General features: G+C 44.3%; 7 protein-coding genes and 1 long non-coding RNA gene across 14 annotated transcripts; 5 read left to right on the top strand and 3 right to left on the bottom strand.

The window, feature by feature from the left end:
- Positions 1 to 6,559: 6,559 nt before the first annotated feature.
- LOC147977295 (uncharacterized) lies at positions 6,560 to 10,464 on the bottom strand. The gene is made up of 2 exons (XM_087519245.1): positions 7,496 to 10,464; positions 6,560 to 7,366 (listed from the first exon to the last, which is right to left on the bottom strand). Exons 1-2 carry the CDS (start codon positions 10,431 to 10,433, stop codon positions 6,990 to 6,992), a joined length of 3,315 nt encoding a protein of 1,104 aa, XP_087375371.1. The 5' UTR covers positions 10,434 to 10,464; the 3' UTR covers positions 6,560 to 6,989.
- A 961-nt stretch (positions 10,465 to 11,425) lies between these two features.
- LOC147977294 (uncharacterized) lies at positions 11,426 to 14,389 on the top strand. Its single transcript, XM_087521123.1, has one exon. It carries the CDS (start codon positions 11,426 to 11,428, stop codon positions 14,387 to 14,389), a length of 2,964 nt encoding a protein of 987 aa, XP_087377249.1.
- On the top strand, positions 14,258 to 19,059 carry LOC147977293 (uncharacterized). The gene is made up of 2 exons (XM_087519244.1): positions 14,258 to 14,953; positions 18,917 to 19,059. The coding sequence occupies exons 1-2, from the start codon at positions 14,389 to 14,391 to the stop codon at positions 19,057 to 19,059; spliced, it is 708 nt and encodes a 235-aa protein (XP_087375370.1). The 5' UTR covers positions 14,258 to 14,388.
- A 729-nt stretch (positions 19,060 to 19,788) lies between these two features.
- LOC147977292 (uncharacterized) lies at positions 19,789 to 24,070 on the top strand. 7 transcript variants are annotated; one of them, XR_015601832.1, is made up of 4 exons: positions 19,789 to 20,228; positions 20,313 to 20,595; positions 20,991 to 21,085; positions 23,100 to 24,070. It is a non-coding gene; the product is annotated as an uncharacterized LOC147977292 (long non-coding RNA). The 7 variants fall into 7 exon arrangements; XR_015601836.1 differs by having other exon boundaries at positions 21,223 to 24,070; XR_015601835.1 differs by having other exon boundaries at positions 20,313 to 20,377; positions 20,486 to 24,070.
- A 10,374-nt stretch (positions 24,071 to 34,444) lies between these two features.
- On the bottom strand, positions 34,445 to 42,966 carry LOC147977291 (uncharacterized). The gene is made up of 4 exons (XM_087521122.1): positions 40,618 to 42,966; positions 36,844 to 37,063; positions 36,525 to 36,784; positions 34,445 to 35,953 (listed from the first exon to the last, which is right to left on the bottom strand). The coding sequence occupies exons 1-4, from the start codon at positions 42,964 to 42,966 to the stop codon at positions 34,445 to 34,447; spliced, it is 4,338 nt and encodes a 1,445-aa protein (XP_087377248.1).
- A 1,709-nt stretch (positions 42,967 to 44,675) lies between these two features.
- Positions 44,676 to 45,230, bottom strand: LOC147977290 (uncharacterized). The gene has a single exon (XM_087521121.1). It carries the CDS (start codon positions 45,228 to 45,230, stop codon positions 44,676 to 44,678), a length of 555 nt encoding a protein of 184 aa, XP_087377247.1.
- A 12,499-nt stretch (positions 45,231 to 57,729) lies between these two features.
- LOC147977289 (disease resistance protein Pik-2-like) lies at positions 57,730 to 58,590 on the top strand. Its single transcript, XM_087519243.1, has one exon. The coding sequence runs from the start codon at positions 57,730 to 57,732 to the stop codon at positions 58,588 to 58,590; it is 861 nt and encodes a 286-aa protein (XP_087375369.1).
- A 1,849-nt stretch (positions 58,591 to 60,439) lies between these two features.
- On the top strand, positions 60,440 to 61,795 carry LOC147977288 (disease resistance protein PIK6-NP-like). Its single transcript, XM_087521120.1, has one exon. The coding sequence runs from the start codon at positions 60,440 to 60,442 to the stop codon at positions 61,793 to 61,795; it is 1,356 nt and encodes a 451-aa protein (XP_087377246.1).
- The last annotated feature ends 2,612 nt before the right edge of the window (positions 61,796 to 64,407 follow it).

Below are 64,407 nucleotides of genomic sequence, written 5' to 3'. Positions count from 1 at the left end.
TCGTATATAAACCTCAGCTCTATATACCACTTGTTAGATAATAACGAGAATAAACAAGACAGAGGGATACAGATTTTTACGTGGAAACCCTTGCGGGAGAAAACTACGGACGCACAAAGGCGCGATCACTATAAGGAGGAGTATTACAAGCACGAGATGACAGACCGTCTGAGGTGCGACTACATGGGGTATATAAGAGGGCAATACATGAGAGTCCTTGGAAGACAAGTAAACAAGTTGTACTCGTACGCGTCGACGTCAACGCAAAGACCCACATCGGTTGTACTACGTCTAGTCCAACACGGTATAATTTGGATCACAATTTAACAGTGAGAAGTTTAGTCTCAACCTAGAAGTTGGAGAGGAGTTGGACCTCCTTGTAAGGATTTCTCTTCCACATGCCATTGGAGCTTGAAAAGAGAAGCGGCCCTCGCGCACTCCTCCTCCGCCGCCCGCCTCGCCACGCCTCGTCACGACACGGATTGCGGGAATGAGACTCCATCCCGTCCGCCGCGTACACGGTCAACGGGAGAGTAGGTCTCTGAAACCCCGCCTCTCCGGATCCTGTACGGGAGAGCAGCAAATAAGTTTTTGGGAAGCGACTGCTCGCCTCCGATCCACTACGTCTGTGTCGTCTTCATCATCACCATGTCTCAGTCTAACGCTGACCGTCTCACCGCCGAGAAGCTCGAGGCCAACAAGAAAGCCGCCGAGGACGCTGCTGCCGCCACCGCCGCCGCGGCTTCTGCATGGCCTACTAAAGGGTATAACTCGTTTATCCCGCTCCTATTGTTTTGTGTTTTAGACATGCTAGCGTTATACGTAGATTTGTCTGCAATTAGCGTAGTATGTCCTTGCATGATTGAATCTCAGTAAGCGATTATTTCTGTCAATGCCATGACCCGTGGATCAAATTAATCGAAAAATTGCCTATTTACTCAGCAGGAGGGCTTTACGACAGTCATGACATCATCGATGTAGGACTCCGACACCGTCGGGCCATCCAAAACCCCTTCGAGACCCCACGGCTTCATCCTTCCTCTTTCCCTACATTCGTTTTCTCTCTTGCCTTTGGCGCCGCTCCATCATCCCGGACACCCCGCCACACCCTTGTCGGAATTCGGAGACTCCAACACCTCCAACTCTACACCTGGGCTCCATGTCGCTTGTCCCCCGCCACCGTTCCACACCTCTCCTCCGTCTGTCGCACAAGTACAATCAATAGTTGTGTCATGCCGGCTATTGGGGCTGCTAGGGTGGCACGATGGTCAAGTGTGATGAAGGGGGCATCATCTTTGCCGATCGTGTGCCACGTCGATGCGTCATGGGGCCCCTTTGCAGCGTTTCTCTGACCCGGTGCCGCGATGGTATCTGATGGAGCTTCGGGCCGCGGCGGGCTATAGGTCTGACAACTCGGTCCATCGTGATGGGGGGTAGGGTGGTAGCCTCCCTCCCTTCTCAGGGTTTCTCAGGGCCGCCGGCATGGGGCGCTGGCTCTTCGGCGGTCTATGCAGCATCGGATGAGTGCTGGATCTAGCTCACCGGCTTGTAGGTGGCAAGGCAGTAGCTCTAGCATGGTGGTACCGCCGTTACTGTGCTGGACATTGGTAGGTCGGTTGTTCTGCTCGGGGAAGGCCTGCTCGGCTCTTGCTGGCCGGTGGCAGTGCCAACCATCAACGTCATTCTCTCCTCCTTGAGGTGGCATTGTGGAGTCTTTCGATCCTCGTTCCCGGATCTTGATCTTCGGGAGAAATCCAAAGGCCCTGTTTCTTGGTGTGTGTTGTGCCTGTTTTTGCTCGATTTTTTTAATTATCAGGGCAACTCAATTCTTCTTAATTAGTGGATAGAGCCCTAAGCCTTTGGATTTTCTTAAAAAAAACTAGCAAGAGTTGTGATGATTTTAAAAGGACTATCTGCAGAATCTTATCTTTCCGGGAGCCACAGGCGCATCGATCATTCCATGGAAGTCATCACACCTTGCCGGCGGCAACACGGCACGTTAAGCATAGTGACGTGGTGCGGAGCTATCGAACCTCGAGCTCGACATGGTTAGTAATTGCAACCAGACTTGTGGATCATGAAACGCATGGAGAGTACCACGTATACTAATCACATAATTAAGAAGAATATTTTGTGTGCAGGAATAATGGAGTGCAAGCATAATTAGGGGCATGAGAAACGATGGCGAGTAAGGCCGCGTGTCTTCTTTTCTGTCGACGTGTTGCTTGTTTGTTGGATAATACCATGAAATTTATTCGATCACTGAAGTCTGAAGTTGAACCAGAACAAGACATATCTGAATGGCGAGATGGCGAGTAACTGGTGGTGCTGCCAGATGGCGACTAACTGATGGTGCTGCCAGATCGACGGTGCTCTGAAGTTGAATTACCATTGTACTGTATATGAAACGAAAGCTGCAGATGGCGAGTAAATGGTGGTGCTGCCAGATGACCTCACCGGCAGTGATACTGCGACTGCTCGGCGGCACCTCCCGCTCCTGTCAGCACTCTAAACTGTCTACCAGAACAAGACACAGGTAACGTTGGTTCAGTTATTACCCAACAAACACAGGCCTGGGCTCTCTCGAGTCTCCTTCACTACACCTCCATGGCCGGCAGGCCCAGCGCGCGCCAAGTACCCGTTGGCCAGGCCGAGGGTCGAGAGAGGTACGCGGGCGTACGGACCTGCTCGCTGCTGGGAGGTGGGCGGTGGAAGAAGGCGGGCATCAGCTTGGTGCGCGCGTATACGTTTAGACTTCAGACTCTGCCCCATACTCGAACGGAACTCACGACAAAGGGAGCCCCTATTCCGCGCTGTACGCGCTAGGAATCATTGCGGGGCGGGAAGCACCGTGTTTTTTTTTTCTCTGTTTTATATCTTTTTCCTTTCTAAATAAAAAATAATTCCGGATTTTAAAAACAGTTGCAGAGTGTCAAATCTTCGTGAATACAAAAATTGTTCATGATTTGAAGAAAAATGTTCGGGAAATGATAAATACTAACGGATTCATAAAATGTTCACCAGAGTCAAAAAGAAGTTTTTGAATTCTATGAACAAAATAAATAAATATGCATATTTTAAAATTACTTTAACTAAATTTTTAAGAAGTGCATAACAAAATCAACTACGGCTGAACCATTACAATATATGATTGTAAAACCTACGGCTATGCCAACTTCTTCCGCAGCAACACGCCCACACGTCCTTGGTGGTCACAGAGACAATGTCTTCAACAAGATAACGACTCAAGTTTGCCCGCTCCAGAGCCCGACCAGCAAAGCGAGAAGAAGGGTTTTATCCCCGGAAATGAATTATGTTCCAAAAACCATCTTAATGACGGATCTTTCGACAGGTGCAGCTGCTAGTTATCCACACTTCAACTACGGCTGAACCATTACAAGATATGATTGTAACACCTACTACTATGTTGACCCTTGCGCAGCAATTGAGAAACAGTAAAACGGGGCGAGCTATGCCCATCCACAGCGCTTTCAACATGTCAGCCGTCGGATCCCATATAAGAACGTATCAGATTGGTTGGTCGTCTCGCGAGCGTTAAGAGGCATTTTTCACCACCACCACGCCTGTCACGGCTGGCCCAACGTCTCTGGGCTGCCGCTCCGCAGACTGACCTGGGCGCTCTGTTATCAGTCGGGCTGAATAGGGCCGGTGTATTGGAAGCCCGATTCATGCAGTTTATTTCACTTCTATCTTTATCCATTGCACGAAACGATATAAAAAAACATAGCAAGAGGATCGTCTTCCCTTCGTCTCCCCGCGGCAGCGGCGGCGTCGTTCGTCTGGGCTTCTTCCATGATTCTTTCGCTTTCCCACTTATGTTGCTTGCATACGTACATCGTCATCTCGTTCTTGTGGAGCTGGAAATGCAGGCTGTAGTGGGCTGGTGGCGCATCAATGACGATGGTGGGCACGCGATGGCGCATGGTTGAGGACGGCAGCGGCTTTCTCGCGCTTCACGCTATCCGCCTGGATCTCTTCATCGCCATCCACGCGGCTACCTCCACCAGCCCTTCACTAATCTCAGTTATGCACACAATCATTTTATGGTGCCCCAAAGGAACAACCAAGCTCGTCATGTGTTACCGGGATGAATGGATGTGCAGTTCGACCCAATTCTTCTCTGTCTTTCTAGATGAACCAAAACAGAACGCCCAGGCCCACTTGGGCCTCTCTTGCTGCGTTATTCGCACGAGTTGCCCAGGCAACATGCAACTTCACGTTCTTGATAAGAGATCTCGGACAAACACCTGGACGGCATAGCACCTGATTAGGCCTTATGCACCGGTGCTTATGTGTACAAGGCAGACGCTTAATTAAGCGTCTCTCATGTAGAAATAAGCACTGATGCTTTAGAAAAAATTGATTTATTTTTCTAAACACCTCCCTAAGCATCTAGCATTATACAAGGCCTTACCCTACTTCGGACATTAACGGCCATGTTCCAAAAACATCAGAATCAAAGATATCACAAGAGAAGACCAATCAATGATATCATCAAAAAACAGCTACAGTGTAACAAATCCAACAAACCCACGGTTAGAGAGGAGACATAGTTAAGAATAATGAATTAGAACCATCAAACAATCCAAATTACAACCCACTGCCTAAATCAAGACATTGTATTTTTATTCCTTGAAATTACAAAATGTTTCTACAACTCTAATTCTTTCTTAATAATGTATTTATTTTCAAGAAGGACGGGCGCGACAACGCGCGCAGTCATGTTCTAGTGCCTTAAGAAAGGATAAACACCCTCACGCCATTGGTGGTCACGGAGACAACGTCTTCAACAGGATAACGGCGCAAGTTCGCCCGCTGTTGAGCTCGAGGAGCAAAGGCCAGAACAAGGGTTTTCTCTCCGTCCCCAGAAGCTTGTATGCATTTGGTAGGACCTAAGCTCTATTTGCATTCAAGAATATTTCTGCTAAATACTTGATTTCTGTATGTTTCATAAAATTTATGAAAAAATGGGGTTGAGTTTCCCTTGTTCCAGAAATTTAAAGCTTTGTTGAATTACTGTACAGTAATCAGATTGACTCGATCATGCATGGCCTGTGTGTTATTATTCTTCATCAGTTTTGTTCTGAAACGGATGGGGACAAAAGCACGCTGTTACATACCCTTCACGTTGTTGAGATGACAAAATCAAGCATATATTCTTCCACAGTCAGTAGACGGGATCTGTGTGCATTCACGAACCACCTGATTTGTACCCTGTTTGTTTTCTTCACATTCACTGATAAAATGCTACTAAATGAGTGAGTGCATAAATCGATCGGTCACTTTAGTAAGCTCTACTTGCATTGGCAAGCATTTCTTCAGAACTAATACACTTGCTGATGGAAGTGTGATGTGGATGGAAATTTCTGCTGATCTAATACTCTTCCTGCTGGAGAACAAACTATTTTGAAATAAGTAACAGATCCAAATCTAGCATCCAAAGGACTGATTTATCTCATTTGTTTTGTAGAAACTGAATTGGGCCACCAGAAATAGATCATGCATCTCAGTACTGGCTGTTGAACTAACTATCTGTATGTATGGATGGGCAGTGCTCCAACACTGCAGCTACTGAACCATCACTGTCTGACAATTGTATGGATGGCTTAATTAACCTGAACACCTTTGACAATACACTACTAATAATGAAAGGGCTCAAGCGTAAACGCCAAAGTAATGACCCTCCCGCTCTTATATAAGAGTTGATGACTGCATTTTTCTTTTAACAAGTTGTTCCATTTTGTTTGTTGACTGACTTTTCGACTAAAACACAAAGCCATATGATGAAAGCACTGAATTGTTTTTTATTTTTGTGTTTGTATTTTATTTTTGTGTGGAATCACTGCATCCTTTTTTAAGTTAACAAGTCAAGCCGTTCCATTTTGTTTGTTGAAGGCATAAAGCCATAACATCCTGCTGCATGGCCACCACTGAAGAGCAGAAAAGGAAGTAAACTAAAGCTGCATGAACGAAAATGCATTACTACTCTGTTTCCTCTGCTCTTGGTTAATTCTTTCAGGGACAAGTGATACTGTACATACTGAAGGGAGAAGGTGTAACTTATATCTCTGTGCTCTCACTGGCTGGGATTTGTATCAGTGATCCACATACTTGCTACACCACTGAAGAACAAAACGGAAGTAAATTAAAGCTGCATGAAACGAAAATGCATTACTACTCTGTTTCCTCTGCTCTTGGTAACTTCTTTCAGTTCTGTGGGTGTGTATATGCTGAAAATTGTTCACCCACGTTATTATTTGTTACTATCCTCTGAATTGCCTTTATTTTTTAGTATACATCTTGTTCCACATATATCTGGGCTCATAGAAATGCAAACTCCGCCGTATCCTGAGCGCATCCCAGCGTGTCTATTCCTGTAGTCTTTCTAGCCTTCACCAACAGCTGGGCACCACTGTTTTTGCAAAACATGATGATATCTCTCGGTTTGCCTCCGACTCAATTGGGTACTACCATTCTATTCATTCTTATAGGAGATACTGTTCTTTGGAAAATAACACTGCAACTATGAGACATGAGGTTGCCGAAGCCGAGCTTGACATTATCAGATTCTTATCTAGTATGCCAGGAAGAGATGTCCTCACATCTGTGTATCCACACAAATTTTCAGAACGTTGCTTTTCTATGAGATTGCTACTCTCGGCGAACCAGTCCAAACATCAAGTAGCACACAAGCGAAATAAAACCTCTGCTGGGGCCTCAGCACAAACACGCCCAAAGAAAGCAAGAAAAAAGACCACCAAGTGGCCACCCCATCATGGGGCCGGCGGTGAAGTGAGGCGACGAGCCGTGCCATGAAGCGCATCCAACATCATCCCTCTCATAGTCTGAGAGAAGAAAAGCATGATCAAATAGTTGTATATCCCAAGTGCATAATATGTGTCACTGCTGATTTATCCCTTCCCATCTGTGACGCTTATGGGTGTTCCAAGTGCAATGGAGATAACTCACTATGCAGCATTACGTGACATTGTCGCTGTGTGTTTTGTTGTGTACTCGCCTTTGATCTTCTTAAGTGTCACAACCACATCATGCATCGTCATCCTCTGGCCAGGCGAGTCGCCAGAGCAGAGCAAACCCAGCTCGAACACCGATGCAAGAAAGCCATCTTCCAAGCTGCAGCAAGTAGCAGAGGAGTCTTGCAGTAGCTGTCCATCAATGACTCGGACAAGCTCTGCAGGAAATGCCTGATGAACCCACTGCCTGAGGGTTAGTTGTGCGCCAAACATTGCATCGGTGGGTCTCCTTCCAGTGAAGACTTCAAGGAGCATGATTCCGTAACTGAACACGTCACTCTTCCGTGATGCTTTCCCAAGAGACCCATATTCTGCACAGTAAAAACATAAACAAGAAATCACACTTGCTCAACGTTGTTGATTTAGGTGGCAACATAATCTAGGAATGGTTTAATAAGTAGTTGATTGAACAAGATGACAAGAACTAGCTAAATAGGTACCTGGTGCCATATATCCAACTGTTCCAGGCATGCTCGCAGATATCATGGAGTTGTCGTCTAGAATCAACCTTGCAATGCCAAAGTCTGCCACATGTGCCGTCATCTCCTCATCAAACAACACGTTGCTAGGTTTCAAGTCACAGTGCAAGATCAGTTCATAGTGCTCATGGTGCAAATACTCCATTGCCATCGACACGTCGAGCATGATACCTAGTCTCTCAAGGAACCCAAGGTGCCATGAACTGTCAGACTGGTGTAGGAGCGTCTCTAAGCTGCCATTTGGCATGTACTGAAGCACTAGTGCTCTGAAGTCAAGGTTGGAACATGTGTTGAGTATCTTGATTAGGTTGCGATGTCGTGCCATGCGAAGCACTTGACACTCGACGTCAAAACTTCGGATGGCCTGCTCTAGCTGCATGTCAAGAACTTTTATCGCCACCACCAAACCAGTGCTCAATTGGCCCTTGAAGACTTTTCCAAAGCTTCCTGAGCCTAAGATGTTTTCTTCATTGAAACTATTGGTGGCACGAATGAGCTCATGATAGGAGACTATCTGGTAACCAGCCACATTTGTTAGATCATCAACCGTTATCTCATTTCCCATGTTAAGTTTCTTTCTAGACCATAGGTATATGCAAATGGCAATCGCACCAACAACTAGTGTGAGTGTTGGGATTAGAATTTGTAGCAATTTTCTATTACTTGAGCGAGGCATGTCAAGGCATGTCAAAAATCCAAGACGGGGAGCACCACATAGACCATCATTCCCAATCAAAGACTGAAAGGTGAGGTTTGAGAAAACACCCCCCTCGGGTATCTGGCCTTCCAGATTATTGAATGAGAGGTTCAAGATAGTCAAGTAGGAAAAGTTGGCAAAGAACATGGGAATGCTACCAGAGAGGTCGTTAGATGAGAGGTCTAATGATGCCAAGCCTTTTAGCTTTTCGAGTGTGCCCGGAATAAAACCTTTGAAGGAGTTGTGCGATAGATTTATGAAAGTTAACATATTAAGTTGTCCAAAGGATTCTGGGATGCTTCCGACCAAGAAGTTGGAAGAGAGGTCCATTTGATATATTTGACTTAGACTGGAAACATCAGATGGTAGCGCACCAGAAAAGGAATTATTTGAAAGATCTAGTTTGAGAAGTTTATCTAGGTGGAAAATGCTCGAATGTATCATTGAACTTAATTGGTTATTGGATAGGTCAATGTATTCTAAAGAACTAATATTCCCAAAGCTTCTTGGTATAGAGCCTGAGAATTTGTTTGCTTGGAGAAACAATTGTTCTAGACGCCCGAGCATACCAATTTGTATCGGGATAGGACCTGACATGTCATTGTTGGAGAGATCGAGCCACACCAGATTTTCTAACATAGTGATGGACCCCGGGACTGGCTCGGTGAGTAGGTTGTCACTAAGATCTATCCGTACAAGGCTGCTTATGTTTGCAATTGCAACTGGAAGTCCACCTATTAACTGGTTTTTGCTTGCAATGAAAGTGACTAGCTTTGAACTAAGGTTTCCCACAAGACTTGGGAGGACGCCAGTGAAAGAATTATCTTCGATTGTAAGGACTTGGAGTTGTCTGCACTGGGAAAGAGCTGACAAGAAGTCTAGATTCCCCTCCAAATTGTTACTTGACAAAAGAAGCTTGTTCAAAGCTGCATTTTCCCCAAGTGTTATTGGTACTTGACCAGAAAGTTTACTATTTGCCAAAATTAGAACAGACAATTTTGATAAGTTGCCAAGGGAAGCTGGAATTTCTCCTATCAACTGATTGGATCCAAGAGACAGAAATGAGAGTTCCTGCATGAGACCTAATTCTTGTGGAATCTCCCCTTCCAAATTTCCGCCGCTGAGATCTAGATATGTAAGATTGGTAAGATTGCTAAGAGCGGTTGGGATAGGACCAATAATGTTATTATAACCTAAGTGAAGAACCTGGAGGTGTGATAATTTAGACAACCCTGTTGGCACAGTGCCCTCAAAAGAATTTTCACCCAAATCAATTATCTCCAGGTACTGGCATGATGCAAGCTCTGCTGGAAACTGGCCGAAAAACTTGTTACTAGATAATGATATAAATCGCAACATTGGGAGGTTGAAACTTTGATTGGTCGGAAACGTCCCGGTTAGGTTACCATTACTTGCAAGTGCCATAGTGTGCAACCTGGACATGTTATACATGGCTTGTGGTACTGGACCAGAGAGTTGATTAACCTCGAGGATGAATTTCTCAAGCATGGATAGGTGTGCAACGGCGTGTGGAATAGGACCTGACAAGCTATTATTTCCAAAATTGATGTATGTCAAGGAAGGCGTGTTGTTGAAAAAATATGATGGTATTTGGCCACTCAAGTCATTTGCATACATATTAATTTTCCTAAGGTTGGACATATGCAGTAGCATCTCAAAAGGGATATGGCCTGAGAGTTGGTTATAAGCTAGATGAAGAAACATGAGCCTCGTGAGGTTCCCCAGGGTACTAGGTATGGTGTTTGACAAACTATTTTCATAAAAACTTAGATACCTAAGACGATGTAGCCTACCAAGTTCGGTTGGAATGGAACCCGTGAGATTGGTGTTGGTCAGATCGAGGTAGGAGAGAAAAGAAAGATTACCAATATGAGGTGACACGGATCCAACGAGAGGCGTCTCTGGCAACGACAGAGCGGTGACTCGTTGCCTGCTTCGGCTACATGAGACACCGAACCAATTGCAGAAGGACGTGTCAGTGCTCCAGTTGCTGGCAAGGACACGGAGAGGGTCGGCAAGCTGCGCTTTGAAAGCTAGCAGCGCAGCGAGGTCGGTGTCGCTGCCATTACTGTTGGTCGGGCTAGAAGAAGAAGAAGAAGATGATGATGATGATGAGACGAAGGAGAGTAGTAGTATGAGTATGAAGAAGGGAATGGGGGTGGTGCATGATAGAGCGGCCATTGAGCAGGGTGCGGATGGGATGGTGGGAGTAGTGTGAGTCGACAAGGAGTGTAGCGATGGATATTTGTAGTCCCATTCTTCAATCGAATCTCGCTTGACCTGACCGACGCGGTTTCTGTAAGTCAGTCAACACCAACATATTCCAGGAATCACGTAGTACCAACGCTGCAGCCAAAACTTGTCCCTCAGCATTATTCATCATGGCAGGTAGGAAGTACTCCCTCCGTTTTTTAATATAAGATGTTTTAGGTGTTTCACATGTTGTCTAGATTCATACTAAAATGAATGAATGTACACACTAGAACATGTTTAGATACATTTGATACGTATGGAATGTGGCCAAAAGCTAAAACATCTTATATTTATGAACGGAGGGAGTACCTGTTTGGTGGCAAATTACTTTCATACACGTACTCCTACATGACAAAACTGACTCCGTTTTAAAGTTTAGCTGTGGACATGCATGTGTAAGCAACTTACCTACCGGTTCTAGTGTGAACCGGCTGTGCCCGTGGCAGGTAGGCTTGACCGACGATCTACGTCGTTGCATGCTCTCTCGCAGACTTGTAGTGGCGATCATTTCAAGATGAAGAACCACTTAAAGATGATACAACCATGGCAAAGGAATAAACCTAAAAATTAAAGCCTACAAATTTGAGTCAAATAATGTCTATTCGACATGCCAAGAGAAGTGGATGGATAAAATATTTTCAGAATCAATATGGTCAAAGTGCATTTCAGAATTTATAGCCCATAGTCGACTCCTTGCCGATACAGCGATGCGTTTTCATAAACGCGGAATATATCTGTCAAGTCCCTATTATTCTTTTGTCCCCATTAGTATAACCGTCCGAATGGATAATGTGGAGCACACGTTTAAATTTCTTATTCTCGTCAATTTATCGCACTAGTAGAATGTCCATGCGTTGCCATGGCCATTAAAAATATTTTGTTGGAGTTATGTATGAACTTAATGCATGCATAAATTTAACATGCATAGAAAAGATAGTTCACTAGGGGCGACCCGTGGGGCGACCCGAGGGGCGACTACGGCTACGCCGTCATCGGCGGCCGGAGTTCAGAGGCGAGTGGGCGGACGGTTCTGGGCTTTAGCGGGAGCCGATGAAGAAGATGAAGACGGAGATGGGGATGCCGCGGCGGCCTCCCCGGGATCGCCGACCCCGTCTGATCTTATCTGCGAATTCTTCCATTCCGGCTACGACGAGGATGAGGTGGCAACGACTGTGGACAAGATCCTGCCTCCCGACGATCCGGCGCGAATTGGGCTAGATGTGAGTGAGAAGAAGGAGATGATCCGGCGCGTGGTTCATCGGAGAACGACGGCGACGGCGATCCGACCATGGAAGGGCCCCTTGCCTAAGGTTAGTCTCCCGAACTTAACAATTTTCGATCTGATCCGTCCGGATTCTTGGACTACGATTACTAGAAGGAAGAAGGCGCGTCGGCCAGTGTCTCGATCGGCGCCGGAGGGGAACGCGGCAGCCATGCCGGTGATCCCGGCGATCCAGATCACGACGGCGCGTCAGGAGCGTTTGAAACACTTGTTGGGCTTCTGTGGGCCGGTTTTGCCTGAAGCATCAACATTGTCTGTTGGGCCCGAGACTGCTGGGTATGAGGCCCAGGCAGGTCCGGTTTCCACAAGCGTTTTTCTCGATCGTGCATGCGATTCCATCGATCGTGCTGCTCCGGTTTCGTCCCAGCCGCGCGCTAGGGTTCGCAGGCAAGGGACGGGTGGGTTCCGATCTTCTGGTCTTGGCCGTGCAAAGCGCATCCGCCCTCTCGCCTCTGGAGCCGGTCGGGCAAGGAGTGTCCGGCCGCTCAGTGAGATGGCTGGTCGTGGGGCAGCGCCGCCGCCTGCCATGAAAACCAACGCAACAGGTAGGGGTGGGGCGACCCCGCCGCCGGTGGCGGTTGCTGGGCGAGGAGCCCCGGCGCTGCCCGGTCAGAGGCCACCGGCGGGTGGTGGAGTTGCGCCGGCTAATCCGGGCCGAGGCGCTGGCTACCCGGGCGTCCGACCACCGGGGCAACTGCCCCCTGCTGCAGGGCGGGGCGGGCTGAGGCCGCCTGCGCCGGGTGGGGCGCCCGCTGCTCAGTCAGCAGCGGGTCGTGCTGGCCTTCGGCCGCCGGCGCCGGCCGTGGCTGCAGCGGCTCAGGTGGCCCGCGGCGATACTGCCCATGGGGTGAAGCAGACGCCTTCGGGCGGTCCGGCTCGTACTGCTCCTTCGCCCCACTACGTCGCAAGGCCGGCTCAGAATCGCGCGGGTCCGACGCAGACGAGACATAATTCCAGCAGCGGAGAGCCCAATGATCCGCCCCGAGGCCAGTGGGGGGACGACGGGTATGATGCATATGGTGACGGACAGCATCGAGGTTCCTCCTCTACGGGAGGAGGTCGTGGATTTGCCTGGCAGAGTGACGGGTCTGCGGAGAGACCGTTTGTCGGCCCTTCAGGCGGTTTTGTCGAGGGGGCCTCAGGCCCGGACCACCACCAGAGAGGAGGCTATCGTGGCCATCGTGGTGGCCGGGGTGGGGGCCGTGGGAGATATCGCCGACCGCCTCCGCCTAGGGCAGTTGATCCTGCGGCGTCTGCAGTGGAGCCCGACCATGCTTCTACTGAGCTTCCTCCCCAGGCGATGGAGGTGGTGAATGCCTTGGGCAGTGTCGTGGTTCCTGAGGCTGGGAAGGTGGCTGAGGATACCGACAGGCCCGATGCTGAGAGGGTGTCCAAGTATGCGCGCAAGAAGGAGAAGATGCTTTGCTACCGTTGTGGGGAGAAGGGCCACTTCATTGCTGAGTGCGTGGCCGAGCTGTGTGACACGTGTGGCAAGCCGGCGCATGCCTCGGGGGAGTGCCCGTTTTTGCGTGACCAGGCTCCGTCGCTGACTGTGTATGGAGTTTACTGTGCCGAGATCATGTTTTTTGAATCACCGGTTGCGCGAGAGATTCCGGAGGAGACCCCGAGCCTGACTACCGGGGTTGTCAAAGCTACCCAGGGAGAGGTCACTGAGGCTCAGATCGTGCGGAGGCTTCAGGAGCTGGCTCCGGGGGACTTTCGGTGGGAGCTGGTGGTTCTTGAGGATAAGATCTATAAGGTCGACTTCCCCACGGTGGATGACCTGCAGCGGTTGTTGAGCTTTGGTTTGTGTCGAGTCCCTGGCACTTCGTGCATTCTGGAGTTCCATGAGTGGAAGAAGGAGGAGCCTAAGGGAAAGCCGCTTACGCAGGTCTGGTTGCGGTTTGTAGGGGCCCCATCTAAGCCTTTGCAGGATGTTCGAGTGGTGGCCAGTTTGGGCACGTTGGTTGGGAAGACGGAGAGAGTTGATATGGCTTTTACTCGGGCTCATGGGGTGGCCCGGCTTTTAGTCAGTGTTCTGGATATTGAGTTCGTGCCAGATGTGGTCAACTGGACCTATAGGGGCGAGGTGTTCCCGCTCGATGTTGAGTTTGAGGACACTGATCTGTTTGCAGATGCGATTAATGGGAATGATGTTGATATGCATGAGGGTGATGGCGATGCGGGCGCCAATGGGGCGCAACCTGATGAGTCCGCACGAGAGGGGTCTAACGCCTCTCGCCCAGATGCTCAGTTGCCCGGGGATGGGACCGGGGTTGAGCCGGCAGCATTGCCATCGGTGCCTATGACCTCGTTGCGGTTCGGGTCTTTTGAACCAGCATCAGCACCGCCTAGGCTTTGGAGTAACCGGGTTGACTCCGATGATTTGTTTGAGCGCACGCTTCCTCTGTTGGAGTTTGAGGGGGCTGGCGGTTCTGGTCGCTTAGTGAGGGCCTCATCGGTTAGGACTCTGGATGAAGATGGGGTGGGGGAGCCGGAGGTCGCTTCTCTCTCCCTTCCTTCTCTTGTGGTCGAGGCTCCGGTGCGGATGGCTACCTGTGACCTGGTGTTGGGGGGAGGGGGTCGGGGCAGGAGGCCTTGATGTCTCCCCTCCATATCCCGACGCCGGTGACGTCGGTCACGTTGGGGTCGGCCAGCGCTGGGGGAGGGAGCCCGAGGCAGGTGGCCTCGGCTCCTGCTACTCCGGTGGTGGCGGCGACTCCTGCGCCATCTTCTGCGTTGGGGGAGGGGCTAGGGCAGGAGGCCCTGGCTCATCCTTCTTCCCCGGCGGTCTGGAGGACCGCCTCTCCTTCGCTGATAGCTCTTCTGTCTGCACCGGCGGATGGGGCGGGAGGAGAGCGTGGGCAGGTGGCCCTCGTCACCCCCTCCCCGTTCGCACCGGTGGCAAAGGACCCCGGCGTGGGGCACCCATCTGTGGGGCTTGGGAGCCCGCAGCCGCCTCCTCTAGTAACCTCGGTTGACCCTTTGAGGGATTCAGCGCCAGGTTTTACTAGGGAGGAGGTTGTTGCTTTTGGCGGGATCTCGGACCCTGTCTCGACGGGGAGACGGACGAGCGCTCGCATCCACGAGCTTCCGGAGGTGGATGATATGCAGCAGCGGTGCGCTATGAGGGCGGCCAAGCTTCACGAGGCTGCATCATCCTCTGGTATGTCCGTCAACGTTTCTAACTCTTTATTGCATTTTTCTAATGAGAAGATTATAAATAATGCAAACCAGTTAGGAGTTTCACTAGGTGCCACGGATAGTGAGATCAATAATTCGGTCAATGATCTGTTAGATTTAGAGGCGGAACGTGTCTTAGAGACTATTCGTAATCTTGCAGCAGTTAAACCGATGAATGATGATGAGATTGATGCGTTAGGGGTTAGAGTGCTAGATAATCTGTGTGCAGATCTAGCACCTCCAAATCAGATGGTTGAGGATGATGATGTACCCATCGAGATTGACGCTGATAATTTAAGTCCACCCGGTTATGAGGACCGAGAGGCAGAGCCTAGTAAACCAAAACGTAAGTGGAAACGGAAGATCTATCCTGATTCCGCGGTTCGTAGGAGTGCTAGGATTCGAATTACTAAAAAATTCCATGATGAAATATGAGAGGAATTTTTTGGAATAGCAGAGGTCTGAAGGACTTGGCCAAAAGAAGGTTCCTTGCTGAGGCAGCTTTAGAGCAGAAGTTAGATTTTGTCGCTCTATCGGAGACTGGTAGAGAAAACTTTGCGCCCCAGTTTCTTTCTTCCCTTGTGGGTGGTATTGATTTTGATTGGCATTGCCTCCCTCCGCGAGGTAGATCGGGTGGTATCTTACTCGGTGTGAGATGCGATTCGCTTGAAGTCCGAAGTGTAGTGATGGGTGACTTCGCGGTAAAGTTTCGAGTCAGGTCCAAGATAGATGGTTTTAACTGGGCTTTGGTGGCGGTTTATGGTGCCGCACAGCCCGAGCTTAAACCGGAGTTTCTGGCAGACCTTGTTCGAATCTGTGGGTCAGAACAGCTTCCAATTTTAGTTGGAGGTGATTTCAATATCATCAGAAGGAAAGAGGAGAAGAACAATGATAACTTTGACGGCAGATGGTCGTTTATGTTCAATACCATTATTGAAAGCTTGGATCTGAGGGAGATTGAGCTTTCTGGTAGAAAGTTTACCTAGGCTAACGCTCTGCCAAATCCGACTTATGAAAAACTTGATCGAGTTCTTGCAAGCGTGGAGTGGGAACAAAAGTTCCCTCTGGTTACGGTGCAAGCTCTCTCGAGGGGAATATCCGATCACACACCCTTGTTCGTGGACTCAGGGGAGCCGAACCACGTGGGTAACAAGAACACCTTTTCTTTCGAGATGTCATGGTTCGAACGCGAGGGGTTCTTGGATTTGATTGCCAGGGAATGGGCTAGAGGTGCAGGAGGCGCGACTGCGATCGAGCGTTGGCAGAATAAGATTAGGCATTTGAGAAGTTTCTTACGGGGATGGGCTAAGCACCTCAGCGGTGTGTATAAGATTGAAAAGTATAGACTCCTTTCTCTTATACAGGCCCTGGACATAAAGGCCGAATCCATTATCTTACTGCCTGCTGAGCTTCAGGTTAAAAATGAGGCGGAAAAGAGGTTGAAAGAACTGCTCCGCGAAGAAGAATTGAAGTGGGCTTTGCGTGATAAAGTGCGCAAAGTGGTCCAAGGGGACGCAAATACTCAATTCTTCCATTTGACAGCTAATGGGAAGCACAGAAAGAAACGCATCTTTCAGCTTGAACAAGATGAGGGCACTATTTTAGGACAAGACAACCTAAAAATGTATATTACCGAGTATTACAAGCAGTTATTTGGACCCCCGGAGGATAATTGTGTGTCCCTCGATGAGTCTAGGACTGAGGATGTGCCTCAGCTAACGGCTGCCGAAAATGATATTCCGGTTGCCCCGTTCTCAGAGAAGGAGGTGTTTGATACTATTGCACAGATGAAAAACAATAAGGCTCCCGGTCCGGATGGATTCCTGGCCGAGTTCTATAAAAAGTGCTGGCACATTATTAAGGGGGATTTGCTACCTATGTTCCATGACTTGTTCTCTGGACAGCTTCAGTTATTTCACTTGAATTTTGGAACTATCACATTGCTTCCTAAGAAAACGGATGTTGTGAGAATTGAGCAATTCAGGCCGATATGCCTCCTCAATGTTAGTTTCAAAATTTTCACCAAGGTAGGGACTAATAGGCTCACACAGATTGCGCATTCTGTGGTGCAACAGTCCCAAACTGCTTTCATGTCGGACAGAAACATCCTTGAAGGGGTGGTTGTCCTGCATGAAACGCTCCATGAAATCCATTCCAAAAAATTAGATGGAGTAATTTTTAAGGTGGATTTCGAGAAAGCGTACGATAAGATCAAATGGCCATTCCTCCAATAGTCATTGCGTATGAAAGGTTTTGATGAAGCCTGGCGCCGACAGGTTGAATCATTTATGCAAAAAGGTAGTGTGGGAATTAAAGTTAATGATGACATAGGTCATTACTTCCATACACATAAAGGCCTAAGACAAGGAGATCCGATGTCCCCTATCCTATTTAACATTGTGGTGGATATGTTAGCAATTTCGATAGGAAGGGCTAAGGAAAATGGTCAAGTAGGTGGATTGATACCTCATCTCGTTGATGGAGGTGTATCCATCCTTCAGTACGCAGATGATACAATTATCTTTATGGAGCATGACTTGGCCAAGGCGAGAAATATGAAGCTTGTGTTATGCCTATTTGAACAATTGACCGGGTTAAAGATTAACTTTCATAAGAGCGAGCTGTTCTGTTTTGGTAGAGCTAAAGACGAACAGGAGGCTTATAGGCAATTGTTTGGGTGTGAGTTGGGAGAGTTGCCCTTCTCTTACCTGGGGATTCCAATCCACCATCGTAGGCTGACAAACAAAGAGTGGAAGTGCATCGAGGACCGATTCGAGAAGAAACTGAGTTGTTGGAAGGGTAAGCTCATGTCATACGGAGGCTGATTAATCCTGATTAATTCGGTGCTCACGAGCATGCCTATGTTTATCCTATCGTTCTTTGAGGTCCCAGTTGGTGTTAGGAAGAGACTGGACTTCTATCGATCGCGTTTCTTTTGGCAGGGTGATGAGCTTAAACGAAAATATCGGCTTGCTAAATGGGATATCATCTATAGACCGAAAGACCAAGGGGGTCTCGGTATTGAGAATCTAGAAATTAAGAATAGATGCCTTCTTAGCAAGTGGCTGTGGAAGCTCTCAACGGAGAATGATGCCATGTGGGCTCAAATCCTTCGTGCCAAGTACCTCCAGACAAAAACTTTGTCCCAGGTTACAGTCAGGACGACTGATTCACCCTTCTGGAAAGGTTTGATGAAAGTCAAACAAGCTTTCTTAATAGGATGAGGTTTGCTACTGGAAACGGCTCTAGTACACGTTTTTGGGAGGATACTTGGCTCGGCGAAACACCTTTGGCCATCCAATATCCGTCTTTGTACCGTATTGTTCAACGACGTGAAGTGTTCATCGCCTCGGTATTTCAATCTATCCCCCTTAATATTCAGTTCCAACGGACACTAGCGGGCAATCGTTGGGAAAAATGGCTCCGTTTAGTTAGGAGACTGATGGAGGTCCAACTATCTCAACACCCCGATGAATTACGCTGGAAATTGACTAGGTCTGGAGCATTCACTGTTAAATCAATGTACATTGATGTTATTAATTCGAACTCCATTCCTACCTCTAAGTATGTTTGGGCTATCAAAGTTCCTTTGAAAATAAAAGTGTTTATGTGGTTTGTCCATAAACAAGTTATTTTAACAAAGGACAACTTGATAAAGCGTAATTGGGCAGGACCTACTAGGTGTAATTTCTGTGATCGGGATGAGACTGTCAAACATCTCTTTTTTGATTGCCCGTTGGCCAAAGTACTTTGGCAGACGGTCCATATTGCTTTTAATATCAATCCACCGAATTCTGTTAACGCGTTATTTGGGACATGGCTTAATGGGATTGAGCCTGACTTAGCGAGACACATTCGGATTGGAGTTTGTGCTTTGCTGTGGACTATCTGGACTTGCAGAAATGATTTGGTTTTTAACAGAATATCATGTATTCATTTTTTGCAGGTTTTATTCCGCACTACGGCTCTGATCCGTTCATGGTCGCTACTCACCCAGACGGAGGCCAGGGAGCATTTGGTTACTGGGTCTTTCTGATGGGAGATGGTAGCTCGGGATATCTTCAACCGGTTTGGATGGCGGTCATGTAATAGGATAGGCATGTAGTTTACTTATCTAGTTTTAGCCAGCCGGTTGTGGCGTCTGTTCATGGCTAGTGGGTGTTTCTAGCCTTCTTTGGCTCTGTGTGAGCTTTTTTTCCCTTTTTCTTATTACTTTTGGAGACCTTGGAACCATGTTGGCACTGCGTTATTTGGCTAATAAGATGGTCGTATGCATCTTTCTGATGCAGAGACCGGGGAATTCCCCTTTTTCGAAAAAAAAGAAAAGATAGTCATTGACAATCGGATAAGTATTGAAATCCACTTCACTTGCAACATTGTTTGATAAACAAAGGTGATCTGATGATGTATACACAAGGAGAAATGATCCAACTAATAATTTGTTACAAATTAAGATCAACTTAATACGCTTAAGATATTCTCGCACATTATCAGGAATGCTGTCTTTAGCTTCATTCGCACGATAATTGAGGAGTTATAATAAAAACTTGGTTGGCATTGTTGAAGAGAGGCCCATGCTCTCTGATGCTCCCACGCTGCAATTCAGAATTTCTAGCCCGTAGTCGACTCCTAGCCAATACAGCGATGCATCTTTATCTCTATTTCTAATGGAGCAGTTGGTGAATAGTCTGCGCGGTTTATTTTTGTTGGTTTATTTTCGTCATCCTCCCACCTTTGTTTTATTTTCGTTGGTTATTTTTCGTCTGGTTTTTTTACCTCCCCACAGTCGATGCGCTCACAGGCAGCCCACAGAAACAATCCATCGCCACCCACCCACGACTCCCTCACCCTGGCTAGGGTTCCTAGCCCCTCCACCTCAGCCGCCGCTGCATGTTCCTCGCTGGCCTCGCCCGGGCGCCTCCCGGACCTCGCCGGGAGAAGCCAGCCAACGCCGTTCCGACCTCGCCGAGAGAAGCCAGCAGGACCCCGCCGCCATGCCTCCCTCTCCCCCTTCTCCTCTTTTCCACTACCTATCTCTTTCCTCTGAACCTGATTGGGGCGCTGCGACTGGCCTCCACTCCAGATCCGTCTGCCTTTGATCCCGTATCCTCCCTGGCTCCCTCCCGACGGGATCCGGCCTTGACAACTGCACACGGGTGCGACGGGATCCACCACTCTAGCGAGCAGGAGTAGCACGGTGGCGTGGTCTGCTCAGACCCCCGACTGACGACGTGAGGCGTGCGGTGGTCTGCAGCAAGGTAATCACACTCCGCAGCAAGGAGCGGCAGGGATCTAGCATGTGATATACGTATTAATCTGTTTCTTGACTGATTCGTTTGCAGGATATCCTTCCATGGCTGGACGCACTCTTCATCTAAATCATGTCTCTAAACGTGCTGCCGTTAAGGTTGGCACTACATAAATTATGCCTTCACGGCTGGACATCACTGCTACATGGTCTTCTCACTTGAGATGTCATATATAACGTGTCCTTTCTGTGTGAATGTTCAACTAGGAGCAGTTTCATCTCGAGCACTGCAATCATGCATGGTACTCTCATCGACTACTAACCACTTGCTACTAACATAAATCATGCCTCCAACGCTGGACATCACTACTAAAGAGGTACTGTCGGTGAGTATCACCGTTTAGTTTTTTTATAGTCTATAGATTTATTTATACGGACAGTACAGATTCATCTATTACTTCGGCTAATGTGACTGTAGCAACATTCACTCCATTCAATTTTTTTTTGCGGAAACTACAATATTCATTTTGTTCACCTGAACATTGAATTAAGGAATGCAGAAGGTTCAGGGCTTATGCAAATTATTGAAATTTACTATTTGTGGACAATGGAGAAACACATGCGGCAGTGTTGAATTTACACCCGTTGTTGCACCTGCAGCTTTTCGGCATCCTTAGCACAATAAGCCCAAACACGAAGATTATACGCCGCCCTGGATTTGTGTGGCTGTTAACTTGTTGTCATCAAACACTTTTTTCCTTAATATGTGCAGCTTTTTTGGGGCGTCCATGGATGCAAAGGAATCCCATAAGTACAATGTACACTGACATCATCTTCATCAAATTCTTCAAGCTCAGCAAGTGTGAGGTAACTAATGCATGTGTATTATCTATTTCATCGAAGTGTAAGATTTCTCCTCTTCTCTTGTTTGTGTTCAATGGTTGTTGTGGTTTTTTGTTTTGCGTTTCAACAGTGACATGTATCCTGATTAGGCACTTGCATAGGTACTGTGTAGAGCTGGAACCTCTAATAAAAAATGACCTATGCAGTAAAGCAAAGGAGAGAGACTGCAACCTTTTCAGGCCTGAATCTATCCCCATTCTGAATCTACTTGGTTATTGATTCTCATTTTCAGCATATGAAGACCACATGCTATTTTTTCTATGCTCTCCTCTTCGGCTCTTCCTTTATGATTCAGCATATGCTAACTGCTACTGTAGCTTTCGTGCTTATATCCTTGGTTATATTTTACAGCAATCCAAATTAAGGATTTGTGTTGATATCCAAAGTTCCTAATGACGATTGGTCCTTATTAGTTTCTTTATTAAAGGAAGCACAACAAGTGGTTGTACTAGGAAGATTACCTTGACATGGGAGTTTCTTTTTTCTAAAGAACAGGGGAGTCTTTATTATTTCACTTGAGAAGATGATGTACGCATTTAAAGTGTAGAATTTCCATTTGTATATTCATATTGTGCTTAACTTTTACTTTCTAAAAATCAATATTGGCTGGCGGTTTGGCCGATTATTTAAGAAATAAAAACCTTAGGTGTTGATCCCTTTGATCTCTAGCCATATGACTTCCCATTCAAGATATGACGGGGCATGGATGTGATACACCCACATACAGAAATGTTTAGGTGTAAAGTTGGGACGAGCAGGCTTGTAGATGAAGTGTTTGTACTTATGGCTCAACAAAACTGACTACTCGAGCCTTGCCCCCATTAGTGTAGTGTTATTATCTTCCGTCCCATGTTTTGTTGAAAGATCTTCCAGATTCATGACCCGCCTTAGAAAAATGTACAATGCAAATACAACCATTTATCGTTACAGGCGAGGGATTTAGTGCAGAAAGTTACTTTACAATTAGTCTCAAGCTGGAGGATAACAGATTGGTTGAGATGTTAGGGATCCCCATCAATGTTATATTATTTGTCTGCAGGTATATTCTCAGCTCCAAATTCTAGATATTATAGTGAGTAGATGAGGTGAAAGTATGCGCAACATAGTTCTTTTTTTGTTTTGCTCTAATTTCTGCGGGAGTGTTAAACCCCACGTAGCACGATGGTGGTTGTATGCTGCCATGGAGGAATTAAAGGCGCATGTTGATTAAAAGAATAGGTGTAAGTAAGGAGTGGCTGGGCTCACTAAAATTGACGAGTAATCTCATGATCTACTCATGATTAATTTAGTAGCCCAATTTGTTTTCTCAAAAGGTACAGTATTGTTATGGTAAAAGCTACACTTTGTGGCCTCAAATATAATTCAGATTTATAGATTGATATCCATTAGAAAAGAATATAGATTTATTTCTGATTCTGTCATATTAATTAACTTGCTTCAGAAACGGAGAAGAGCCATGGTTTGTTGTTGCTTGAGATGCATATGTCGGCAATGTTGCTAGAGCTAGGAACACTTCCATATTCTATCAGGTCTTTCAATTTATGTGTTGTGTGTTTTCTTATTTTATAAAGGTTGTTGTTGGATGAGCCAAACAGTGGGAAAAGTGGCTTATGGGACAATTTTAGTTCATTGGATCAATTGTAGATATCACGTGCCATTTTTATGCACGTTGTCATTAGATCAGTTGTAGAACAGCCCACACAGCTTGTGTTCTTTTCAAAACAAACATACCCTGATGCATGACAAAGTTGTAGCGTTGATCTCAAAATTATGCTTGTATGGTGTACAATATACACTATAGACCTAAGAGCGGGTAGCTTCAGCTTGCTTCTGTAGTATGCTTTCTCAATGATAATCTAGCCCATGCTTGATTATATTACAGATTAATCCTGTTGAAAGCTATATTAAATCCTACTTTTGAAAGCTATACATTTAGATATTTTGATTTTTGTAATGTTCTGCATGCATTTTTACTCAGGATAATGTCGCGTTGGAAGCGTGGTTATACTTGACAATGAGCAGGTAGGATGGGATATTTCGCCGACGGCCAGGTGGATGATAAGACCGAAGAGGAAGGCCGCACCAGGCATGCATAGATGATGCATGCCTCTGCACATTTGTGGTGGAATGGTACTAGCTTGAGGCAATTAGGCATAGTCTTTTTGGACAGGTTGTCGACAGAGAAAAATATATAGTTTGGCGTGAGGAATAACATAGCCAGGCATGCTGGTACTATAAGTCGTGTTACATAGAAAAATTTGTTTGTTTGCTTGAGTGAATATGTCTAATGTATACACAAAGATTCAGTTATGTATTTCAAATTTGAAGTATGTGGTTGTTTCAGTGTTAGATACATCAGTTTGAGCGCCAACTAATTCCGGACGAAGGAAGTACACGACATCCCTCTTAACGGAATAAAAGGCCACAACTTCACCACATATATAGTGTAACTAAATCTCATGTTTCATGCTCTAACTTATGTACTAAATTCTATTAACATGGCTACATTTTTTGGTTGTATTTAATATCCCTCTATAACATCTTTAGTTATCAAACATGCCAGCATTCACGTGAATGTTGGTAAAATATTCCTGTCCATTTTGGTTCAGTATCAATCAATGTATTTTCATTAGATATAGGCAGTGGTGGGTGGCGGAATGGCAAGGAGTCTGATCAGATGTCCTGGGTCCGTGGGGAGTTGTGGCTCTCAACTACAACAACATCATCAAGGCAACCTATATTGGTTGATCAATTGCTAACAGCCTAACACAGCATGTTTTGAATTGCATTTATTTCTGACTAAAAGTAGCAGTTTCTGCTGTTGTATTAAGATTTCAACGAGAATCTAGAATCGGCTCTAAGGGAGCAAGGGTGTTCGGCGCCTGGAGGAGCTTTCATGTTCAAGGATCTGGCCCTCGCCGTCGAGACCAACGGGTCGTCGCCGAGTACATCTGGTACGTACACACCTCCCTCTACTGCAAGGTCGCTGCTGTTTATTTCGTCTTTCAGACTATGTTCCTAGAGAGCACAGTAGTAGCTTCAGGATAGGGGGCCAACCTGCATCTTTTTCTGATTTCTTTTTTATTAGATTAGCACGGGAGCGAGCAGTGCACTGAGGATTTGGCCCCTTAAAGTTCATACTACTTATATCCAAAGTTTTCAAGACTTGGTGGGTGATAAGTGACGTTTGTAGTCTGTAGTCTGTAATCGTCTTGGTCCCGGTTCCAACTGGTTGAATACATGTTTTACCAGACAAAGAAAATTGTGTGTTACTAATTCATGTACTCTTAGAAGTAATGTTCCTTTTTCCCTGTAATTGGGGTTTGCTTCATGTAAAATTTACTATAAATTGTATGTATCACGGTAGACTTCTGATGCAAGTCAACTGGTTATTGACATCTAATTTCAGATGGCTAGAGTGATTTTAGGTAGTAGAGATATAGATGACGAGCCGTAAAATTTAGATAGGAGATATGTGGTGCATGTTAGTTCATCAATACATAAAGGAATATATGTGTGCGTGGTCAAGGAAAAATTTGTTGCACTTAGCTTGATGCCTTCACTACCTTCACACAAAAAGGTACCCTCACTTGCTTTTCCTGGGATTAATTTGCACTGATGTATATGGGAAGCTAGAAATTCTCTGATCCATTCCTGAAAAAAGGTAGCCTCACAAATAACACTGAATATGTGTTGTGTCATCCGTTTTAATATTTTAAAAGGATGTCTTCAATGGAGTTCAGAGTTGCTTATTTCTTGAACTTGGACAGGATGACATGAAGCATTTGGCACCGAGCTCACCTCTTTGACAAGCCATGCTTTCTGGGTTTGCTTGCAGTTCAGGTTTGGTCACTTGATTTCCTGCCCAACTCCTCTAATAATCGAGTATGATCAACTAATCCGTGTTTGTTCGCTCTAATCCTCTAATAATTATGCTTTCTGGATAGTTGAACTACTGACTATTGACCGGAGAAAATTTATTGATGACCAGTACCCAGGGTGCGTGTAAGTGTCTAATGTTAAAGTTTAGATTATCATATTGCCAGGCTACCCTTTCAAAGGTAAAACAATAGCATTATTTCACTTCCACTATAGATTTTTGGGCATCCTTGGACTTTACCATCTGAGATTTGCATAATTATTTTGAGAATGGGGTGAGCTGCGCCCATGGTAGCCCACTGTCATAGCCTGGCAATATGCCACTGAAATTGCCGGAATAGAAAACATGTCCACAATCAGACATGTCTATGTCAGTTCCTCTACTCTCCAGCTTAAGACCATAAATGGGAAGCAAACTCACCTTCATATGAACAAGCACATGCCCACATCCACCTTTCTGTAAATGGGAGACATCATACTCTTTTTATTATTAGCTTACTCTTTGTTGACCTGAAGAAGTAGCTTACTTCCAAACACATATGTCACTAGAATAACAAGGTGAAATCTTGATTTTTCTTGCTACAAAGAGATGGCATCATAATTAAATTCCAATATCATCAATCCAATCACGAATCCTGATTTTTTATTTTTTGAATACGCGAATAAATTCACTTTTGGTCTGTTTGGTAACTTTCTAATTGCCTTCTTACACCCCATGGCGGATATGTGTATGAAATTGTGATCGTCTATAAACATGAAAATATTACGAATCAAATAGTAGACCGTACTTCATGTGTGCATTGAGAGGAGGCGTAAGGATCACGTGATATATACCATTTCATATATCACGGTAACAAAACACGCTGTGGTGGTCGCCCTTGGATGACGGCATACATTCCATGGCACTGGGAAATCGCACTAGGATGGCGTAGAGGGGGAGGGCGACACTATGGACAGAAGGAGACACGACGCTGGAATTTTGTGGCGTTCCTTGATGCCAACAACATCAGGGAGGAGAGAAGCTAGGGGGATCAGGTATGAGTTTGAGCATTGTTGTGGAATGCGATATGAGGGTGAGCGTTGTGCCATGCGATGAGAGGAGAGAGTGAATTGCTCTTTTAGAATAAAAAGAAAAGGAGCGACATTTTTTTAGGGAAAACGTTTGACTGCTATGAGAGAAATGTCACATACTTTTATATAGTGATATAGGGAAAGCGGTAGTTTGGTGTGAGAAAAATGTCACATATTTTAATATAGTTGAAAACATCAGATACCCTTTTTTCTGCGGAGGGAAAACATCAGATACACTAACAAGTCATGTTTAGAATGGAACGGACCAAAAAAGTATCGAGTTTTAACAATCATAAGAGATGCATACAAATAATGGTTCTTAATATATTTGTTACGCATGATAATACAAAAGGTGTGTTTATATATATTCTTAATATATTTATTTATTTTTGTAGTGTATAAGAGAGATAAAGATGGATTATCTCGACATTCAAAAAAATTCCATATGTGACATTGGTGTAGAGGTGATGTCGCTGAAAGAGGTAAAAAATTCACTGAGATTTATACAACAAAAGGCCCGTGGCCTGGGGTTAAGTAATGGGGCATTTTAGTTAATCATGCGGGCCTAGGGTTTTCTAACTCAAAGAAAAGTCAGGGAATCCATCAGTTAAAGTCTGGCTTCAATCCAAACATGTTGTCAGACTTTCAGGCCATGGGATTAGTAAATCGAGAAGGAGAGAGGCCTTTGACTTTCCAGCCATGACCTCGCTAGATCGAGAGAGAGGAAGAGATCAGTCAGGGGTGGAGGTGGCTCAGGAGCGCGAGCGCGGCGGAGGCCATAGGGCATGAGCGAGCATGGAGCAGGGACCAGAGGTAGGATGCGGAAGGTGGAGCATCATCCGTGGTGCGACACCGTGCGGCGGTCGTCCGAGGTGTCGTGGAGGTGGAGCGAGGCCGTTGGGAGTGATGAAGGGCAGCGTAGGCAATGGAGATCCCATGCAAATTAAGAATGAAACGTTTATTGGTATATGACAATCTGCTTTTCTTTCTACTCTACATTTTCAGAAACTCTGTACGAAGCTGGTGCACATTGGTTCTGGGTTGGTATATTTCCTTTTGTAGCCTTTGTTCAGGTAAATCAGACAGAGATGGGGACTATAGGTGGCCTCTCTTTTTACCCATCACTGTTATTGTTAATGAGTCTAACAATGAACTGACTACATCTCCATCTTTTCACCTTTGTTACCAGAGAGATTCTCAAAGGTACAAAATATTACGTCGGCACTTTAAGTCTCCCATTTTGATTGCCGTGATTTGCAATTTCTGTGTGAGGGCAGTAGTAAGCTCTCGTGCCATTACGTTGTTGCCAGGTGTTCTCCTGTGATTGTTCTAGCGAAGGTTCTCGAAAACAGCATAGCCATTTATGTTGCTTCTATTAGGTGTGGCTGACAAAGACGGGGGGCGATTTGGGCACGTGAAAGTCCCTTAAAATCGAGACAAATCCTATGTTGGAACCATCTCGATGTTCTTCACTAGCTTCGTCACATCGAGCCTGTGTATATACTTTTCGATCTTGAAGCCCCAAGTAATTTTCTGTTCCCATGATTATTTAGCAAATGCAGAAAACATTTTTGATTATATTATATGTATATTGTTGGGTAGTAGTTTTTCTCACTAGATCTGAATATTAGGAAGGATATATCTTGTAGCTGGTCAGACTCAGAATCATGTCATGATCTCTTAAAGGCCTAATGATTGTTGTTGTTTTTTCCTTTCAAAAATTAAAACTCATAGGTGATTATGGTAACTATCATAATTGTACAAGCAAGATTATCAGAATAACTAAGCAACTATTTCTTCGGATTAAGTACAGAGTTTAGGATGGTTTTTTTTTTTGCAGATTTATAGTGCCTATTTTTTTAGGAGATTTATAGTGCCTATTTTGAATCAACAAGGACAATGATATTGCAAGGCTTGAAATTTTAGACTCACTTGCTATGCCAAGCTGGAAAATTGACATGTCTTATGATTATATATGCAACCAGTATTTTTTCTTTGAAATGCCAGTGGCAACGCATCCGTTACACCTTTGGCGTGAAATTTTCATACTAATTACATATATTGTTTGTGTAGGATAGGTATGAGTTGAGGAAGCGGTTTTTATTATACTTGCTAAAACATCGTGGGAATGAAGCTAAAGGCAACTTTCCTGACATTGTGAAAGAATTTCTTAAGCACATCATCTAGATATTGATAGTTTTTAATAGATGTTTAGTTGGAGCATCGCTTAGTTTGTTACATGGACATGTCGTTAATTTTTCTTTTTCTTATCAATTTACATTGCAAAAATGGACTTCAATTATTCAATAATTATGTTTGTGTTATATTGTTTGTACATGTGAAATTTAACATGTAACTCTTGCAAACTATTTCAAGAGCCCGTGGCAACGCACGGGCACTCTACTAGTATGTGGAATATATCAGTCAACTCCCCATTGGTGGTATTCTATTGAGCTTTCAATAATTAAACACAACGACTGTCCGAATAAATAATGAGGCGCGTACATTTAAATTTCAGTGGAGCTTCTTGGTTTTGTGCTCATCACCACACCGGAAGTTTTTCGTAAGCTGTGTTAACTCGTCGCACAATCCCAAAGAGAACACAAATACAATCTTGGTATATGTTGGGAGACCTTGGATCTAAATGGGAATTGTTTAAAAGTAAAAAAATAAATGACTAAAGAAACATCTATATCTATGCCAATATAAAAAGATCCAAAGAGGCAGATCCAATTAATCTCGGTCATCAGATCATGTCAATTCAACGATCTAAACTGTTTTAATGTCGAACGCTCAACACATTTAGTGTGCAGTTACTTTCATGTCAAATATAATGCTAATCACATAATAACACGCAAATAATATCCTACTTAATATCTCATACACTTAATATACTTCAAAATTAACATGCATTGCACGTACACATTGACTAGTAAAAAAGAAACGAACTAACTAGGAAGTTTGATCGGCCCAATACTAGCGACTGGGAGGGCGCTCATTCAGGTGAGACCTTGTTTGCTCTCACGTGAAGCACTACATATCCGTGGTAGCTATATGTCCCCGTACCGAGGCATAATACGTCTCGCACACAACGCGGTGCTGTTGAGCTGGCCCAATACTGTAGCTGCGCTTATGTTTTATTTCCCTACTGTTTTTTATCAGTTTTTCAACGAAGTTTTATCTTTCGCCATGGACTTACACCAAGCTTCGTTCTTTGTGGCCTCAAATTGCCAAGAAGTAATCACCAACATCAATTGTCCGACATGTGTGGGATCGACCACCAGCGGATTTCCTATCGGGAGGCGTCGTTTGGCCATGAAAGACGAGACAACGATGGAGAGGCTCACGCTCTCACTGAACTTCGGCTTCTTTATTCTTCCGGCACCATGTTTGGCTAGCTACTTTACCTGATATTATTTGTATTCCGTCGAACGTTATGTGATTTAATAAGACCTAATGGTTACCTAAGAAAACAAGAAAGATAAACAGTTTTTCACTGGGTTTCTTCTGTTCTATGGTTTTCTTCAGTTTTTTCCTTTTTCTTTGGTTTTCATTTTTTATTTCTTTATTTTTTCAACACATGCTTATTATCATGTACACAGTGCATTTTTTAATACAAGTTTAGCACTTTTTGAATAAGTGGTCAATATTTTTTCAAATATATGTTTTGATGTCCACTGATTTTCATGCACATTGTAATATTTTCGTATAAATCTGAAAGCATGTTTTATATACGTTTAACATCTTTCCAATACATGATTAACATTTCTTTAAACACATGCTTTGAACTTTTTTTAATACATGCTAAACTTTTTTTAACACATGTTGAAACATTTTTAAAACAATACAAACATTTTTTTTACATTCTATGAATATTTTGACCAGTGTCACGAACATATTTTTTGAAATGGGTAATCATTTTGTAAATGTAATGTACATTTCTAAATGGTATGATGCATTTTTTTAATTACACAATCATTTTATCATTTTATTTTTTTTCAAAAAGTTGTATGTATATTTTTTGCAACACGTGAACATGTTTTAATGTAACATAGTACATTATTTTTGAAAGGATCGCCATTTTTAAAAATTTACGCTAACACTATTTTACACTGCGTTAACATTTTTCAAATTGCAGTTTTTTATATTTTTGAAGTAAATTAATTTTTGGAATATGTATGTACTTGGGTGTAAATTTTTCCTTGGGCCCATGGTAATCTGACTAGGCCCAAGCAAGCACTCCAATACAATATCCATCCTAACCACACAGAAAGTACACGACCACACGGTTATCTCCTTCTTCTCAAAAAAAAAAGAGAAGCAAAATCCCCTCAAAAGCAAAACCAATCACATGACGTGTTCTCCGGCGAATGGCCTCGGCCCTCGAGAGCCTGCTGTGAGAAACTGCGGTCGCCGGCGATGATACTCCGGCTAGACGGCGGGATACCCTCCATGTCTACTGCGCGGCGGGAGCGGGCGCCTCCGATCGAGTCCTGCAGCCTCCGATCGGGTGTAAGCGTGTGGTAAGAAGTAATCCTCTTTTCTGCTAGCTCTAGAATGCCAAGTAGGCCTCTGTTGTTGCTCCGCTGAATGACAACAGTGGTTAGCAACATACTCTCTCCCAGTGGCGGAGCTTGACGGTAATTATTGGGGGGCCGAGAACAAAACACTCAATTTCCATGGGATAAAATACCCCTAAAAAAATCAATCTCAGCCCTCTAAAAAAAAATTCTTCACAAAACTAGTCAAGGCTGGGGCCATGGCACCTGCAGCTTTGTACATAGCTCCGCCAGTGCTCTCTCCTAAGGCCAACTCCACAGTGCGACCTTAAACGGAGGTCTGTTTTGTTCGTATTCTGTCCGTTTAGGTAGGGCAATGGGGTCGTGTCCGGACTGTTTCTGGGATGCGGTGGCCATGCGCCCAACGCGCGGCCGCGTCCTGTCCACGTACTTTTTTCTTTACAAGCCCTTAACTTTTTTTCATCATTCATTTTTGATAGATAGGAATACATCATCAAATTTTGACTAGAAAAGTAAGATCAAAGAAAACAAGAACCACAAGAATAGATTTTAGAAGATATTTAACTTCCATAACTACTCCTGTAAGTTGGATTAGTGCTTTCTCAATGTATTCATTGTTTCTTTACGGAGGAGGCTCGATCTTACGTGCTTCTTTTTTCTTCGAGTCTAAAGAAGTAGAGGTTGTTTCCTCGCATCTAGTCTCGTGTCTAACCTTCAATCTAACAACAAGTGCACTAGTCTCATCTCTAGCCTCTATGCTAGCTAAAAGTGGACGAACATCTACTAAATTACGCTCTATCAATATATCGATGTACTCTTCTTCCCAATACCAAAACTTGCATCCATTCTACACAATAAAATTTTAAGTTGGCACAACTAGTCAAATCTAAGAGCACAACCGGGATTTTTCTGGCGTTGTGGACACGCGGCGCAAAAACTTCTTTGGGCAGTGGTCGCACTTAATGAATGGCAACGGTGCACCGACGAGCTTTTGGGCTAGCACCGAGCCCGGTCGACCGCCATTCGTGTATCTGCCAGCGGACCACCGATGGTGTAGGTCCGAGCGGCTAGAGGAGGAGCCATTGCCTGCATGCGGTCTTGCGGCCCTGCCAGGGCCTTCCGGCCCGCTGCCCGGCCAATCCATGGCGCGGCGCGGCCTCCCACAGCCGGGCGAGCTCAAGACCGACCGAATCCGCCCAAAATCTGGCCGGCGGGTGCGCAAATCAGGTGGTCGTGGTTGGGTAGCTCGGAGGCGCCGAGGGGAAGGGGCTGGGCGAGCGCGCGCCCGAGCTGCACTGCTGCAATGGCAGCGGCGGCGGCGACGACGACGGGAAGAGTGGAGAAGAGTGGAGGGGGTGCGGCCGAAGGGAGGGAGGGGGCGGATAAAAAAAAGCATCCCTGTGCCACCGACAGGCGGGCCATGGGAGAACACGCGCAGGCGGCCCGTCCGTCCGCGTGTTGTCCATTTCACCCCAAAAACGATACAAACGTGGGCCGGGGATGGGTCGAAAGCGGACAGAAAACAGACAAAAGTCCGTTTGCGCCCCCGCGATGGGCCGTCTGGTTCGTCCGTTTTATCCTAAACGGACGAGTTAATTGCACGGAAGTACCACATTTGGGGCAGGTGTGACGGATCAGTACCACTATTCGATTTTTTTGCACGTCAGTACCATATTTGGGGCAGTCTGTTACAATTTGGTCTAAACCACGTATAACAGTGTATTGACGCTGTATCTGGCCGTTGGGGCCCGCCTGTCAGCAGCTGATGTGGCATGTTCTTTTGCAAAAAACACCCATAGTTTTTACTTAATCGCGCATATATCCCTTGTTTGTGAAAAAGGGTCCTGCCAAAAAAATCTACTCAAATAAAACACGAGCGCTCCCGCTGGTATTCGAACCGGCGCCGTGCCTTACGTGGAACTAACTGCGGCACCACTATGCCACAGCATCGTTTGATTGAAGTACAGGCAATTACAGTATTTATACTAATTTAAACGTTCCGCCTTTTCTGTATATATGTTTTTTGGGTCGTGGCAGCGGGCCCATGTGGGTCCCACTCGTCAGTGGGATGGAAGAAATAATTCGATACTAATAAAAAGATTGAGGGCCAGGCGGGTTTACCAGCGAATAATTTGACAAAATTGATGTAAGAAAAATATGTTATTTTTAGGTTCACATTTATTATAATATTTTTCCGTTGACAAAATAAATGTGAGAAAAATTTACAATTACCCTGAAAGGTAAATAAAATGCTTGTGCACATGAAGAAAAATGTTCAGAGCATTTTTGGAAAATGTTGAACGCGTATTTAAAAATTGTAAATGTATTTTTTAAAATGTTGGTCATGCATTATAAAATTTATTATGACTACACAATAATTTTCAATACATGTTGTCAATTTTTTTAGTATCTGTGCGTTTAAAAAAATATAATCAATATACACAGTAACTGTGAGTTGGGCATATAATTTGTTTAATTGTGTATTTGAAAAATATAATCAGGATGGACAGTAATTGTGCATGGTTCTGCTCCTGAGTGAAAACACATGAATTTTTCTTACATTTTTTTAATCTAGATAAATTTTAGAAAAAAGTTCATGCTTAGCACTAAATAATACTAATCCACATAAAATCTTGTGTGCGTTTTTTCAGCAACAAATCTTGTGTGCGTGGGCTCTAGTATGGTGCTTGGCACCAAATAAATCTTGCGTGTGTTGGCTCTCGTCTGGTTGTTGGGCCGTGCTGTGGCCCACATGACGCTGATTCCTCTTGCTCGAGCAGATCGAGAATTCAAGGGCGAGGCACAGGGGCGGCTCAGCTTGAATCCGGCGGCGGCGACTTTGGTCAGAGGAGATTCGGCGGGGCGGCGCTGTTCGGAACGGGTCGCGGCGGAGCGCATATCCGGTGGCGGCGAGCTTGGTCGGACGAGATCCGGCGGAGCGGCGCTGTTCGGATCGACGGCGAGCTTCGTTCATGTTCACCGAAGAGAGAGAGAGAGAGAGAGAGAGAGAGAGAGATGAGAGAGAGAGAGATGAGAGCAAGAGGGAGCTCGGGAGGAGAGGAAAGGAAGTATAAGGGAGAGGGGCACTGGTGCTCTGCCGAGCCAGAGACGGGGCTCCAGTGAGGGGAGGCCGGCGAGGTCGAGGCAGCGGGCTATGAAGTTTGCGTGATTAAATTTAAAACAATGGGGTTTTCTGTAAAAATAATGCCACGTCGGCTCCTTACAGGCGGGCCCCGTCTGTCAGATACACCGTCAATACCTGTTTATACGCAAATTAGACCATTTTGTAACACACTGCCCCAGACATAATACTGATGTGCAAAAAAACCGAATAGTGGTACTGATCCGTCAGACCAGCCCCAAATGTGGTATCTCCACGCAATTAACTCTAAACGGACGCGTGCGAATAGGATGGGGTCGCGCGGTGGAGTTGGCCTAAGTCTGCAAGTTCAGGAACTTACATGATTAATTGATAGGTCAGCATGCAATTCACATTGTTCCTGGAAGCCCATGCAACTTGCGTTATTCCTTGGTTTCAGTTAATTAAAAAATGGATATGTTTTTAGAACCAAAACTGGAAAATGTTAGAAGCAAACACATGTTAGGATTCAGTAACACTGCACACCGAAAAATTGATGGAGCTCAACCAAACTTTTTCAGTTGAAGCAAAAACGTTCAGAGATGAGCTTTTCCATGGTTAACCCTACAGCACGGCAGAGGTTTTGGATCATCCATATATAACCTCATATAATATCTTTTTTTTGCTGCTCTTTGTACACCATACATAGTAAACCAGGACACAAAGTTCGGTTCTCCTTTTTTTTTTTTGCGAGGGAAAAGGGGACTTTATTACTTAAGGTGGAGAATCTGCCATACAAATGCTAACAACTTCACTAGTCCCCAAACCAAACCACACGGCGGTGCGAGGTGTGCATCTACCATACACAGCAAGGCAATGAGCGACCTTGTTCTGCGATCGGCTAATATGAGTAAAAACTATCTCCCTCGTACTATCAGCAATCAACACTTGAATCTCTTGCACCAGTGCCGTGAACATTGATCGATCCCGCGTGGGACTCTTAATCATCATTACCGCCTCCGCACAGTCCATCTCGACAACAAGGGGAAGCAAGGTCCTGTGCATCGCGAGCTCGACGCCCTCTTTACATGCCAATAGTTCCGCCTCCAGGGCGTTATCACATGTACGTATTTCCCTGCAGGCTGTGTAGATAATGGTGCCGGTATCATCCCGCAGGACCATGCCGCCCCCGGCTGCACCCGTCTCCTGTACGAAACTTCCATCCGTATTCAGCTTGGCCCAGCCTTCAGGCGGCCGAGACCAACGCAGCTCCTCACGGTCCTGCTTGTCTCTAGCTGTAGCAGCCTCAAATTTGGTGGCCGGTAAGTGCAACACCATTTTCCCTTTGTCCATGTTCCCCAACGGGTGCTGCTGAATACACAACAAGGAGCTTATGTGGCCATGGAGGAAATGACGTGAGGCTTGTGTTGGTGGTGCTTGTTTCCCATGCGTGAGCTCATTCCGGATGTACCAAGTCCGCCACATGGTCATTAAGACGATCATGCGGACTGTATCAGGGAGTGGCTCCAGCAAACTAAAAAGCCATTCTGGACCAGTGTTACAGATATTGTCGACGTCCGGGATCGGCCAGTCCAAAGCCATCGCACGCCATAGATTTTTTGCCAGTGGACACCTGCACATTGTGTGGAAACCGTCCTCCCGTTCCACACCACACAAAGGGCACAAATCATTAAGTTCCAGAGTGCGAGAAAATTTGTTCGCCCAAGTGGCAAGGGAATTAGTAACCAGCCTCCATGCAAACACTCGTACCTTAGGGGGAGCAGGGCACCCCCATATGATCTTCCAGATGGCGCGACGACCATCCGGTGCCCTGCTCGATGCGCTCGCCAATGGACGTTCGCGTTCATCCATGGCGAAGCGGTATGCAGATCGAACTGTGAAGACACCGGATTTCTCCGGGGCCCAGGCAAGAATGTCCTCAGTGACCCGTGGGGAGGTCCGGATACGAGTGATGGCGTCGACATCAACAAGAAGGAAGTGTTGGTGCAGAAGGTCCAGCCGCCATGCTCCATTAGCATCCAACAGGTCCGCAACGTGACGGAGCCTGCACGTCCCCTGTGGAGTGATGAGCTGGCCCGACGGCTCCCGAGGCAGCCACCGGTCCCTCCAGATGCGGATGTGGGTGCCGCTGCCCACCCGCCATATTAACCCCTTCTTCAGGAGCTCCAAGCCATATTGGATCGCTTGCCATGTAGTCGAAGCATTTCCTGCGAAAACCGTGTCCTCCAAATGCCCCTCGGGGTAATATCGAGCTTTTAATACCTGCGAACAAAGACTCTCAGGTTTAGTCAGAAGTCTCCAAGCTTGCCGCGCCAGCAAAGCCTGGCACTACACCATGACCAAATTTTAGGGGCAATTAACTGCTGGGAATGATCCAATATTGGAGGCAATTAACTGCCGGGAATGCTCTATTTGCCGGGCAAGACTATGTGTGTCAAGTTAACTGCCGGGAACGGTAGTTATAGACAGGCAGAATAACTGCCGGCCTCTTTGAGGTCAGCCCAATTGCCGCGAACTCTAGTTGAGGGCAAATGGACTGCTGGTAACCAAGTTGGCGGGGACGGCCCAAGAAAACGCGCGAAGTCGCGGGAGAGCGAAAAATTAGAAGGCACTGGAAGCCCACCCGGCCTTATCTTTTCCCTTATCCACATATCTCCTCCGCCACTCTTCCTCCCTCCTCGTAAGCCGCCACACTGCATCTCGCCTTCGAGGCCGCCACCCCTAGCGCCGCCGCTGACTCGCCCGCGTCAAGCGTCCTTGCCGCCCCGCCTAACCTATCGCCGCCGGTGGCTCACCCGCATCCTTGCCGCCCCGCTTCCATCCCCTCCATCACCCCGCCATCGCCCTCTCCATGCACTCCTCTACCCAGCACCGCCGTCCCCAAATCTTGTACTCGTAGAGCCGGACGCCACCGAATCTCGTACTCGCGCCGCTGCACCCACACCTCCGAGACACGCCACCGCCCATCCCCATCCACACTGCACCGGCATCCCTCACCCTGAGCCACCGCCGCCCATCCCCATCTCCTTCCACGCCGCACCAGCATCCCCAGTCCAGCGCCGCCGCCCCATTCCCCAATCCCTATCCCCGCCCCTGCTTCGCCTCACAGTGCAGCACAGGGTGACAGCTCCTTTGTTCGTTCGTGCTACCACCTGGTGCAACTGCCACTGATGTTCGTCTGTTGCTGCTGCTCCTCTGTTCTGCCCTCTGCCATGGCTTCAACTTGTGTTCGTCAACTGAAGCAGCAGCAACATCAACAGCTAGCCTCAGTCGCACATAGAGGCTACAACTGAGCTCTTTTCTCTGTTTACGGTCGGTCCTTACAGGTATGCATTTAAATCCATGTTTTGTAAGATCATTCTCTATTGCGCTCTATCAAATTATCTAACAAATTGTCACATTAGCCTTCAGATATACTACTAGCAGCCTGGCATTGATATGCTCCAAATAACAGGTTTCTGACTAACTAGTAAGAGAAGATCTAAACCATCTGATATATTTATGCAACAACAATATGCAAAGAGAATTTGCAGCAGATCACTCTTGCACATATAGAAAAGAATAAGCAACTGTTGGCAACAGAAATATACAACTCACAAAACCTATATTATGATCTCATAAATACTTAGTTATGTGAATTCCACAACAAGGAGTATAGTGCAGATGAAGTAATATACGACCTACATATGCCAGTATGCATGCCGGGATTAATGGAATAAAACTGAAAATTAAACTTGTTACCAACATGTATGCCATATTCTGGTTAACCAAGTCCTAGGCCTTCCTGAAGGTAGTGTTAAGTAGGATCAGCTGCATGATGAACACACAGATAGAATAGGCTAACAAAAAATAGATATTGGATAGATAATTGCAGGATAATTGTTGATTATTGTTCACCCATGCTAATTATATTAGGATGGTTTGCAGGTTAACCAGCCTAAACTGTTCTTGAAAGACAAGTTTTGAGATCAAAGTTGGCAAGGGAAGAAGTATCAAGCTGCAACCATCAATAACCGAAGAAGTGCCACTTGCAGCCTGTTGTGAGTCTTATCATAACTGAGGATTTGATTTTTATATATCACTGTGTGGTTTCTTCTATATTTTGAATATCTTGTGATTTGTTTCTATCGTTACATGGTAATTGTTTGACTATATTTCGAATACTTGGAAGGTTGCTTTGGTTTGTAATTATGATTTTAATGCCTTAGTTCTGTAAAAAAATACTGATTTGTGTTGGCTTGCGATATTTAGGCAAGGGTCGAAATTTAGTATAAGCAAACCGTAATGGACAAGAGTTTCAAAATGATGAGGTTGAAGATGAGAAAATATTTGAGGTACTTGATGAGATACCAGAAATGCTCCAAGATATACGGCATGAATTCGGTTAAGTTGGGGACGGTGGTGGGAATGATGGTGACCTAAGGGAAGATGGAAGTGCTCCAAATGTAGAGGCTTTTCACCAATTATTAAATGATGCAGATGCCAAACTTTATCTCGGGTGCACAAGCTTCTCAAAGCTACACTTTGTAGTTAGATTAATCCACACGAAATTTCTTGGGGTTGGAGTGATAAGAGTTTTATCATATTGCTAGAGCTGCTTAATAAGGCCTTTCCAGGGGACTCGTCGACCATGGTTCTCAATGTTGTGAAGTTGTAGCTAACATGGTGATGAAAAAGGATGCTATTTTGCAATGCCCTTATGGGAATGTGAGGACCATGGCCAATGCTCTCGGGCGATCTATTGCATGACCTTGTAGATATTTGAAACTTCTTTCTAATCATGTCTATTTCAGCAATTGTAGGTTTCTCAAATTGCTTCCTATTGATAATCCTATGTTTGCAGATTGGGGTGTTCGTAAAGTTATGCAGAAGCAACCATGACATCCCATAGCAGTCCCCACAGCTAGAAGGTATTGTATCTTCTTAGAATTTTGGAATATTATACTAAACAGAAGATATGTTTCTCCTTTCACATACTGATGACTTATTATTTTTCTGAATGAAGCATGTGCTTGAAAGTAGGAACCTACAAGTTTCTTATTTCCTCCTTAGCAACTAGTACTTTTTTTGGCTTCCCCAGTAGATAAAAGATGTGCCTACTTTCAAACATATGCTTAAGTCCTTCTATTCTGAATCACAACCAGCAACTCTGTTTCTTAAATAATTCTGCAGCTACTACTTAAACTTTCCACAGACATTTATGTGCCTGCAAACTCTTTTCCTGAAACCAAGTGCAAACTTAATCAGTGGGCTATTCACTCGGTATACATTCTCATAACTATTGATGACTATCCCAAATTATTAGGGCCCCAATTTTGCGCATAATAGTAATCCTGACTCCTGACTAGTATTACTAATGACTATCCTAATGGCTACTCAATAAACTTGACCAGTTACTAGCTTGGGGATCACCCTCATGGCCTCAACCAACCATCTAGTTATTTACCCTAAGACCCATCTGTTTATTTAGTCACCATTTTTTCTGTAATATTGTTTCCTTTTCTACAATTTCTTCTAGCACTAGAATGTATTACTTTTGAGTTACAATGAAAATCACTTTTTGATAGAATGTAGTTATTCAAACAGTTGCACTGCCAACATGATATATATTATAAAGTTTGCTTTCTAATTTCGAATGACATCGAGGGCCTAAGTTCTGATTTTGCACTGGGCCCCTATTTTATTCTTGGGTACAGACCTGCACACTACACATAACAAACATGTACAAGAAAATAAAGTGATGCACAACCTGCATTGCCACTGGATTGCTAGTAATTAATCCCTGCAGTTTTTGAATGTTTTGTTTACTTCACAGCAATCGAGAGAAATTACACTACACCAAAAGATGACAATTGGTATATATTTATAGTGATAGGTTACATTGATTTTCCTGATGATCCATACATAGTGCACAATCTGTTCATATGAATACATCCACACATTCTTTCTATGCCTTGTGCAATGCAAAGTACAGGGTAACACACATGTGTCTTTTCATTTGGATGAGTTTATTTTCTTTTTCAACCCATGCAACTTCTATGTTTGGAAGATGTGTTCTTCCGAGCTGATCTATTTGGCCATTACCTTTTTCTTTACAGGTCACCGGCATAATGCCTTTGCATCCTCAAGTTTCAAGAGGTGTGTTTGGTGAGCTAAAAAGATCTTCTGCTGGGATATGTTTCTACCTAAAACCTATTTTGCACTTTTTTCTATGATATAATACTTTGACTTATGAACCTACAACTATATGCATGTAGACCTGATGGATGGTTGTGCTTTTGGCTGTGCTGGACTTGTGAACCTATATATGTATGGATTATGTATGGATGGAGACTTCTGAATCTATGGATGATGGATTTCTCATAAGTATATGCACATGTTATCTCTTAAGTGTGATGCAATCTTTATTACTGTATGCATGTGTGTTTTATATATACATGGCAAAAAATGGACTTTAGATAATAGCTGTTGAAATACATGTATGGGAGACTTGTGTGGCTGCAGCAGACTCAATTCCAGGCAGAACAACTGCCGGGAAATCTTCTAACTACCCTGAATTGTCAACCTGCCGGCGAAGAGCAGTATGCCGGTAATAATTCTAACTGCCGGCAATGGTATGAATATGAAGGGCAGAGCATCTGCCGGGGTTCACACTAACTGCCGGAAATTACTTTCCCCGACGGGACTTTCAAGGGCGGTTTGTAATTGCCGGCAAAAAACTTTCCCGACAGTTAGACTGCCTCCAATGGCTACTTTTCACGGCAGATGTTCTGACCCCTATTCTTTGGTCATGGTGTAGTGTGGTTAAACACCCTGAAATCACGAAACCCCAGTCCACCACTGAGTTTGTGCCTCTGAATTTTGGGCCATGCCTGCCAATGAGTTTTGCGCTTTCCCTCGGACGCTCCCCACCAAAAGTTTCTAACCATTCTATTAAGATCATCACACACGGACATTGGAAGCTTAAACACCCCCATCATATAAGTGGGGATGGCTTGCGCGACTGACTTGATCATCGCCTCTTTCCCGGACAAAGAAAGTGTATCACCCCATGCAATAATTCTTTTAGTGAGCCTTGCTTGCAGATTTTGACACTTCCCTTTTGACATTCTACCTTCGGGCGTAGGCAGGCCTAAATATTTTCCTTCAAAGGTAGAGAGTTGAACTTGCAGTGTGGCGCGCACAGCCTCCTGGCTTGCATTCAGACATGCCTTCCCAAACAACATACTACACTTGGCCGGATTGATAAGTTGTCCCGTCGCCCCTTCATACATCTTTATAATGGACCTCACCTCTTGTGCTTGTTGTGCCTCTGCTTTAAAGAAAAGAAGTGTATCGTCGGCGAACAAAAGATGGGAGATTCCGGGGGCACGCCGACACACCTTCAAAGATGTGAATTTTCCTTTTTCCTCACCATCCTTTAACAGGGCAGACAGACCATCAGCAATAAAGAGGAACAAAAATGGGGACAAAGGGTCACCTTGCCGTAGCCCACGCGACGGTGCGAACGATTCCAAGAGGGTGCCATTAAATTTAACAGTGTATCTAACCGAGGTGACACAAGCCATAATCCAGTTCACCCAACGGTCAGCGAAACCCAACTTTTGCATCATCCGCTTCAAGAAAACCCAGTCCACCCGGTCATACGCCTTTGAGAGATCCAATTTATATGCGCAAAAACTCCTTGATGGATCCTTCTCCTGCTGAATATGGTGTATACACTCAAATGCAATCAGAACGTTATCTGTTATCATTCTGCCAGGTACAAAGGCACATTGCTCGGGCGATATGATCTCATCAAGAATGGGCCTCAACCTGTTAACTAAGCACTTGGACACCACCTTATAAATAACATTGCACAAACTGATAGGCCGAAAGTCAGTCAGTTTTACCGGATTATCAATTTTTGGTATGAGCACAATTGCAGTATTGTTCACACCTTCTGGCATAATACCTGTCCGGAAAAACTCCTTTACAGCAGCAGCCACTTGGTCCTTCATAACTACCCAATTCCTCTGAAACATGCGCGCCGGAAAACCATCTGGTCCGGGGGCTTTGAGAGGGCCAATCTGGAAGAGCGCATCCGCAATCTCCTTATCCGAAAACTCTGCACACAAACTATCATTCATATTATCAGTCACACGGGAATTAATCAAGTCTACCACTTGGTCTGTACACAGTGTTGGGTCTGCAGTAAACAAATTAGTGAAATAATCCGTCACCATGCCCGCCAAAGTGGCGCTGTTTTGCTGCACCACTCCATTGTCATCAACAAGAGAATTAATTCTGTTTTTGCGTGCACGCCAAACCGCCTTGCGATGGAAGAATTTGGTGTTTCTGTCGCCCTCCCGCAGCCAGTCAATTCTAGAATGCTGCATCCATAACATCTCCTCTCTGTATAGCAACTCATTCATACGGTCAGTAGCTTCCCTAATAGTCTGCTGATCTGCATTCATAGCCATTAGTTCCTCAAGACGCGTACGAGATTTATTAATTTCCTGCACCGCATTACCGAATTTCTTTTTACTCCACCCATGAAGTGCGTGCATGAGATCACTCAGTGCCACCGCAACATCACCAAGGTTACTCATGGCGCCGGCCGCAGTCCAGGCTTGCATGATAACTTCTGGTAGCGCCGGATCCCGCTCCCAAGCCACTTCATAGTGGCGGCAGCGCTTGCCTGTGTACTCCCTAGGCGGCTCCGTCAAGCACCTGAGCAGGATTGGTGTGTGGTCTGAAGATGGTGCAACAAGGTGCTTGACACCCGCCTCCATGAACAAGTCGCGCCATTGGTTGTTTGCAACTGCGCGGTCAAGGCGCACTTTGACGTTCGCACGGCCGGACCGCCGGTTATCATAAGTGTAAGGCACACCTGAAAAACCAAGATCACCGAGGCCACATAATTCCAAAACATCACGAAAGTCGATCATCTGACCTGCTGATCGTGGAGTCTCCGAGAAATGTTCGAAGCCCCACATGGCCTCGTTGAAGTCTCCTATCACCACCCACGGCATGTCCGCACGTTGGTGGAGATCACGGAGGAGGGACCACATCCATTGACGGTCCTCTGTCCTTGGCTCGCCGTAGACGCAGGTGAGTCTCCAAGGAGGATCACCCGTCGTACCGCTCACATAAGCATCAATATAGCATTCATTTATTTCTTTTACATCGAGATGGACGGACTCGTGCCAGTAAAGAGCTAAACCTCCACTAAGACCAACACTATCCGAAGCATCAAAACCACTTAAACCTAGCCTGGATCGAAGTCTTTTCATCTTAACTTTGGATTGCCTAGTTTCACATAAAAAAACGATACATGGGGACTGAGCCTGCACCAAGCTCACAAGGTCGCGAACTGTCCGAGAGTTCCCCGCCCCTCGGCAGTTCCAACTTAGTAGATTCATTGCTCCTGACGGGGCGCCACACCTGGCCCCGTCAGTTCACCGGCGGCCCCTGGGCCGGTTGCCTCCATAGATTTTCCACCATTCGTTCCTACCGCCGCTGTGGCCATGTCTGTCTCGGCCATATTCTCCATCCCCTCAGGTTCTCCAGTTTCATGCTTCTCAGGTGTTCCTACAAAAATCTGATCCACCTGGCCAGTGGGATTAGAGTAGAGGACTAATGCTTCGCCCTTTGAATCTTTCGACGTGCTTGCAGCCTGCTGGACCGCTGCATCTCGTTTTCCACGGATGAAACTTCCATCAGACATGACCGCGTCCTCAGCTCTAGCAGCAGTCGAGAGGTCCTGCAACACCTGAATCATATCACAGCTCTTTGGTTTGCTTGGGCTATATTTCGTTGCATAGGGGAGCGCAGCACCCGAGGCTACCATTCTCACGACCTTGGCCGCACGGTATTCTGCCACCGCTGGATACCCTCGCTCTCTTGATTCCATCTCATGTGCACTATTCTGAGGCTTTGCACTAGACGAACTGTCACTGATATATTTGCTACATGAGTTACGTGAGCTGCCCTCAGACTCAAGGTCCTCCAGACCCTTATCAACTAGTGGATTTCCTTTTGCACGCATGGTACCACTTTGCTGCACGATCACAAGTGAATCCTCGTCAGCTTGCAACTGCTTTTCCTGGCCCGCGGCAACGATCGCAAGTTCACCTGGAGTCGTGCCCCCGGTGCTCGCAGTTTCCCCATCTACCGGCTTCGGGCGGGTAGCATCCGCAAGGGGAGCCCCATAATCGCCCCCACCAGTTTCTGGGTTCACCTTAAGCCCGTCCGGCATGGTCTCCGTTGTGGTCCCTTGCGCCGACTTCGCGTATTTGGTCGCTACTTTGCAGATCCGATCTGGTGGTTTGACTCGCTCTGGTGGTAAGAGTTTGCCGCTGTGAGTTCCTTCTGTAACCCTAGCCTCTGCTGTAAGGGCCATGGTCGTGGAGTAGGCGTCAGGTTTGTAACCGGAGCCGGATTCCCGTCGGCGTGCGATCCCGTGGATCCTTCCATCGAACAATTCAGAACGTGGTCGCCCAGGACTCTGGAGTCCAGCGACAGGCGTGCGGACGTAGCCGCAACAGGTCCATAGTGCCTCCGGGGAGCGCACATGGAAACATCGTCGGCGGAGCCGACAGCTGGTGGTGGCGGCGGCGGCGGCGGATGCCCCCAAGTCGCCAAACCCTAAACCTTCCATTAGCACCTGCTTGGAACACGTAATATTTATTTTAGGATTGTGCCGCACAAGTTCGGTTCTCCTTGTACGAGAGCAATATAAATATTTGCCGACAACAATGGGATATGGCATGCGTGGCGTATATATACCCAAATGAAATATTAAGACCTTTGTTGTACTAGCAGTTCATACCATAGTTCATAAAATACTATTACAGTATATGCGGGCTGGGTTGAGGAGTAAACCCATCTCTCACATAAAAATCGTACATATATGACTTAGCGTCGTACAGTGTTTTCCATCGAGGAGATAAAAAACATCAAAATAAGAGGCAAAAAAAACAGAAAAAGAGAGAGAGGAAGACTAGGTGGCTGAGAAAAGGAAGGAGCGAAACAGGAGGAGCTGCTCCCTCGGTCCAGTCTCAAAGCGCTTGGACCACAGAAGCGTATCGTCAGCCGCTCGCCGGAGGACGTCGCCAGTCCCGCATATGATGGAGTTGAAGACCACATCGTTCCTGGCTTTCCACACGCTCCACATCAGGATGTAGAGGTCATCTTTCCAGGCAGCAGCATCAATTTGCAGCGAGGGTTGAGTAGAGAGAATTTCACCAACGGAGTAGAAGGTGCACAGGCCAAGCCTAGCCCAGACCGGAGCCACACGAGGACATGCAGCGAAGAGGTGGTCCGCCATTTCCTCCGCCTGGCAGGAGGCACATGTTGGAGAAGAGGCACAGTTTTTGGCGTACAAGTTAGCCCGAATGCTAAGCCGATTGCCGACCAGTAGCCTCGCGAAAATCTTGATTTTGCTAGGGAGCCTGGAGCCCCAGATGTCGATGGAGTCCTGGTCGAGCACGCCGTGTGGCGACAGAACACGAAAAGCAGCCCGGGAGCTGAAGGTAAGGTCGCCTCCCCACGCCATGAAGCGACAATTATGCACACCCAACAGATGAACATCGAGCAAGAGAGCATGCACGACACTGAGCTGACCGGCCGCCACTGTTACCATATTTATCACCTTCCTCCAGAATGTCCTGTTGTGGCAGTCGCCACAGAGGGGCACGACATGATATATTGATCAACGAGAAAGCTATTCTTCTGCCAACTGGAAATTCGCTAACAGATCCGAACGATCTGCGCATCATTGGATCTGGATCACACGAGCGTGATTTTTTAGCGGAAACTAACTGTAGTCCTACGTGTGCCGCGGAAACAATCCCTTCGCTCCTTCCCGAAATCACGTTGATTATTACCTTCCCGCCCGCACTTCCCTTTTTTCGCGCTGAATTAATTACCTGCACTTTCCTTTTTTCCGCAGGTATTAATAACCATCTAAAAATAGAGCAGGTTGGGCAAAGAAAAATTGCATGCGGGGGCTCGAACTGAGCACCTATGACATGAAGCTAAGGAAGACCTCAATACACTAACCACTCCATACTGTCTAGGTACGTGCTAAGTTGGATAAAGCTAAACTATTTGATGATGATATTTAGTACTGTATTTCTTATAAAATATACATTTTCTCTTTTTAATTCCATGAGTTTTCTCTATTTTATCGTTGTTGTTCCACTTTATGATGGAAGTAGGTATCTCCGTCAACACTCGGATGACAGCGCAGATGATTTTGGTGATGTGATCAATGATTCTTTTAAAGAATATTCAGTCGGAGAGGTAGGAGATGTTGACGAAGGGAAGGTGGTAGGTCGTCTATGAAAGACGGTAATTTTGTTGGGGAACGTAGCAGAAATTCAAAATTTTCCTACGTGTCACCAAGATCTATCTATGGAGAGACTAGCAACGAGGGGAAGGAGAGTGCATCTACATACCCTTGTAGATCGCTAAGCGGAAGCGTTCAAGTGAACGGGGTCGATGGAGTCGTACTCGTCGTGATTCAAATCACCGATGATCCTAGCGCCGAACGGACGGCACCTCCGCGTTCAACACACGTACGGAACGGAGACGTCTCCCATGCCTTGATCCAGCAAGGAGGAGGGAGAGGTTGATGGAGATCCAGCAGCACGACGGCGTGGTGGAAGTAGCGGGATTCCAACAGGGCTTCGCTAAGCGCTGCGGGAGGAGGAAGATGTGTCACGGGAGGGAGAGGGAGGCGCCAGGCCTTAGATTGGTTTGCTCCTCCTTTTCCCCACTATATATAGGGCCAAGGGAGAGGGGGAGGCGCAGCCCTTGCCCCTTCCTCCGAGGAAGGGTGCGGCCAAGGGGGGGGAGGAGTCCATCCTCCCCAAGGCACCTCGGAGGTGCCTTCCTCCTTTAGGACTCTCCCCTTTTTCTCTTCTCTTGGCGCATGGGCCTCTTGGGGCTGGTGCCCTTGGCCCATATAGGCCAAGGCACACCCCCTACAGCCCATGTGGCCCCCCGGGGCAGGTGGCCCCACCCGGTGGACCCCCGGGACCCTTTCGGTGGTCCCGGTACAATACCGGTGACCCCGAAACTTGTCCCGATGGCCGAAATAGCACTTCCTATATATAATTCTTTACCTCCGGACCATTCCGGAACTCCTCGTGATGTCCGGGATCTCATCCGGGACTCCGAACAACATTCGGGTTACCGCATACTAATATCTCTATAACCTTAGCGTCACCGAACCTTAAGTGTGTAGACCCTACGGGTTCGGGAGACATGCAGACATGACCGAGATGTTCTCCGGTCAATAACCAACAGCGGGATCTGGATACCCATGTTGGCTCCCACATGTTCCACGATGATCTCATCGGATGAACCACGATGTCAAGGACTCAATCAATCCCGTATACAATTCCCTTTGTCTAGCGGTATGTTACTTGCCCGAGATTCGATCGTCGGAATCCAATACCTAGTTCAATCTTGTTACCGGCAAGTCTCTTTACTCGTTCCGTAACACATCATCCCGTGATCAACTCCTTGGTCACATTGCGCATATGATGATGTCCTACTGAGTGGGCCTAGAGATACCTTTCCGCTTACACGGAGTGACAAATCCCAGTCTCGATTCGTGCCAACCCAACAGACACTTTCGGAGATACCTGTAGTGCACCTTTATAATCACCCAGTTACGTTGTGACGTTTGATACACCCAAAGCATTCCTACGGTATCCGGGAGTTGCACAATCTCATGGTCTAAGGAAATGATACTTGACATTAGAAAAGCTTTAGCATACGAACTACACGATCTTTGTGCTAGGCTTAGGATTGGGTCTTGTCCATCACATCATTCTCCTAATGATGTGATCCCGTTATCAACGACATCCGATGTCCATGGTTAGGAAACCGTAACCATCTATTGATCAACGAGCTAGTCAACTAGAGGCTTACTAGGGACATGGTGTTTGTCTATGTATCCACACATGTATCTGAGTTTCCTATCAATACAATTATAGCATGGATAATAAACGATTATCATGAATAAGGAAATATAATAATAACCAATTTATTATTGCCTCTAGGGCACATTTCCAACAAATTTTTGGGCCGCAAACGTGATAATTTACGTACACACACCGTGATAATTTTAGCCCGAGGTGAAAGAAGTTGTTGAAATATACCAACCGGTAATTTTCTATGTGAATAGCCTGGTAATTTATGCACCGCGGACCTGATAACTTACATGCAAACACGATGGTAATTTTTAAACCAGAAAAAGTTGATGAAATATACCCTGGTAATTTCCGTGTGAATATCATGATAATTTACGCACCGCAAACATAATAACTTTTCCCTCCGCCGGACGGAGGGGTTTTGATGAAATATACCCTCGATAACTTCTGTGTAAATATGATGATAGTTTACGCATCACTGTCCTGGTAACTTCTATGCAAATAACATGATAACTTATACATCGTAGACATGATAAATTATGTACCCAGTCCTGGTAACTTTGTCGGCGGGGGTAGGGGTGGGGGGGTGGGGGGAGTCGTTGAAACATACCACGGTAATTTCTATGCAAATAACATGATAAATCACACATCGTAGACATGATAAATTATATACCCAGTCCTGATAACTTTGTCGGTGGGGGTAGGTGTGGGAGGAGTTGTTGAACCATACCACGATAACTCTTATGCAAATAACATGATAACTCACACATCACAGACTTGATAACTTATGTACCTGATCCTGGTAAATACGGCGACTGTGGCGAGGAGGGGGGTGATGCCCCGCTAATTTCTGTGTAAATAACATGGTAGTAGAAACATACAAAATTGATAACTCCCATACAAACGCCACTGTAACTTTTGACCTGAAATTTTTTTGTTGAAAACCATACACCCAATAATTTCTGTGTAAATAACATGATGATGTATCATTGTAGACTTGATAACTAATATCTTACGTTTAAACACCATGGTGTCTTTCTCATCCAAGGGGAAAAAGTTTTTGAAACATTTCACCGGTAATTTCTATGTTAAATTACCATACTTCCCCATGCTTTTAACCTTCTCCTACTGTAGTTACCAGCCTTATCATGGTATAGTTATCATGTTGCTCAGACCATAGTTATCACACTGGTCATTGCCAAAGTTACCAAGCCATACTTTATTTTTTTCTTCTGATATGGCAGAAATAAGAAAGGTTTAAATAACATTGTCATTCTACAATAGATGACAATAAAAGGTGGCTTAGTTGGTTATTATGCTTGATAGGTATTACATAGACCTGGGTTCGAATCCTCTTTCAAGCACTTTTATTTTCTTTTCATATTATGCAGCGAAAAACCAGAAAAAACCACTAGCAATTTACTACGGTTTTTGAGAGAAGGAAAAAAATCAGTGAAAGCGAGCGTGGGATGATAATGATTACGTAGGAACTAGTCGTGCGGATCTGTCGCTAACGACCAGTCGACTGGTCGTTAGCATAGTCCATTGATCAAAACCTCCGTCCTAGCTGGTAAGGCTAAAAAACTCTGGTTGGAAAATCTGGCAGTGGTGCATCCTTTTCAAGGTCTTACACTTGGTTCTGAATGCGAGCATAGCAGGCCAAGCTTCAGTACCAACTCCACCTCTTCCCTGACGTAATCTTCCAATCTTGGGTCCACTATATTGTGAGGACTTGTTGAGAATTAGCATACAAATGCATTTGTGGTTAACTGATAACTGCAGCGGAAACAAAGTAATCTCAACACCACATTATGTACTAACTCAAGGATGGTTGCTTAGCACGGAAGAAAACATATGCAGCAGCATATATGGAGGCAGAAAATGTTAAGCAGCAGAAAAAACACTCCTCAGCCTAGTGTCTTGTGGTAGGAGTAAGTTTCTGAACAGCACCAAGTATCAACAAAGGGACATCGGCTTTACGTGGAAAACCCTCAACTTGAGGGGAAAAACCACGGGCCGAAGCCACCCAATCCTCTTTCACTATTATCAGATGTGGGATACAACAAGTTCTTCTCTAGACAGCACTAGAGGATCCCATACATCAAGATTTCTGAATCTTGGATGGACACAACAAGATTTGGGGCTCAAGAACTAGGGATTGGAACAATCTCATCAAAGATGATGGAACCGAAGCTTGAAGGAGGCAAGGTAGTGGAACTGGACCATCACAACCTTGGGGAGGAGCTCCCTTTACTTCTTCCTTCAATCTTCCTCTTCTTCCCTTGCTCTCTTGTTTCTTTTTCTCTCTTCTTCTCTTTTGGAGGATGAACTAATTTTCGTCATTCTTCGTGGTGGCTGCTGGATGGAGGGTAAAGCACCCCATCCACTCATGTGCAAAGTCCAAAATGACCCTAGGTCATAACCCTAATGGGTAGTGGGCTTCTGCACCTCTTTGGGCTGCCTAAAAGGCCTCAAATGGCCATCTACTCATAGCCCACATGAGGAGGATATCCCAACAGAACTCCCCCTCCGACTCATGAGGGGGGCACCGCCATGCCCGCTACCTTGCAACATACTTGTAGCTTCTCATTTGGCAATATCTTAGTCATCATATACGAACCATTTTCATCGGTATGGATCTTCTCAAGTTTCAGCAACTTGGAACTCACGACATCTCGAATCCAATGGTACCTCACATCAATGTGCTTGGTTCGAGGGTGATAGCTTGAATTCTTGGCAAGATGAATAACACTTAACAGAACATACTTCTCTTGCTTCATGCCGAGTTCTTGCAAGAAGTTCTTCATCCACAAAACTTCCTTGTCAGCATCAACGACTGCAATGTACTCAACTTCTGTAGTTGATGTAGAAACACATTTCAGCAATCTTGATTGCCATGACACTGCTCCCCCCTGCATAAGTCATCAGGTATCCAGATGTGGACTTCCTACGATCCTTGTCACCTGCGTAATCTGCATCTGTATAGCCCTGCAATACATGATCACCGCTTCCAAAGCATAAACAAGATGTAGAAGTACCCTTGAGATACCTGAGAATCCACTTCACTGCTTCCTAGTGAGCTTTACCTGGATTTGTCATGTTTCGGCTAACAACTCCAACTGCATAGGCAATGTCAGGCCTAGTGCATACCATGGCATACATCAAACTGCCCACAGCAGATTGGTAAGGTACTTTCCTCATTTCTTCTTTCTCCTTCTTGCTTGTAGGACATTGTTTTGAATTCAGTTTGTGATGGCCTGCAAGCGGAGAGATAACAGATTTTGCATCTTTCATATTGAACCTTTCAAGTACCTTCTCAATGTATCTTTCCTGTGAGAGCCAAAGCAGCATCTTTGATCTATCACGGGAGATCTTCATGCCAAGTATTTGCTTAGCTGGTCCTAAATCCTTCATGGAAAATGATTTACTCAATGCCTTCTTGAGGAGAGCAATCCTCTTTGTGCCATTTCCAACAATCAACATTACATCAACATACAACAAGAGAATAATGAAGTCATCCTCGACGTAACTCTTTATAAAAACACAATGATCGGGTTGTGCTTTATGGTAACCAAGCCCAGTCATAAAAGACTCAATATTTTTGTACCACTGCCGAGGAGCTGGCTTCAATCCATACAAGCTCTTCTTCAATTTACAAACTAAGTGCTCCTTGCCTACAACCATGAATCCCTCTGGCTGCTCTATGTATATCTCCTCCTCTAGGTCACCATGTAAGAATGTTGTCTTCACATCAAGTTGTTTAATTTTCAAGTCCATGGTGGCAGCCATGCCAAGCACAACTCGGATCGAAGACATCTTGACCACTGGAGAGAATATCTCACCATAATCAATGCCCTTTTTCTGACAGAATCCTGTCACAACCAATCTGGCCTTATACCTTGGATGTGAGGTGTTTTCTTCAGTCTTCACTCTGTACACCCACTTGTTTTTGAGTGCTTTATTGCCCTTTGGCAGATTCACCAACTCAAAAGTATCATTCTCATACAGGGAATTCATCTCATCCTGCATGGCTTCTGACCATTCTTCTTTGTTCTCATCAGACATTGCCTCCTCATAGCATGAGGGCTCACCTGCATCTGTCATCAACACATATTGTTGTGGTGGATATTTAGAAGAAGGAATGTGACCTCTTTCACTTCTTCTTTGCTGCTGCACTGGTGGTGAATCAGGTGGATTTTTGTTGGCATCATCATTACCAACTTCATCATCATCATCACTTGATGGCCGCTCACCACTTTGACTTGTACTGCCTTGATCAGTTGCATCTCCATTGTCTTCAGTGTCATCATCTCCCCCATGATTGTCATGCACAAGAGGAGGACAGATTGGATCCATATCAACATGAGGTGTGCTAGTCATTGGCTTCTTTGGTTTCCCAATATCTTTTATTGTTTAATCTTCAATGAACACCACATCTCGGTTTCTCACAATCTTCCTATTTGCTAGATCCCACAACCTGTAGCCAAACTCTTCACTTGGTTGGCTGAGGTAGATGCACTGCTTTGTCTTGCTATCAAGCTTGGATCTCTCGTCCCTTGGAACATGTACAAATGCCCTGCAACCAAATACCTTCAAGTGCTTGTATGATACCTCCTTCCCTGACCAAACTCTTTGAGGAATATCACCTGCAAGAGGAACTGAGGGAGATAGGTTAACCACATACATAGCATTCATTAATGCTTCAGCCTCAAAAGAATTAGGCAAACAGGCATGAGAGAGCATAGCTGTGACCCTCTCTGTGAGTGTCATGTTCATTCTCTCTGCAAGACCATTGAGCTGGGGTGTCTTTGGTGGACTCTTCTCAAGCCTGATGCCAACATTTCTGCAATTCCTTTCAAAAGGACCTCTGTATTCACCACCATTATCTGATCTCACGCACTACGCACTTCAATTTCCTGCCAAATTCTCTTTCAACTTTGGCATGTAACTCCTTGAAGGCTTCAAACGTTTGGTATTTGTGTTTCAGCACATACACAAAAACCTTTCTGGAATGGTCATCAATAAAAGTCACAAAGTATAATGCTCCACCATGAGATTTTTCAGTCATGGAGCAAACATCAGTGTGCACAATATCAAGAACATTTTCTGCATGATGTGGAGGGAGTGTACGAAATGTAACCCTATGTTTTTTGCCAGCAAAACAATGTGCACAAGGTTTCAAGGATATACCTTTCCATTCAGGGAGGTACTCCATGCGAGCAAGAGCATGCATGCCCTTCTTACTCATATATCCAAGCCTCTTGTGCCACAATTCAACCGAAGTGTCTTTTTCAGCAACATTCAACACCTCATTGCACAACTTGGTTTTAGTCACTTAGAGATTACCTTGCTTACTTCCTCGAGTTACAATCAAAGAGCCTTTGGTGAGCTTCCACTTTCCTTCACCAAAATAACTAGGATGTTTGATACCATCAAGCTTGCCCACTAACAACAAATTCAGCCTTATGTCAGGAACATGCCTCACATCATCGAGCATTAGTCTGCAACTTGTGTTTGTTTCAATGCATATAGAGCCCTTGCCAACAATTGCTGACAAACCACTATTTCCCATCCTCACTTGGCCAGTAACACCATTAGTGTAAGATGTGAAATACTCCTTGTGTGATGTGATGTGGAAGGACGCACCTGAATCCACAACCCAACTCATGGCCTCATCACGAACAACACTATAGCAATCTTCATCTTCAATGACTAGATAGTCCTCATCTGTTGCAGTCTTGGCTGAACTGGTCTCAGCCTTTTGCTCGATTTTCTTTGTGAGTTTCCCCTCTGCAAGCTCTCTTTTGTACTTCCTGTACTCGCTCTTTATGTTTCCCGGATTGCCACAATGAAAGCAAGTAATATCTTTTCTCTGTTTTGATTTTGATCTCCCCCTGGATTTGCTTTTGCCTTGTTGAAATCTTGTATTGATGCGTCCACGATTTTCATTCTTCCCATGGGTTTCAGCCACATACGCATCAGAAGAAGAGGCATCACCCTTTTTCCTTCTTTCTGGATTCTTCATTCAACATACTGTTCTTCACCATCTCCAAAGTCAGCTTCTCATCCGAAACTGAATTTCTAAGTGACACAACAAGCGTGTTCCAACTATCAGGCATGGAACTCAGCAGCAACAATGCTTGCACCTCATCCTCAAAGTTGATCTTCATAGCTGAAAGTTGATTTATATGGCATTGGAAGACATTCAAGTGCTCAATCACACTTGAATAAGTATTTAAAATGTCGAACAAGTATTTGAAAAATGTGGAATAAGAATTAAAACATGTTGACCGAGTATTTGAAAAAAAATGTTGAATGAGTATTTGAAAAAAAAATTGAATGAGTATTTGAAAAATGTTGACCGAGTATTTGAAGAAATGTTGATCATGTATATAAAAATGTTGAACAAGTATTTGAAAAAAAGTGTTGATCTTGTAAAAAAGAATGTAGAATGAAATACAAAAGGAAAGAAAAGAAAAAACCAAAAAAGTGAAAAAAAATCAAAGAAGAAAAAAGAAATAAAACAAAACAAAACAAAAAACAAAGTAAAACCTGGAGAAAAACCAGGCTCATTTGCTCCGTCAGTAGCAAAAGGTTATGGCTTCTATTTAGGCATTGAGCATCTCACATGTCTCAAAAAGGCAAAGGTACTGTTTGTCACCGAAGATTCAGAAAGCAAGGCTGCAGCTGCTGCATCCCAACCGTCCTATACTTACTCTCATGGGAAAACAGAGCCGCAGGCCGATGCTGGGGAATTAAAATGGCCGTTGCCCATATGCAGTGTTCCTCATCGTGACGTGCTAGAGGTACTACTACAGATTCTTATCATTCATCTGTTTTTATTTTACTAAAAGCATTTATCTTAAATTAAACACCCCCCTGCCCCCGGTTGTTTTCTTCATCCTTCGGTCCAAACCTGGATAATACTTGTCAAATTCACATGGTGTACCATATTTGTTCTGCCGATCCAGGATATGATTTATGCGGCTGGTGCCTTGCTTGCTTGGAATTATTTTCATACTGATGGAAGAATGAAGATGGAAAGCAGAAGCTGAAACATTTAGATCTGATGGAAGAATTATTTTCAATCACCCCAAGAGGACTGATCCCAGTTTCTACTTGCTACATACATCGTGTCCTGTGTGTATATTTATTTTCCATTGGTTACTCTTGATTTTTAAGACTTGGCTTATTTGTATTTCGGATTATATCTGCTGAATATAGGGTTGGTATGTAATGGTTATTCAAGCTTGCTTGGTATGTAACGGTTGGTGTGACCGTGTGAGTGAGCATCATGGACGGCTGTTGTTGCTTATATTTCTATATAATTTATGTACAAATAAAGAACAGGACTGGGTTTTTCAAGCTTGCTTGTGTGGAGAATAAACCTATGGGTGGTCGGATGTATTTGTGTTCCTGCATGTTGTAGCCGGTTCAGTCAGCCTTCCTTGCGGAATGGGAGCTCCTCCTCGCCGGAGTTTCTCGTCAGCGCCGAGCTGCTGCTATAGCGCACAGGGGGCGCCGCCTGGGCCGTGGCTGAGCTGCTCGCCCGTTCGCTGGTTCGTCGCTTGCTGTTGGCTGTTGTTTTTTTGGGTCGATATTTTTTCCCGCTGCTACAGGTCTTTGTCTCCGTGGAAAATAGGTTGGCTTTCTTTGTTAATTTTAAAAGATTCAAAAAATCAAAAAATGTTCACTAACTTTAAAAACAGTTCGTGAACTCGAAACATGCTAGTGAATTCAAATAATGTTAGTCAATTTTAAAAAAAATGTCTTTGATTTTGAAAAAAGTCCACTAACTTTAAAAATGCTTTAGAATTAGGAAAATATTCACGGATAAAAAATTAAAAAAATCCGATATTGACAATTTTCATTTTTTGAGAAAAATAAATAATTTTAAAAACTGTTCAAGGATTTTAAAATAAATTATAAATTAGGAAAAAAATCAAAAAATAAAAGAAAAGTGAAAATTTAAAACCGAGCACATCCTGGTTTGCTCGCTCTGTTCCTGATCGCTCGCTCAAAAAAAGGGTCCTGCTTCGTTGGCCCGGTTCCTGATCGCTCGTTAAAAAATGGGTCCTTGTTTGCTTGAGTTTTTTTTATTTGATGGTTCACTCGGCTTGGTCGGTTCCCACGTTGACAGTTGACAAGTTCATGAAAATAGAAAGACATGAAAAACAAAAAATTCCATGAATTTGAAAAGAGTCCATGCAATAAAAATATTCACAAAAAGGTTCATAATCTCAAAATTTGAGCAAAATATCGTGGATTTGAAAGAAGTTCGTGAAATGAAAAAAGTCTGTGAATCTGAAAAGCTCACCAACTTTCTATAAAGTTCAGAAATACTTTGAAAAAAGTTAATCAATTTTGAAAAATGTTCGCGATCTATTTTTTTTAACAAATTTTTAGAAATTTGTGGATTTGAAACATGTTCATGACGAAAAAGTCCGTGAATATGAAAAGCTCGTAATTTTTAAAGAAGTTCACAAAAACTTTTAAAAAGTTCATAAAATCTGAAAAAGGTTCACGAAGTTGAGAAAAATGTTCACGGGTTCAAAACAAATCATGGATTTGAAAAAAAAAGTCATGTATTTCGGTGAAGAAAGATTAGAATTTTAAGGATAAAAAATTCACAAAGCAATCATGAATTTGAGAAATAAGTTCTTGAATTTCAAGAAAAGTTTCAAAATTGAAATTATTTCACTTATTTTTCAAAATAAAAATAAGAGGAAAACAAGAAAAATGAAAGGAAAAATAATAATAATGGAAATCCAAAAAGAAAACTGACCGAAAGCTTCCCAAACTAGCCTAGGAATCTTATGGAAGCTTCCCAAAACCAGGAACTCTGCACTCATGCCTAAATTGTGGCCAACCTATTCTACACGATCGAAGGAGGGGGGGGGGGGGGGGGGGGGGAGGTGCGCTTTTTATAGAAAAAGTTGTAACGGGTGTTTAGGGCGCCATATTGGCGCTAACAATATGCCTTGCCCGCACATGTTTGTCTCGCCTCTGCGCGATGTGATTATAGGCCGGCCGATTAAATGTTCGTTATGTTTTTCCATTTGTTTTTTTCGTTTTTATTACTTTAGCTTTTACTCTGAAAATAAATATACATATTTCAAAATTACTTTACCTAAATTTTTAAAAAGTGTTCATTTCATTAAAAAGGTTCAATCAGTGAAAAAAATAATGTTTGTGCAACATTCATAAAGTGTTCATAGTACTCCTAAGAATGTTCATGACATTTCAAAAAATTCTGGCGTTCAAAATATGTTCGTAACATTTTCCTAAAAGCACACAAATCCATGCAACAGCCCCAACAGAATGTCTTTTAACTTTCAGTAGTTCAGCTCATGGTTTAAAGGACATGAATACATACCTATTTAGTAGTATTATTATGCTACTCCTGATGGCATGGTATTGTGTTTGATGGTTTTGCTTCAAGACACGCAGCACAAAGTTGCTATCAACCGTTAGGCGAGAGAGAGAAAAGCTTGCAAGTAACTACTCAGCGCCGCACCATTCTGCAGTTTCCTGGCTCTTTCCGGCCGGCTCCAAAAAAGCACAGAGCACAGACACAGACGTACTCCCTCCGTTCGGAATTACTTGTTTCGGAAATGGATGTATCTAGAACTAAAATATGTCTAGATACATTCATTTCCGCGACAAGTAATTCCGAACGGAGAGAGTACAAGATATCATTATGCTCAAACTCTGAGACAATTTTTACTAAATATATTCGTTTAATTCACACTGTGTCTCACTTTCCTTAATGGACGCTAACTACTACCACTACCACTCGTAAAATATGATTATGGACCCTATTTATGCATTGTGATTAGGCGAGTCAACAAAACCTCAGAATTATTTACTGGGTGCGCACCAAACGTGAATTAGGTCAGTCAACTTAATTCGGTCACGCCAAGCACTGGCTTGCCTCCTTCGATATATATGGATGCACATAGTTAGCTGAGCCAAAGAAATCACTTGCTTTGCTGCTCCTCTTCAATTTCCTGCCAGTGCACTTGTTCGAGCTATTCTCCCCACCCCTCCAAACACACCAACGACACCCACAAGAGATACCGTGCGGATAGGAATAGCTGGACGGCATCAATGGCACCTGTGGTGAGCGCTTCACTTGGCGCGTTAGCTCCCCTACTGGTGAAGCTCACCACCTTGCTCGCCAACGAGTGTGGCCCTCTGAAAGGGGTCCGCCGTGAGATCCGCTCTCTCAAATCGGAGCTCACCAGCATGCATGGTGCGCTCACAGAGTACACCAAGCTAGAAGATCCAAATGATCAAGTGAAGGCGTGGATATCGCTGGTTAGGGAGTCGGCCTATGACACTGAAGATGTCTTTGACAAGTTCATCCACCAGCTTGGCAACGGGAGCCACCAGGGCGGTTTCAAGGAGTTCTTCCGCAAGACTGCCTGCAGTCTGAAGACGCTTGGTTCTCGCCGCAAAATTGCCAACCAAATTAGTGACTTGAAGGTTCGCATCAAGCAAGTGGAAGATCTCAAGGATAGTTACAAGTTGAATGATACTTCTTCTAGCACCGCCGGTCAAGCCGCTGTGGATCCCCGGCTCCATGCACTTTTTGCTGAGGAGACACACCTTGTGGGGGTGGATGGTCCAAGAGATGATCTTGTCAAGTGGATGGTGGAACAAGGAAACAACTCATCCAATGATTTGATGGTGGAAGAAAGCAAGCCTAAACCTTGCAAGGTGTTGTCTATTGTTGGGTTTGGTGGATCGGGTAAGACAACACTCGCAAATGAGGTCTATCGCAATGTTCAAGGGTATTTTCAGTGCAAGGCTTTTGTATCAGTGTCACAAAAACCAGATATTAAAAAAATTATGAAGGATGTGATTTCTCAGCTGTCTTGCAAAGATGGATCCACAAAAGATACCGATGATTGGGATGAAAAGAAGTATATCACAAAGTTAAGAGAAATGTTGCAAGATAAAAGGTAATATCAACCTTTGTTTTTTCTTAAAACATTTGTTGCGCACGGTACCTAGTGTTTTACTTACTTTTATTGAATGTACTATTGTTGTTTTGACGCAAATGAAAATAGTTTGCGAGTTAGGCTTGCATAATTGCAAGCATCCTTACCACCCATACTAAAAACAATTATGTACCCAACCAAAGGATCCTTAGCACAATGAAATACATGTTATTATGAAAATGTTCATAGACATTCCTCCGACCCCTTTTGATTTTCTTGATTCCTTCATGCTTAATGAAGTACAACACTCAAAATTTTCTCTCTAGCATTAAAGAACACATAAACATGCGTCTGCTGAAGTGTGACTATATTCTACACCTTACATTATCTTCTTAGGATACATTTTGTGTGAACTAGTCCGTACATGCAATCCCAGCAACATATGGGTTCAAGACCATCCCAACTCTGGTTCACCACAAAGTGAGTATATATGAGTGTGTGTATTTTCCATGCTTGGGTAACTCGTTGGTGTGGATGCAATGCAACTACAACGATAAAATTACCATTATGCTCTTATTTTCATATATACTCAAATAAGCATTTGCAATATTATACTAATTGTAAAGAAAAAGCCACCAAACAGTAATTCCTACCATGGCAATTCAGTAAATAGAGATGAGTTCTAGTAGTTAAAACTTCAACGAAATTGGCATGGTACGTATGTACAAAAAAATGCCCATGAAAACAAAAGCAATTAGTGTAATGTATACACTTAGTTGACTAGCTAAGTATGTACCTAAATCATGTATAATCTTGGAGTATCGTAGCCAAGTCATTATGTTACTCTTCATTTCGCATAGACTCAAATAAGTATGTTAGAAGTGTTTCCATGTGATAAAGAAAAAAATCAATTAAATATGTTTTGCATGATCAAGTAGCTAGCTTATTTCGACAAAGGGTGGATCTTATTAACTCAAAACTGAAGCATCAATTGAATACAAACACAATGAGGACACACCCATCCTTGGTGTAGTTAGGATGCACATAGCCAATACCAACGCACACACACACAAACCCAGCGGCAAATAGTAGAGTCATATAATATCAAACCTATGCATAATCGAGGAAAAAGAACAAACCTCGAGTAACACGCTAGAGGACAGTTCCAATCATAGTAAACAGTTCATGAATTCGACATGCTACAGGTGTATAATAAAATGTATATGGGAACATATCTTCTACATCTAAATAGATAGTCCTCACTAACTTATTTTGGAGCCCATTCAACTGTGCCCCCTAATCATGATTGTCACATCACCAATTAGCTTTACGATTAATTGCATACATGCATTTGTTCTTCTTGCCCAATTTTCTTCTCACCTTTTTTCTAACTCCCTTTTAACTGGTAACTATAAGGGCACATATGATGTGATCGAAGATATGCAATATATTATTAATCCAAATATTCATCTTCATAAGATCAAAGTTCATTAAAGGTATTATTTAGTATAACAAATAAGCATGGTAGACTAACTGAGAACATGAACATATGCAATGTTGGAGTTCATGGCAATCTATCAGTTTTAAAGCTAAATGTATAATCAGAATTGGTTGACATTGTCTACCCATTTTGTAGGTATCTCATAATCATTGATGATGTATGGTCTACACAAGTCTGGAATACTATCAAGTGTGCTTTTCCAGAGAATAATTGTTCTAGCAGAATTATAGCTACGACACGCATCATCGACGTGGCAAAGTCTTGTTGTCTGAGTGAAGTTGACCGCATGTATGAAATGGAACCCCTAAGCGATCTTTAGTCTAAAATATTGTTTTACAAAAGAATATTTGGCTCTAATAAGGGTTGTCCTCATATGTTGAACAAAGTTTCAAATGATATCCTGAAGAAGTGTGGAGGCTTACCACTGGCAATTATAAGCATATCTAGTTTGTTGGCGAACAGACCAGCAACGAAAGATGAATGGGAGAAGGTTAAAAGGTCAACTGGTTCTACACTAGAAAATAACCAGAGTCTAGAGGGAATGACCAGCATACTATCCCTAAGTTATAATGATCTTCCACCTAATCTCAAGACATGCTTTTTGTATTTAAGTGTATTCCCTGAGGATTATGTGATTGAGAGAAATAGATTAGTGATGCGATGGATAGCCGAAGGCTTTATATCTGAAGAACGTGGACAGAGCCAGCAAGAGGTCGCTGAGAACTACTTTTATGAACTTATCAACAAAAGCATGGTGCAACCAGTGGGTATTGGCTACGATGGTAAGGTTCAAGCCTGTAGGGTGCATGACATGATGCTGGAAATTATTATATCAAAATCAGCTGAAGATAATTTTACCACCATAGTGGGTGGAGGACAGACGGGTTTGGTAAATTGTCAGGGCATTATTCGGCGACTATCAATCCAACACATTGACCAGGAACTTGCATTTGCATTGGCCAATGAAGATCTAAGCCATGTTCGATCTCTAACAGTAACATCATTAGGTTGCATGAAAAACATTCCTCCACTTGTTGAATTTGAAGCTTTACGTGTATTGGACTTTGAAGGTTGTCAGGGTTTGGAGGAGTATGAAATGGAAAATATTGATAGATTTTTCCAACTAAAGTATCTCAGCCTCAGGGACACAGATATATCAGAGCTACCTTCAGGGATTGTGATGCTACATAATCTAGGGACCCTAGATGTCAGGAGTTTAGAAACAGAAGAGCTGCCGCCTGCAATTGTTTTGCTCACTAAACTGCAATATCTATTCACCGGAGAATTTTGTAAGGTTCCTAACAGGATTGGAAATATGAAGAATTTACGAGAGATCAATTGTTTCAACATTACAGAGAGTTCATTGGCTTCCGTGGAGGATCTAGGAAACCTGACTAGATTGAACACACTCAGTTTATGGTGGGATTATGAAGAGGATCACAAGAGGCATGAGGAGATTATACTCAGCTCACTGTGCAAGCTTAGCAGCTGCAAACTGCACTCTCTACATATAGCTACGGGTGGTGGTTCCATGGACTTCATAGATTCTTGGTCCCCTCCGGCATCTTCCCTTCGCATGTTTGAGATGGATGGCGATACATATTTACGGAATGTTCCAAAGTGGATTTCCCCAGGACTTACAAGCCTTACTCATCTGGGCATCAATTTAACTGAATTAAGGGAGGAAGATCTGTTCACTCTTGTAATCTCCCATCCTTGCTTATTCTAAACTTGCGCTTGGGTACGGGACCTGACAAGGGGCTGACCGTAATTGGATTCCCATCCCTAAAGAAGTTTGAACTCTATAGTCCGGATGGGGCATATGTAACGTTCAAGAAACGGGCTATGCCGAAGCTTGAGGTGTTCGAGGTGTCATTTGATGTGTCTGTGGCTGAAACTCATGGCTTCTATTTAGGCATCGACCATCTTTTATGTCTCAAAGGAATAAAGGTGGACCTGAAGCAGGGTGACACAGTTCTGCAATATCTGGCTGTAGCCGCTCTGATCAAGGACCATCCTAAATTTACTTACAGAGATAGTCGGGGTGTATATGGCAATGTTGACATTAATAGTGACAACGAGAAGAGCCAACTGCAATGGAGGAGGGGAAGTGTTGAGAGTCTTGTGACCGATGGTGATGAGAAAAAGAAGCAAGCGCGATGGAGGTGGAGAAATAGAATGACCATCATTCCTGATGAGGTGGTCCTCACCTGCGCGAGGTCTGAAAAACACCCCCCCACAGTTTTCTCTTGTCTCCATTGTTTCTGAATGCTTCTCAAATTCACATGTTTTACCACTATTGTTTTACCGACCCAGGATGGTTTGCGGATGGATAGATGGCTAGCTTGGAATTGTTGTCATACTAGAAGATGCCCAGGAAGCTTTCTCTAGCACTTCAAGACTAGAGGATGGAAAGCCCAAGCCCAAATAGGGTCACCGCCAAAAACAGACTAGAAGACGGAGTTGATTATCTTTCTTGTTTATCTTTGGTGATTATGACTCAAGACTTAGTTGCTTGATCCAGTGGACTGTATTTTCGTAGAAAAACTTGTGTTTGTTTCGTTGTTCACTCTTGTAATCCCTATTTGAATTCTGAATTATTTTCTTTGCTTTATATCTATGCTGGGAATGATCATCAGGTTTGCATGTCCTGAAAGCATGCCTGCTGCTGCATAATACTGTAGATGAAACTGAAGATGAATTATCATTTGGTTGGCAGGCTCTAAAACACATTCGTACTCCAGCACACATCTGAAATGTGTTTTGTGTTCCAGCAAACCAGTTTCCTCTGCTTGTGTGTCTGCTCTGCTTTACTACCCTGTTTCCTCTGCTCTGCTGTGCGCGTGGGGCTGGCCAACTATAACCTTTTCCAATCATTGCAAAAAGAGAAGAAAAAAACTATAAGCTTAACCAAGACGTGAGTTTCCCTTCACTTGAAAACTTGATAGGGTTAGGGTGGTAGTATTCCTACACTAAAGGCGCTCACCACGCCTAGCCTAACATAGCCCTGAATTCGTACGTGTCCATTCACGAGCTAAAATTTCCTTTTCTTTTTTGGGATGGACGAGGCACCCAGCTTGCATCGGGTGCACCGAGTGATCCCTGCTGACTGATATTATCACGTGCACCGGGTGATCCCTGCTGACTGAGCTCGTACAGCCAAATCCTATTCGGTGCCTTAAGCGCCGTATATACGCCATTTGGTATAGGGCCCTCCCTCTTACACTTGGTTTTATAGCGGGCTGGCCAATCCCACTTCCTTCTGCTCTTCTGCTTTCCTGTTTTTTCTTTAAAAAAAAAACAAACAATAGCGCATAGGCTGTGACTTGAATTGCACTCGTTCCGTTTAAGTAGCGAGCACACTAACCAATTAAATCAGATGACTGGATGTGCTACTATCCTTTCATAAAATGCCAAAAACGCAGTTGTTTCCTGTTTGCTTTATTTCCCTTTTCATTTTTATCTTGTTTATTTTTCCTTAAATACGTGAACTTTTTGCAAAATCGGTGATTTTTCTAAAATTAGATGAACTTTTTAAAATTCGATTTATCCAAAATTGCTGACATTTTTCAGATTTCTTGAATTTTTTTCAAAATTGATGAACTTTTTCCAAAGTTGATGAATTTTTTTCAAAACTAATGAAGTTTTTTTAAGTTGATGAACTTCTTTCAAACTCGATGACTTTTTTAAAATACGACAAGCTTTTTCAAAATTGATAAACTTTCCTTTCAAAACCATGATTTTTTTTCGAATTTGATGAATTTTTTTTGGAAATTGATGATTTTTTCTCAAAGTCGATGAAATTTTATTACAAATTCTATGAACTTTTTTTAAGAAAATTCGAAATTTTATATTTTGTGTCTTATATAGAAGTAAAAAAAGGGTTAACTTTGGTCAACAGCTGACCGGTAAACCTGTGTTTTTTGGAGACACAACTGCCCATGTTTTTGTTTAACAAACACAACTGCCCTTGTTGACCCGAGCGGAAATCCCTTTTTGTTGCGTGCCGCAGCAAATTGTCGCCGCATTGCACAGGCAGCCCAACTAGTGAAGCGACTGGGCCTGCCAATTTAACCAGTTCGTTTGTTCCTGTTTTGGAATATTTCTTTCTCCCGTTTATAGTTTTCTATTCCTATTTATTTTTTTTCTCTTCTTCTCCGTTTTCACTTCCTTTTTTCGTTTTCAAGTTTATTTAAATATTCTCAAAAAAAGGAATTTCAGATATTTTTAGGAACTTAAATTGTTCTTCAAATTATTTTCACAATTTCAAAAATGCTAACGAATTTGCAAAAATGGTTGCAATTCAAAGATTTTTCGTGGTTTTTGAATATTGTTCGGCTT

This window comes from Triticum urartu, chromosome 4A, assembly GCF_056163025.1.
Source record: "Triticum urartu cultivar PI428250 chromosome 4A, HENAU_Tu73, whole genome shotgun sequence".
Lineage (NCBI taxonomy): Eukaryota > Viridiplantae > Streptophyta > Magnoliopsida > Poales > Poaceae > Triticum > Triticum urartu.
Note: the sequence above shows the minus strand (reverse complement) of the source record. Positions and strands in the feature narration are given on the sequence as shown.

What these genes read in the sequence shown, in the direction of transcription:
- LOC147977294 (XM_087521123.1), top strand. Translation starts at nt 11,426, where the DNA reads ATGCATAGAAAAGATAGTTCACTAGGGGCGACCCGTGGGGCGACCCGA.
- LOC147977289 (XM_087519243.1), top strand. Translation starts at nt 57,730, where the DNA reads ATGGCACCTGTGGTGAGCGCTTCACTTGGCGCGTTAGCTCCCCTACTG.
- LOC147977295 (XM_087519245.1), bottom strand. Translation starts at nt 10,433, where the DNA reads ATGGCCGCTCTATCATGCACCACCCCCATTCCCTTCTTCATACTCATA. An exon ending in AGTTGGATATATGGCACCAG is followed by an intron (nt 7,367 to 7,495) that starts GTACCTATTTAG and finishes TTTACTGTGCAG; the next exon opens with AATATGGGTCTCTTGGGAAA.
- LOC147977293 (XM_087519244.1), top strand. Translation starts at nt 14,389, where the DNA reads ATGTCTCCCCTCCATATCCCGACGCCGGTGACGTCGGTCACGTTGGGG. An exon ending in CGAGGCTGCATCATCCTCTG is followed by an intron (nt 14,954 to 18,916) that starts GTATGTCCGTCA and finishes CATTTTTTGCAG; the next exon opens with GTTTTATTCCGCACTACGGC.
- LOC147977290 (XM_087521121.1), bottom strand. Translation starts at nt 45,230, where the DNA reads ATGGCGTGGGGAGGCGACCTTACCTTCAGCTCCCGGGCTGCTTTTCGT.
- LOC147977288 (XM_087521120.1), top strand. Translation starts at nt 60,440, where the DNA reads ATGTTGAACAAAGTTTCAAATGATATCCTGAAGAAGTGTGGAGGCTTA.
- LOC147977291 (XM_087521122.1), bottom strand. Translation starts at nt 42,966, where the DNA reads ATGAAAAGACTTCGATCCAGGCTAGGTTTAAGTGGTTTTGATGCTTCG. An exon ending in ATCAGTGGCAGTTGCACCAG is followed by an intron (nt 36,785 to 36,843) that starts GTGGTAGCACGA and finishes GAGGCGAAGCAG; the next exon opens with GGGCGGGGATAGGGATTGGG. An exon ending in ATGGAGAGGGCGATGGCGGG is followed by an intron (nt 35,954 to 36,524) that starts GTGATGGAGGGG and finishes CTTTGTTCGCAG; the next exon opens with GTATTAAAAGCTCGATATTA.